This window comes from Gymnoscopelus microlampas (genome assembly GCF_963454915.1).
Source record: "Gymnoscopelus microlampas genome assembly, chromosome: 11".
Classification (NCBI taxonomy): domain Eukaryota; kingdom Metazoa; phylum Chordata; class Actinopteri; order Myctophiformes; family Myctophidae; genus Gymnoscopelus; species Gymnoscopelus microlampas.
In genome coordinates, this window is record NC_139948.1 from 43,373,964 (window position 1) to 43,444,032 (window position 70,069).

The window sequence follows — 70,069 nt, forward strand, 5'->3', positions numbered from 1 at the left end:
AGCACTCGGACATCACGTTCATGCCCAGTAGTCCATAGTCAGTGCTCATGCAGTCATCTTTAACAATCACAATGCCACGACCCGGCACCTCTATCCCTCCGATAGTAAAGTCCAAGACTGCATACCCTACATAAGGGATCTGTAGGCCGTTAGCCGCTCTAAGAGTCAACCAGGAAAGGTCTTCGGCTCCCAGCATCACGGCATCGCCAAAGCATCGCTCAAACAGGGACTGGCTGAATAGAGTCACTTGAGAGCCAGTGTCCAGAACACAAGGGACCCTCTCCCCACGTATAAGGACCTCGACCTCTGGACAGCGGCCTACCATAATGGACTGTTCTAGGGTCTCGGAGGGTGTTCCCATTCCAGTCACTCGCCCTGCAGTGACCGGAGGGGCCGAAAACCCTGGGTGGATGTTGGCCTGCGGGGGCAGTACCGCTGTACGTGTCCGGCTTCCCCACAGTCCCGGCAGATAGGACGGCCTTGGTCATCCCACTGGTAGTCTCGTGGCTCCTGGGTGTCGGGACGTCTGCGTCGATTAGACGGTGGTGCAGCAGCTGGCCTGCCCCACTGAGATGTTGTTGGCACGGGGTCTGGTTGGGAGCTGGAAAACTGATCCCGAATCTCGGCAACGATGCTCTTTCCCAGCAGGGTCACCTGGTCATGTATCTCCTGTTTCAGCTCAGCCCGGAGGGACTCTTTTAGCTGCTGCAAGCCAAGTTGGGACTGTGTTTCCGGTACCGAAGGCTGTGGTGTAGCTCGAGCTTGGCAGGCCATAGCCTCGCCCCCTTGGGCCTTCCCTTCCTTTTCCAGAGACTTGGCCTCTCTGCAGACAGCGTCGAAGGTCAGGTTTGAGGTTCGCCTCAGGTGGCGCTGTAACTCCTGCTTCAATGGCCCTTCCTTAAGTCCCCTGGAGAACTGTGACCGCAGTACTCCATCTTCAGGTCCAGCATGGTCCGGATCGCTCATCTGCCACCTATAGAAACACTCACGAAGGCGAAGGATGAAGTCATCAACTCCCTCTCCGACTGCCTGCTTACAATCGAAATACTCCTCCCGGAGAGTTTCTACTGAACGGTGGTCTCCATACTTTTTACTTAGGGCCTGCAAGATATGGTCAGAGTCTCTATCAGCATGGGGGAGCAGCATGGCCTCTCTATGGGCACTGCCATCTAGGGTACTCAACAAGAAGTCTACTTTCTGTTGGGAGTTCAGCATTTGAGCCCGTAGGAAAGATTCAACCTGAGCCCGCCACTGGCTAAACTTAACCGCCCCTCCCCCCCCGCTGAATTTGGGAACCCAGGAAGCCCCCATAAACCAAGGCATCATAAATGCATTCATGCCTGTAGTACGTATTGGTTCTATTGAATCATTAGATAAGTTTAGAGGCTCTTCTCTATTTTCTGGGGGCTGCTCGTCAACCATACTGTTGTGGGTGTCAGGGGTCCTGCTCGACAACGCCAATTTTGTGTCACCCAACAAGGGCTCAAAATATGCAATACCCCTGAGACACCACAATCAGCAGTCAAGTCGTTTAGAAAATGAGTACAAAGTTTATTATAAGTTAAAATACATATAAATATTAGCAATGCACGGATAAGCAATAAGTACAGTCCCACTTAATATTATGCGCACAGGAATTTGGATATTATCCCCACTGTCTGTTCCACCCACTCTCTAACCCGCCCCCAATAATAGCAATACACTTCTATAATAAAATATGTCACAGCAAATCAAATACACACTTTAGGATCACTGCAATAAGCCTATGCAAATAGGATAACCTTAATTCAACAATAAAATCCAAACCACGCGTGTTGATCAGAAAGGGGGGAGGGCAGTAAGAGACAGGCTATGAAACTACAGTGAGAGTTATCCCACCCCTGTGAGCAGCCCCACTTAATTAAGCTACAGCTATACTGTTAGACTCACTAGTACTGTATAGCAAAACATCTTACAAAGCATAATCAAAATAAGAGTTAAAGAATCAAAAATAAATAATAACCAAATAAACTAAACCTAGAGTCCAAACTCACGGCCCCAGAGCCCAGTCCTCAATCTCTCCTCCAATCAAGGCTCAGCAGAGCCGACGTCACAGTCCTTTGTCCGATCGGGGCTCCGGACGAGGGGAAACCCCGTATGTAGCGTCGGTTGCCTAGCAACGAGTCACGGTGATCAGCGTGGGTCCCGCTGCTCGATTCAGAGCCGTGGTGCGTCTGTTGTGCCGTGGAAATCCAGGACCAGAACGTGGGCACGGCCGTAGGTGGAAAACAAGATGGGTCTCGTCTCAAGTGGACAACGTCCCTTTTCAAGCAGGGTTAATAGGCATATCAGCAGGGGGTTCGGTGTTGTCGGCGAACAGCGTGGTCAAGGTGGCGTGCAGCGTAATGGCGGGCGTCTGGGTAGTCAGCGGCGTGTCTCTCTCCCCCGCGCTGCCGGATAGTGCCTCCTTTATACTGCTGCCGTCCAATACAGGCGCGTCAGGTATCACCTCCGCCTGTTTCGCCGCCCTCTCATTACACCTGCAGCGGGAAAGGAGAAACAGAGCCAACACAGGCACTCGCCAGTATAACAGCCTCCCCTCCATCATAACTCAGTCCATAATGTACATTGTCCGTTTATCTCTATTAATTATCAAGTTCATGTCCACCGGTGACACATACAATCAATAAAGGCATTACCATTATAACTATAACTTGTCTTATATATCAGACTTTTATACTTCATGTGATTATTCACAAAACCCCTAGGAGAGGTCATACTCTGCTATGGGGATGGATGATGGTGCTGATGATGGCTGCTAGCCTTAGGAATGTGATTGATGTTGTTGATGGCCAGTGTCTCTGTGTTTCTCTGCATATATAGCTGCATTCTATATACAGTTTTAACTTTAAAGGGAGATCCATCTCAATGACTGTGCTTGAATAAGGTGGTATTCTCACACTTAATTGGAGGCGGAGGTGGGGCACTGTTTTAGTTTATTTGATCAACTCACAGTACAAGCATACATGTATACAAGTCTTACATCCACCAGTGTTTGAGGTGATCAAAAGGAAATAGGCTAAAAACTTATCATAGCCTATCCTTCCTTAAACATGATTAAGGACACGGTCTTTCTGTGCGGCATCCAAGAGCATCTTGGATGCATCTTGGAGCATCTTGGATGCATCTTGGATACATCTTGGAGCATCTTGGATGCCGCACAGAGTCTGTGCAGCACCGTTTAAAAAAAGAAAAAAGACGCACTGTAAACTGTTCTGTAAACGTCCTCTGGGTGGCTCCCTTTAGCTTCCATTAGCCTCCATTAGCTTTGTAACGAGTGCAACAAAAACACCAACACAGTCCCACACCAATACAGTCTTGAAGCTAAAGCATTCATAGAAACTTATTATAACATGGCAACTTTGCACTTTACCTGAAAAGGGGAGAATAAAGTGAGTGCAAGAATAATTGTCAGACAACACAGATTGAGGATCGTCAGGCTGAACCAATTGATAATAGACACACTGTAAGGATTTAGAGCTGAGGTAAGGAGGTGTCTAATGGCTGTGCTTGAAAGCCTTATCACATCAAGAAGACAATAGGGCTTGAGGTAAGGAGGTGTCTATCTCAATGGCTGTGCTTGCTTGAAAGCCGTTGGGCTTGTTTGACAGACAAATAATAATTGTTTGGTAAATCAATGTACATATTATTATTATTATTATTATTATTATGTCTCTCTCTCTCTCTCTCTCTCTCTCTCTCTCTCTCTCTCTCTCTCTCTCTCTCTCTCTCTCTCTCTCGCGGTCCGGGTCGAATTTGGGTCGAATTGTCGGGTCCAAGCGGGTCGAATTGTCCCGGGTCGAGACGTCTGGTGACCCTTTAAATTGCCTGAAACGTACTCCTAACAGGTTTTTGGGGGAACATTTTTTTTTTTCGTTTCGGTAGTGACACCATTGTGTCACTACCGAAACGGAAAGTCCAGAGCTCGATGAATGCTAGGGGCCATAAAAAAAGTCACTACCAATCAACTTTAAATTGCCTGAAACGTACTCCTAACAGGTTTTTGGGGGAACATTTTTTTTTTCGTTTCGGTAGTGACACCATACCGAAACGGAAAAAAAAATTACTAAGTCCAGAGCTCGATGAATGTTAGGGACCAAAAAAAAAGTCGCTACCAATCAACTTTAAATTGCCTGAAACGTACTCCTAACAGGTTTTTGGGGGAACATTTTTTTTTTCGTTTCGGTAGTGACACCATACCGAAACGGAAAAAAGAATTACAAAGTCCAGAGCTCGATGAATGTTAGGGACCAAAAAAAAAGTCACTACCAATCAACTTTAAATTGCCTGAAACGTACTCCTAACAGGTTTTTGGGGGAACAATTTTTTTTTCGTTTCGGTAGTGACACCATTGTGTCACTACCGAAACGGACAAAAAATTACTAAGTCCAGAGCTCGATGAATGTTAGGGACCAAAGAAAACCTTTATAACTACGGTTACAAATCATCTATAAAGGTATTAGTAACTATTCATGAATAAGCCATGTATAATACATCTGTAAATGATTATTAAATCATTTGTAACTGATGTTACATAATATATACAAGCTATTGGTAGCTTGTTCATGTTTAACATACTGTATGCTTTGTTAAACATTCCTAAAGTATCTATAAATCCTTAGTACATGTTATTATGTGCCCTATAGTAAAGTGAAGACAGTTCATCATTTACAACTGTCTGTTAATGTGTTTGTTCATGTTTAACATGCTTTGTAAAACATTCCTAAAATATCTATAAATCCTTTGTACATGTTATTATGTGCCCTACAGTAAAGTGAAGACAGTTCATCATTTATGACTGTCTGTTAATGTGGACTTTCTCCTTACCTGTTGCAAACTACCTGGCTTTCATGAATGCAGACACCAAACAATTACTAGAATTATCATTCATGTTAAGCAAATGATGCGTAAGACATTCGTAAAGAGTATGTAAACCATTTGCAGACGTTATCATGAGCCTGAGCCTAGTTGCTTCTTTTGGGCTTGTTTTCATAGACCTGTCCGCTTGTTTCTTTTGCAAAATCTGGCAACACACTGATTACCTGCATTACACCTGCAGTAGCCTACTAGGGAGGAAGTGAACAGTGATGCAGTTGCAGACTGGACAGAAATATGTCTAATTCATGTTTTATGTGTTTTAACTGTCTTGTTGCAGGTGATCGAGGTAACATAAAATGGCTAATCTTACACACATGAAGTAGCATTATGACTAGGGGGTATTTTGATGGTGGCTGTTTGTATCCACAATGTTTGTTTTGATGTGTAGGCTAGTAATGTCCTCCATGCTTAGCAGTTTAGCTTAGCAGCTAAAGCTAACTTGGGAGGTGGTGACTGCAGAGGCTCCAAGCTGCTGTGATTCTGTTGTGATTAATTTCTTTGTTTAAATGTCAGTGTGTGTGCTGTGGCCAAGAGTTGCTACATTTTATATCTTAATAAATTGTTGTATACTTGTATACTATATAACGTTACTTTTGCCACTTTTTGATGTCACATGTTTTACTAATCACTGTTAAACATGAAATAATAATGCATAGTCTTCACTTTACAACAAGGCCCATGATAACGTTAGCAAATGGTCAACACACTCTTTACGAATGTCTTACGAATCATATATTAAACATGAAAGATAATTCTAGTAATTGTTTGGCATCTGCATTCATGAAAGCCAGGTAGTTTGCAACAGGTAAGGAGAAAGTCACATTAACAGACAGTTGTAAATGATGAACTGTCTTCACTTTACTATAGGGCACATAATAACATGTACTAAGGATTTATAGATATTTTAGGAATGTTTTACAAAGCATATGTTAAACATGAACAAACACATTAACAGACAGTTGTAAATGATGAACTGTCTTCACTTTACTATAGGGCACATAATAACATGTATTAAGGATTTATAGATACTTTAGGAATGTTTAACAAAGCATATGTTAAACATGAACAAGCTACCAATAGCTTGTATATATTATGTAACATCAGTTACAAATGATGTAATAATCATTTACAGATGTATTATACATGTCTTATTCATGAATAGTCATAAAATACCTTTATAGATGATTTGTAACCGTAGTTATAAAGGTTTTAGTTTCTTCGGATTTTTTCGGATTTAACTTTTGTTTCGGTGGTGACCAACTTTCGTTTCGGTAGTTTGATTACAAAATGTAAGTTGTGTAAAAAATAATCTGACTAAGTTGTTATTTGTTTGTTTAAGTCAGGCTATACTCTACTCAGAGTCATAAGTTTACAAAATGTACTGAAGTACAGTGAACGTCTGTGTGGTTTGTCTTCATCACTGAAAATAACGTACATGTAAACTGATATAAAACTGCTGTCATGTGCAGTTGGGGTGAAGAAACACAACCATTTCACTCCTAATAATACCTATTTAATTTGACATCCTGACTTGCTGCTGTAGCTGAGGCTTGAACCTGTTACCTGCGGCTCACTAGTCAGTGACTCTATCCATTCACCTACAGCTGTTTCCTTGGAATCTGTGGTTCTGAAACTTTTTGTTGTCAACCCCCCAAATTGACATGTATTTGGGCAGTGGACCCCAATGTGAAAAGATGTAGTGTCAGGGCCCCCCATGAAAAAGATTTATATTTATGCTGTAACACATTTTTTTTAAAGTTATTTGTCTTGTTTGTTGTTCAAGTCAAAGCACCAGGAAGGCTATATTTGTCAGCCTTCTGTTAGCTCAATGGGTTGAGACGCAGTATTCATGATCCAGAGGCCATGAGTTCAAATCCCATTGATGTCTTTCCTATGATTCTTTCCTTTGCAGACTGGCTTCCAGAAGATCAACTGAAAACTACCAGGAAGGCTATATTTGTCATCCAACTGTTAGCTCAATGGGTTGAGATGCAGTATACATGATCCAGAGGCCATGAGTTCAAATCCCATTGATGTCTTTCCTATGATTCTTTCCTTTGCAGACTGGCTTCCAGAAGATCAAGTGAAAACTACCAGGAAGGCTGTACTTGTCAGCCATCTGTTAGCTCAATGGGTTGAGACGCAGTATTCATGATCCAGAAGCCATGAGTTCAAATCCCATTGATGTCTTTCCTATGATTCTTTCCTTTGCAGACTGGCTTCCAGAAGATCAACTGAAAACTACCAGGAAGGCTATATTTGTCATCCAACTGTTAGCTCAATGGGTTGAGACGCAGTATACATGATCCAGAGGCCATGAGTTCAAATCCCATTGATGTCTTTCCTATGATTCTTTCCTTTGCAGACTGGCTTCCAGAAGATCAACTGAAAACTACCAGGAAGGCTGTACTTGTCAGCCATTTGTTAGCTCAATGGGTTGAGACGCAGTATTCATGATCCAGAGGCCATGAGTTCAAATCCCATTGATGTCTTTCCTTTGCAGACTGGTTTCCAGAAGATCGAATGAAAAGTACCAGGAAGGCTGTACTTGTCAGCCATCTGTTAGCTCAATGGGTTGAGACGCAGTATACATGATCCAGAGGCCATGAGTTCAAATCCCACTGGTGTCTTTACTGTGATGCTTTCCTTTGCAGACTAACTTCTAGAAAAACAAGTTAAAACCACCAGGAAACCTTTAACTCTCAGCCAACAGCATAGCTCAACTGGTAGAGCGTCTGTCCAATAACATGACTTGACTTGACTTGAGTGGGTTCAATTCCCACTCGAGTCAAGTGTCCCCGGTAACTTGGGGCAACGGATAAATTGACTGATATCCTTAGTGATGCTTCCCTTTGCAGACTAACTTCTAGAAAAACAAGTTAAAACCACCAGGAAACCTGTAACTCTCAGCCTACAGCATAGCTCAACTGGTAGAGCGTCTGTCCAATAACATGACTTGACTTGACTTGAGTGGGTTCGATTCCCACTCGAGTCAAGTGTCCCCGGTATCTTGGGCCAACGGATAAATTGACTGATATCCTTAGTGATGCTTCCCTTTGCAGACTAACTTCTAGAAAACCAGTTAAAACCACCAGGAAACCTGTAACTCTCAGCCAACAGCATAGCTCGACTGGTAGAGCGTCTGTCCAATAACATGACTTGACTTGACTTGACTTGACTTGACTTGACTTGAGTGGGTTCGATTCCCACTCGAGTCAAGTGTCCCCGGTATCTTGGGCCAACGGATAAATTGACTGATATCCTTAGTGATGCTTCCCTTTGCAGACTAACTTCTAGAAAACAAGTTAAAACCACCAGGAAACTTGTAACTCTCAGCCAACAGCATAGCTCGACTGGTAGAGCGTCTGTCCAATAACATGACTTGACTTGACTTGACTTGACTTGAGTGGGTTCGATTCCCACTCGAGTCAAGTGTCCCCGGTATCTTGGGCCAACGGATAAATTGACTGATATCCTTAGTGATGCTTCCCTTTGCAGACTAACTTCTAGAAAACAAGTTAAAACCACCAGGAAACTTGTAACTCTCAGCCAACAGCATAGCTCGACTGGTAGAGCGTCTGTCCAATAACATGACTTGACTTGACTTGACTTGACTTGAGTGGGTTCGATTCCCACTCGAGTCAAGTGTCCCCGGTATCTTGGGCCAACGGATAAATTGACTGATATCCTTAGTGATGCTTCCCTTTGCAGACTAACTTCTAGAAAACAAGTTAAAACCACCAGGAAACTTGTAACTCTCAGCCAACAGCATAGCTCGACTGGTAGAGCGTCTGTCCAATAACATGACTTGACTTGACTTGAGTGGGTTCGATTCCCACTCGAGTCAAGTGTCCCAGGTAACTTGGGGCAACGGATAAATTGACTGATATCCTTAGTGATGCTTCCCTATGCAGACTAACTTCTAGAAAAACAAGTTAAAACCACCAGGAAACCTGTAACTCTCAGCCCATGTTATTGGACAGACGCTCTACCAGTTGAGCTATGCTGTTGGCTGAGAGTTACAGGTTTCCTGGTGGTTTTAACTTGTTTTTCTAGAAGTTAGTCTGCAAAGGAAAGCATCACAGTAAAGACACCAGTGGGATTTGAAATCATGGCCTCTGGATCATGTATACTGCGTCTCAACCCATTGAGCTAACAGATGGCTGACAAGTACAGTCTTCCTGGTACTTTTCAGTTGATCTTCTGGAAGCCAGTCTGCAAAGGAAAGAATCATAGGAAAGACATCAATGGGATTTGAACTCATGGCTCATGGATCATGAATACTGCGTCTCAACCCATTGAGCTAACAGATGGCTGACAAGTACAGCCTTCCTGGTAGTTTTCAGTTGATCTTCTGGAAGCCAGTCTGCAAAGGAAAGAATCATAGGAAAGACATCAATGGGATTTGAACTCATGGCCTCTGGATCATGTATACTGCGTCTCAACCCATTGAGCTAACAGTCGGATGACAAATATAGCCTTCCTGGTAGTTTTCAGTTGATCTTCTGGAAGCCAGTCTGCAAAGGAAAGAATCATAGGAAAGGCATCAATGGGATTTGAACTCATGGCTTCTGGATCATGAATACTGCGTCTCAACCCATTGAGCTAACAGATGGCTGACAAGTACAGCCTTCCTGGTAGTTATCACTTGATCTTCTGGAAGCCAGTCTGCAAAGGAAAGAATCACAGGAAAGACATCAATGGGATTTGAACTCATGGCCTCTGGATCATGTATACTGCGTCTCAACCCATTGAGCTAACAGATGGCTGACAAGTACAGCCTTCCTGGTGCATTGACTTGAACAACAAACAAGACAAATAACTTTAAAAAAAATGTGTTACAGCATAAATATAAATCTTTTTCATGGGGGGCCCTGACACTACATCTTTTCACATTGGGGTCCACTGCCCAAATACATGTCAATTTGGGGGGTTGGTTGACAACAAAAAGTTTCAGAACCACAGATTCCAAGGAAACAGCTGTAGGTGAATGGATAGAGTCACTGACTAGTGAGCCGCGGGTAACAGGTTCAAGCCTCAGCTACAGCAGCAAGTCAGGATGTCAAATCAAATAGGTATTATTAGGAGTGAAATGGTTGTGTTTCTTCACCCCAACTGCACATGACAGCAGTTTTATATCAGTTACATGTACGTTATTTTCAGTGATGAAGACAAACCGCACAGACGTTCACTGTACTTTAGTACATTTTGTAAACTTATGACTCTGAGTAGAGTATAGCCTGACTTAAACAAACAAATAACAACTTAGTATAGTCAGATTATTTTTTACACAACTTACATTTTGTAATCAAACTACCGAAACGAAAGTTGGTCACCACCGAAACGAAAGTTAAATCCGAAAAAATCAGAAGAAACTAAAACCTTTATAACTACGGTTACAAATCATCTATAAAGGTATTTTATGACTATTCATGAATAAGACATGTATAATACATCTGTAAATGATTATTACATCATTTGTAACTGATGTTACATAATATATACAAACTATTGGTAGCTTGTTCATGTTTAACATATGCTTTGTAAAACATTCCTAAAATATCTATAAATCCTTAGTACATGTTATTATGTGCCCTATAGTAAAGTGAAGACAGTTCATCATTTACAACTGTCTGTTAATGTGACTTTCTCCTTACCTGTTGCAAACTACCTGGCTTTCATGAATGCAGATGCCAAACAATTACTAGAATTATCTTTCATGTTTAATATATGATTCGTCAGACATTCGTAAAGAGTGTGTTGACCATTTGCTAACGTTATCATGGGCCTTGTTGTAAAGTGAAGACAGTGATTAGTAAAACATGTGACATCAAAAAGTGGCAAAAGTAACGTTATATAGTATACAAGTATACAACAATTTATTAAGATAAAATGTAGCAACTTTTGGCCACAGCACACACACTGACATTTAAACAAAGAAATTAATCACAACAGAATCACAGAGTAGCAGCTTGGAGCCTCTGCAGTCACCACCTCCCAGTGCAAGTTAGCTTTAGCTGCTAAGCTAAACTGCTAAGCATGGAGGACATTACTAGCCTACACATCAAAACAAACATTGTGGATACAAACAGCCACCATCAAAATACCCCCTAGTCATAATGCTACTTCTTGTGTGTAATATTAGCCATTTTATGTTACCTCGATCACCTGCAACAAGACAGTTAAAACACATAAAACATGAATTAGACGGGTGCAATACGTTAGTCCGACAGCGCATTCCTCCGACAGCGCAGTGCTCCGACATTAAACAGTAAACCCGAACCAAACCCGCACCCTAACCCTAACCGCACGCGGATGCCACATAGTCGGAGAAAAGGTCTGTCGGATTAACGCATGCCTCCCCTGGAACCCGCCTGGGAGCATGAATGACTGGTTGTGCATCATCTTTTAGTTGGATCTTGTAGGTGTATGGTAAGACACCAAACCCTCGGAATACATCTGTATATTGATCCACAATTGTGTCTACGTTTTTCTGTGCATTTGTTTTGATGCTATACATCCTCTTCACTAGACCCAATAGTTCACATGCTTCATCTCCCAACAGTGAGTCATGTCCATCTGGAACTATTACAAACATGAGGTGATGCTCTTTGCCTTTAACTCTCACCTTCAGTCTGCACATTCCTCTTGTGGAGATGGGTTGTCCATTGTAGGCCTTGAGTGGAATTGGATTAGGACGAATATGTGGCTTCACTTTCATGTCCCTGATGTGAAGTTCATTTATCATGTTAGCCTTTGCTCCTGTATCCAGTTTGAAAGCAATAACAGCTCCATTTATGTGCAATGGCTCGGTCCACTTGTCCTGCCCCACTCGATTCACACTTGTCTGTTTGGTCTCTTCAGACATGTTGTCCACATCCTGTGTCACCATGCCCACAAAGAAGGAATCACACAGGTAATTTTCCTCCACTGTGTGTACACGTTCCCCTCTGCCTGGTTTTCCCTTGGAAAAGCACTGTTTGGAAAAGTGATTCTGTCCTTGACATTTGTGACACATTTTTCCATATGCTGGGCATTGTTTTGGTGCATGACGCCCACCACATCTTTTGCAATTAAAAGTCTCTGATTTAATTCACTGATTGAACTGCCTCGGAACTTTGTACGTCTTCTGTGACACCATGGCGATTGCTGCGCCATCTTTAGCGTCTCCAGCGAATGTTTTCGCATGCTGCATGGCTATTTCACTGGCGTGGCTTATTTTCACAGCCGATACAAGGGTTAGCTCTGTCTCTCTAAGCAACCTCTCTCTCAGTTTTGAATCTTGTATGCCAAACACAAGCTGATCACGGATCATAGAATCCTGCACAACTCCAAAGTTGCACGTTCTAGCTTTTAGCTTTAAGTCCGTTAGAAACACATCAAAACTTTCAGCTGGCTGTTGCATTCTCGAGCGAAACACATACCGTTCAAAGGTTTCATTCTTCTTTGGTGAACAGTGTTCATCAAACTTCTTGACAACCTCGTCAAACTTGTCTTTGTCTTCCGCGTCGGCGAACACAAATATGTTGTATACTTCCACGGCTTGTCCCGCAACGGTCAGAAGCAGTGCAATCCTCCGTGTATACGCCTTTGTATCCAGTCCTACAGCCATCAGGTACAGCATGAAACGCTGTTTGAAACATTACCAGTCCAATTCACAGCGTCACTTTCCATCTTGACGACTCGTGAACACTCCTGGTACCATGTAATGTTTCTATCTATCAATGATGAAACATAGATTCATTCAAGTTCATTTATTTAAGACTGGCAGTTGGCAGCACAAAGCATTCATCATGTCTCTTATATATACTAGTTCTGAAAATGTTTGTAGGCGTGGCCTATATATAGCATGGTATGCTGGCAGGGTAAAAGGCATAGATGGTAGTAATGATGCCATCTAGTGGTTATTATAAGTCATATCAACACGGACATGGGTCCTTCAAGACATAGGGGCTCTGACTGGAAGGCTCTGTCTTCTGATATGACATTCTATAAAAAGTACACATGTGACATCATTATATGGGAGCGCCAATGGAAGGGGGAAGGCTGCTTCCGTACCCACTCCTCAGCGTGGCAGCGTTTTTCCTTTTTAGTATTTTTAAGCCTTTTCTTTTTTTCCTACACCGTCGGGTGTCTAAGGAGTTATGACAGACAAGCACTTCTGGACATCAGCACAGCGATCGTACACAGAATTCCGGACTTTTTCACAGAAAACCCTCCACCCAGCTGGGTGGTGGGAGATCTTCCCTTTGTCTCGGCAGGGATCATAGCGTGGAAACGGCGAAAGAGGCGAGCGCGTCCTGGCCGTCTGGGTACAAGAGCGGGCCTTCGAAAATGTTCAAAAAATAGCAGATGTCCAAGCTCACAGCGCGGCACGATAAACATATAAATGGATAAAGTGGTTAAGATGTTTATGATGCTACCTTAACTACTTTAGCTGGGAACCCCCTAAAACCCCCCCAAGGACCCCTGGGGGTCCCCGGACCCCACTTTGAGACAGGCTAAGAGCTTGTAGCTGCGTTTGGAACCGTATCCATCACACTGTCAGAGCTGGTGTGTGGACTTCACGTCTGATAAACCATTACGATACCAGTGGTCCTCAAACTTTTACATTTCAAGGACCACCATAACGGTCCATTTGGTTCCATTTGTACACTAAAGAGTTAGACCTGTAATGGTCCATTTGGTCGTCAACAATTATAATGATAATGAAGGATCCCAACCCTACACAATGAAAACAAACCATGTAAGGGTAAATACAACATTATGAACATAAAGATAAAATAAACCACATAAGGGGAAATACAACACTATGAACAAAGAATTAAACAAACCATGTAAGGGTAAAAACACAATGAACATAAAGAATAAAACATAAAACCATAAAGGGTAAATACAACACTATGAAGATAAATAAAACAGACCATATAAAATGGTAAATACAACACTATGAGTAGGGCACTGCAGGGAATTGAACCCCATCCCGGTAAACCAGGAGAACCACACCAGAGCCTTTGTTTTTATGTTGTTATTTACAAATCACATGGTAACATTCACTCATTTACATTTCAACAGTAAAGTCACTTCACAATTTTCAATGTAGATATTCATCTATACTCTTTGTCCAGAGTGACTCACAATAAACAAGGTAAACACATACATAGAAAACAGAGACAGTGTAGTGTCTCAGTAAACTAGGATCACAGGTAAACCAAGAACCTAGCATCAGTCTAAACGGTATAATAAATTAATAATCTGTACATAGAAACTATAGGATGCCGGGTCAACAAATGAACCCAGCATCTGAGGTATTTTTTACTTTACTGGAGTATTTTCAATGTTCAGTACTTTTACTTATACTCCACCACACCTCAGAGGCAAATATTGTACTTTTACTCCACTACAATTATTTGAAACCTTTAGTTACTTTGTAGATTTTGATTATTACTACAAAACATACAAACATTAACCCTATTTAAACTTTGGCCATTTGAAAATAGCAGATCTACAAGCTCAAAATGCATCTAAGTGCTACAGGATGAGGTGGAGTCTGAAGATGAGTCTCTTCACATTACAACAATGATGAGCTACGCTGTTGGTCACAGAATTCCTGAAGCAGCACAGCTGTACAGTTACAGATAATGAGCCTATTGAGATCAGATACGGTAATGTTTAGTGATATAGCGCCTTTATAAAAAAAGAAGAAAGCAATAAATAAACAAATAAATACAATTAAAAAAAACATCACATTTAAATACAGTAAATGGAAGTTAAAACAAAAGATACATTACAACTGAAATATTTTTTGTGCAAATATTACATAATTTCCAATGATATTATCCATCAAAGACTAATGCTATTATGTAATTTTGACAAGCCTATGAAGTCATGACGACCAAGAAGAAAACAGGAAAACAATAACCCAAAATACATGTCAATAATTAACATTACAACAATAAAAAAAGGAGAAAAACTAAAACAAAATACAGATAAGATACAATAAACTAACAGATATTAAAATTAATATTTGCACAAAAAACCCTCCCTCATCTATCCCGTCACAGTTCATCCATTTACCAATTTAGTTTATCCACTTAACAAGGCTGCCATGTTAAAGGACAAGTCCGGACTAGAATAACAGCCTTTTTTCCTACTTTTATTGATCCCAAATGACTGGCCATGGAAAATTCATGAACAGGCCATAAATAGGTAGCCATGTTTACACTCCACACAAACCTTTAGGAAAACTCCTTAGACAGAGACTAAGAAAATATATTTGCATTTTATTTGTTCATGCTCATAAAGTTCTCCAAGAGCTAAGTGAAAAATGCAGCAGCAAACTTTTGGGTCAAAGGACCATCGTCAGTGCATCGCCTACTGACCGCCGTGAATAATGAAGCTTTACCCGCAAATGACAACACATAAATCCACATCACATACAGCGCCTATGGTCATATGTGATGTGGACTGACGTGATGAAGACTTACCTGCACATGACTGAAGTGACGTGAAATGATAAGACGAGACGCAAATCAAATTACGCAAAATTAAACAACGTAAATCCACATCACATACTACACCAGACATACACTATGGTCATATGTGATGTGGACTGACGTAATGAAGCTTTAACCGCAAATGATTAGATCTGATGATATAGCACTGACGATGGTCCTATGACCTAAATGTTTGCTGCTGCACTTTTCACTTTGATCCCTTGGAGCACTTTATGATCATGAAACGAATAAAATAAAAATAGCTTTGTCTCCGTCTAAGGAGTTTGTGGAGGGAGTCTTTTTTTCTGCCAGTTTTGCTTTGTTTTTGAGACCAGCTACAGTAAGTAAAATTGTAATGTATTAAATACATTTGAAAATGACATTGGTTTGTTCTGAATGGAGCAGATATGACATATTGGAATATTGTTGATGTCCAAAAAACATTATAAAAAGTAAATAGCCGATCTACAAGATCAATGTCACAAAATAAAAACATTCAAAATAATGTAATTTAAGAAAATGCTAAATAAGAAATTCCATAAAGAAAAGAAAATAATGAAAATCTACAAGAGTGAAGATCTACAAGCTCAAACTAATTTCATAAAATAAATTAAAAAGAAAAGCAATTCCATAAAGTAGGGGAATCATTTGTTTAACATACAACTTACATTTAGTTGAAATTTAAACCAGTGGTCCTCCTCCTAAATATTTGGCAAAAACATTAAGATTTAATATAAAAAAGTTATACTAAATTAATTCATACTAAGTTAGTACCAATGGATTGATTGGTCTTTAAAGCATGCTCTGAAAAGGCCCACCCATCTGTCCAGTTAACACGGCTGCCATGTTAAGTGGTCAGATCCAGAATAAGGTTGAGAACCACTGATTTACACATTTCAAAGATCTACAACTACAGCAGAAATGAACATTTAATTAAAGATCTACAACTACGGCAACTAACCCTATGGATTAAGTACATGAGCAACATGTAATTAAGTTTCACAATTAAGATTGACATTTTTAGAGGAACTTTTATTTTATTTAACACTTTTTTAAAGCTCTGTGGACATTGTTTTAATAAAAACCTGATAATGCTTTTAATCGGGTAAACATATAGATCATATTTGTTATCAAAAAACAAAAATGTCCACAAAACTTACAAGTGTGAAATAAAATCTTGACTCCTCCAACCAATTTTATATTTTTGAAAATTGTAATAATGTAATCATTTACAGACCATAAATGGGTAGCCATGTTAACATCTTTATAAAAAATAAAAACCGGTTGAAGAAAAGACTCACTCCACAAAAACCTTATGGAAAACTCCTTAGACAAAGACTAAGTAAATATATTAGTGTTTACCCAAAATAATAAAACAAAGCAATTCCATAAAGTAGGGGGAAAATATTAGCAAACATTTATTTATTTTCTTCATTAAATATTCCTCTTTCAACTAAAACGTACGTTTAGTTGAAATTTAAACCAGTGATTCTCCATCCAAGTCATTGTCAAAAACAAATAATATAAAAAAGTGATACCAATTAAATAAGTTGGTTCCAATGGATTGATTGGTCATTAAAGCATGCTCTGAAAAGGCCCACCCATCTGTCCACTTCCAGAATAAGGTTGAGAAGCACTGATTTACACATTTCAAAGATCTACAACATCAAAACATAACCCTATCGATTAACGCTCTGTACATGAGCAAAATGTAGTTAAGTTTCACAATTAAGATTGTCTTTAAAGGGTTTAAAGGGTTATTTTATTCAAAACTTTTTAAAGCTCTGTGGATTTTTTTGTTTTACTTTTTTTTTTTAAATGACAACCTGATAATGCATTTAATCATCGGGTAAACAATACATCATATTTTTATCAAAAAAAACAAATCAAAAATATCCACAGAACTTACAAGTGTGAAATACAATCTTGACTCTTCCAAACAAAAACATTTAGAAATTTGTAATAATTTAATCATTTACAGACCATAAATGTGAAGCCATGTTAACATCTTTATACAAAAGGAAAACCGGTTGAAGAAAAGACTCACTCCACAAAAACCTTAAGAAAAACACCTTTTTCAGAGACTAAAAAAATATATTAGTGTTTTATTTGTTCATGCTCATAAAGAGCTCCAAGTGCTAAAAGTGAAAAGTGCAGCAGCAAACGTTTGGGTCAAAGGACCATCGTCAGTGCCTCGCCTATTGACCGGCATGAATAATGAAGCTTTACCCACAAATGACAACACAGAAATCCACATCACATACTACACTACACTACACTACACTACACTACGGTCATTATGTGATGTGGACTGACGTGATGAAGCTTTAACAGCAAATGATTACATCTGATGATACAGCACTGACGATGGTCCTACGACCTAAATGTGTGTTGCTGCACTTTTCACTTCGAGCACTTGGAGAACTTGATGAACATAGAAAAAATAAAATAAAAATATATGTTCTTAGTCTCTGTCTGAGGAGTTTTCCTTAAGGTTTTTATGGAGTGAGTCTTTATTTCTGCCAGTTTTCATTTGTTTTTGAGATCAGTCAGTAAATATTCCTCTTTCCTTTTAGTATCCTACATTTGTTTTATATGAATAAAATAAAAATATTTAGAGTAGTAAAACGTCCTTATGTTTCAAAAGAACCCGATACATTTAAAAACAAAAATCAAAGAAATTCCATTTAAAATATTAAAATAAGAGTAATGAAAATAGCAGATCTACAAGCCGAGCTTGTAGATCTGCTATTCTCACTAGGTCCCAGGGAGACATCACATTTCTCTTTTGGGTCTCGAGCTAAAACGTTATGAAAATCTTTACACTGAAATGTTTACATTCCAGTGTGTTTTTGCCATTGCTTGTTTATTGATAATTTCAGATCCAGATTAATTAGTGACTATTTTTCCTGGGGTCAAATAGTAAAATTAAAATGAATTAAAAGCACATTTAAGAAGCAAGCAAAATAGAACATGTGCTATTTCGTGAAAACAACAAATCTAAGCAATAAATTAGAAACAAAAAAAAAAGAGGTTGTGAAAATAGATTTACATGCTCGTTGTGAGCTTGAAAATCTATTATCTTCACTAGTTTGGGTCCTGAGCTAAAAGGTTTGGGAACCTCTGCAGTGGCACAATGCCTGGTAGCTGTTAAATATAGAGCTTACACATTTTGAATGACATCAGTTATGGCTGTAATGTTTAGAATGCAATCACACAGTTATGACTAATGTTTATTTTATTTTCCAGGAGTAATACAGTCTACAGTGACTGAACTGCCTCTTACACAGTGTCACAGTGGCTGCTAGCGGATGCCTATGAGTTCAATCCAAAGTTTACAATTTAAATGGTGCATTTATCTATAGTACCTTTAACCAAAGCACTTTGTAATGTGCATTACATTCACCAACATACTTACCAGGGGGAGAGATAGAGATGAGAGGGATAGAGAGACAGAGAGAGAGATAGAGAGACTCGTATAATTTACATCATTTGTACACGATTGACATAAATTATACAAGGCGCATATGACGCAATGGAAGCAGCATTCTTTGCTTCATGTTCTCTGCATCAGCCTCAGTCCAGCATCAGTCCATTTCTTCATTATTCTCCTGCCAAATGACGAGCATTGTACGCAAACAACGTGAAACGAAGTCCACATCACATACTGGTCATATGTATCGTTTATATTATTATTATTATTATTATTATTATTATTATTATTATGTGATGTGGATTGACGTGATGAAGTTTTACTCGCAAATGACGGCACAAATAACGAGTAACTACACGTGATGCACATGCCGACATCCGTCACACACCTTCACATCACATACTGGTCATATGTGATGTGATTTGGCGTGATTAAGCTTTAACGCAAATGACGCAACCTAAAATCAATTGTGCCAATATTTGTCAGCAATACAGCAACAGCATGATTCATGAATGACATTAGTACACAACATACAACACTATGAATGACATTAGTAAACAACATACAACACTATGAATAACATTAATACACAACATAAAACACAAGCAACAGGAATAACCAAAGTCATTAACCCTTTAAGACCTGAAGCCGATTCTACATGTCTCCTAAATCCCAACAGTTTTCTGAAAAACATAAGTTTCTATATCAGTGGTTCTCAAACTTTTTCATGTCAAGGACCTCCAAAATTATGTATTTGGCCGTGGACACCCATCAAAATATTTTGTTCCAGGGACCCCCCCAGAAGCAAAGATTTGAGTTAAAAAATATTCGCTTTAAAATATATATATATATATATTCAAAGATTTGCACACATTTTAAAAAAAAATCAAAAATAACAGATCTACAAGCTCATAGCGTGGCACTCGGTGCTGCGCTATGAGCTTGTATATCTGCTATTTTTGAATAGCCAAAGTGTAAAATAAAGCTTTTTAGCTCAAATCTAAAAATGACACAGTTCCAGGTCTTAATAGGTTAAATGCATATGATATGAATGATGGCCCTACATCTCTTCCTGTTCTGATCTACTGTAAACAACGGCGTGTACCTCGCCTAAAAGAAAAAATTGCCGACCGATGTGGATGACGAGTTATCCGCAAATGTCGTGAAATAATCACAAAATCACATAAATCCACATCACATTAACTGACCAGTAATGTGATGTGGCCTGACGTGATTTACTCGCAAATAACCTTAAACGGTACAACGCCAATCATATTACGTGAAAAGACACACGACGTAAAGGACGACATGCATCACATACCTCCACATATGTTCATATGTGACGTGGACTAACGTGATGATGTTTTACTCGCATATGTTGTGAAATGACACAACACAACACATACATCACATCAATGCACATCACATACGGCCCCCCTGTACGGTCATATGTGATGTGGGCTGACGTGATGAAGACTTACCTGCATATGACGGAAGCGACGTGAAATCAAATGTAATTTTTACCCGCATGTGTAGTGAAATGACAACACATACATCATATCAATCCACATCACATACTACACTACACTACACCATGGACTTATGTGATGTGGGCTGACGTGATGACTTACCTGCACGGATGTTACGTGAAATCCTGAGACGCGACGCAAATCAAATCAAAACGCTGGCTGTGACCCAATAATAAAAAGACACTGGTCCAGTCCCTTCTTACTTATTCTTCACGAATGACGGGCATTGAACGCAAACGATGCAAACCACTGGCCCGCCACCCGTTAAATGACGCAACACAAGCGGCGCTACGCAAACGACGCTGATAGTACACATTTTACGGTTAAAACTAAAAAAGGTTTACTTGATACTATGACAGGGCAAAAAAAAGCTATATTTTTTACTTGATCAAAAATAGATAAAACTATGTGAGTTTGCTATGTGACCAAGAGCCACATATACTATACCCTGTCACTATATTATACAACCTAGTATACATATACTGTACCCTGTCACTATATTATACAGCTTAGCGTGAGCCTACATATACTGTACCCTGTCATTACATAACCAGCCTAGTATACGTATACTGTCAGTACTACAAATGGAACCAAATGGACCAGTGATGGGTCCATTTGGTTCCATTTGTACACACAAAAAACACACAAAGACACACTAGGGGGGAAAAAAAAATAATAACTTTATTAAAGCAAATAATAGAGAAGAGAAAAGAGGGAAAGTTAAAGTATGGAGGTCAGGTAGAAAGAAACCTTTCATGTCCAAAACTGTTACTTTTTAAAATGGACACAAAAAATAAACTGTGTTCCAATGGATCCAATGTAATTATCATGATCTTTGCTTTGTGAGCTTGTAGATCGGCTGTTTGTACTGCTTTAGTGTGTGACACTGTAGTATGACCAAGTAAAGAAATGTATTTACAAAAAATAATGTTTAAATATGGAGATACAAGGTTTCTGCCCGACAACCAATGATAGACCGTGTCACTACTAGCACTTACCTTCAACAGCAGCCACGACTCACACAGCAGCAAATGAAAAAAAAAACACTAAGAAAGATGCAAATGACACATCGGACATCATTTGCTTTCTCTATTAGTTTGCACAGACCTACAGCACAGATGGATGTAAACACAGTGTTAATGGGGCTACATGCTACCATAATGATACCAGACATAAATCACATACCTCCACATCACATACATTTGTACACACAAACTACTAGTGAAGAACTAGTGCAATAGACAGGCAAGAAGAAAGAAATGTGTTTGTGAAAAGAAAGAAAGACAAAAATAAAAAATCGATCAAATAACTCAGACACAAAAGTGAATAAAAACAAATCATTTTGTTATTGCTTTATTAAAGCAAAGAATAGAGGAAAAGAGGAGAAGTTACGACCACATATGGTCGTATGTGATGTGGACCGACGTGACCAAAGCTTTAGCCGAACAATTACGTGAAACGATAAATAAATCACATAAATGTGATGTGGACAGACATTTGTCATTTGTGGCAACGCAAATGACGTGAAACTATACGATAGACGACGCGAATGACGACATACATGGTATGGTAGCATGTAGCATGTAGCCCCCTTAACAAGCAGCAGCAGAAATCAGAAGGTTCCTACCTTCCTGCCATCTACAGACGTCTTCTTCTTGTCAACTTCATGTTCTGTAAAGACACAAGAAAAAGAAAACAAAAAGGTTGAGTTGTGCCGGCCCTACAGGGTGACATTTTGGAAGCCATAGTGACATGTCATAACCTAGTCACTGACAGGCTTTGTCACCATTATGACATTTTACTTCATTAATTGTCACAAATGATTGCAATTAATGATTTAATTGTGTTTGTTTGGCATTGAACATAAAAAATATATTTATGGCTGGCTTTTAAACTTCGTAAACAGGGCAGATATGACAAATAACTTAAATGAATGCCATATTACCTGACTTGACTTTCTAATGTAAAAAAAAAAGCGATCTACAAGCTCACAACGTGTCGCGATCACGGCACGGTGTGAGCTTGTAGATCGGCCATTTCCTCCATTTTATGAACTGGAAACTATGACGATTTTATGCAAAATAATTGCAATTACCTCAAATAATTTGCGATTATGTAACCGGAAGAGTGGGCACCTGGGAAAAGTGGGCACTTCAATGTGTAATTGGGCATTTATTTTCCTCACATTCGGGTCAAGTGACGTCTGTTTACGTCCTGGTTTCCATTAGGAGGGGATCAGTCCATTTTCTCCATTGACTTACATGCATTCTGCTCATCAGACACAAGCCAACTAACGTCTTATTTCGAAAGGTAAAGTTATTCTAATACTGTGTGCTGTATTATCTTGTTTTCTTGATGATGTTATTGTTCTTTTACATCTTACCATTTGGAAATTGACTTTAATAGATAGATTGCGAATGCTAGCAATGTTACCTGCCTGTGTAGAACACATCACCATACAGTGGTGTAAAGTAACCAAGTACATTTACTCAAGTTTTACTTTACTGGAGTATTTACAATTTCCAGTACTTTTACTTCTACTCCACTGCATCTCAGAGGCAAATATTGTACTTTTCACTCCGCTATTGCATTGTGAGCTTGTAGATCTGCTATTTTCATAAGATTTTTTTATACATTTGAAACCTGGGACATTCAACATAATAAGTACATTCTACTTTGGTACCTTAAGTAGCCTACATTAACATTTTGATACCAATACCTTTTACTCAAGTACATTCTGAATTTCTGACCATACATACATTCATACACACATACTGTATGCTACAAGTGAAAGTCAGAAATTCAGAATTTACTTGAGTAAAAGGTATTGGTATCAAAATGTTAATGTAGGCTACTTAAGGTACCAAAGTAGAAAGTACGCATTATGTACATAGCCTATGTAGAATGTCCCAGTTTTCGAATGTATAAAAAAATCTTAAGAAAATAGCAGATCTACAAGCTCACAATGCAATAGTTGAGTGAAAAGTACAATATTTGCCTCTGAGATGCAGTGGAGTAGAAGTAAAAGTACTGGAAATACTCCAGTAAAGAAAAAAATACCTAAGAAATCGTACATAAGTACAGTACTTGAGTAAATGTACTTGGTTACTTTACACCACTGTATGGTGAGTATATACAGTATATTGGTATAAAAAGGAAATTCTAAAATAAGCCTATGTGTTCTACACACAGGTAACATTGCTAGCATTCTCAATCTATCTATTAAAGTCAATTTCCAAATGGTTAAGATGTAAAAGAACAATAACATCATCAAGAAAACAAGATAATACAGCACACAGTATTAGCATAACTTTACCTTTCGAAATAAGACGTTAGTTGGCTTGTGTCTGATGAGCAGAATGCATGCAAGTCAATGGGGAAAATAGACTGATCCCCTCCTAATGGAAACCAGGACGTAAATAGACGTCACGTGACCCGATGTGAATAAGGCCTAATACAGCCACTGTGGGCATAAAACAAAACGTTGAAGGGTACGTTTAGGTCTGATAATGATGTACAGTACACATGTTCACATCATGTATACTTTACATCACTTAAGACCATTTAGCAAATTCTTAATTTGTTTAACATTTGAGAAACAAAAATAGCCAATTTAACAAAGACGTGCCCACTATTCCTGTATCAAACACCATTTTCAAGTAAATATACAATGCTTAGCATTTAATCCAGTTTTAGAAACAACTAAACAGTGGCTCTCAAAGGTTTTCATATCAAGGACCCCAAATGAAAATGCATTTGACCAAGGATTGGGCCTCTTCCGTACTTTCCTTCACAGGTGTTACAAACGATACTAATTAAGAGTGTACAGATGGAACTAAATGGACCCGTAATTTGTTTCCATTTGTACACTCGGAGTTAAAGGGATATTTCATTTTCAAAAAAAACTTTGGGTCATTTTATCGTCTACTCAGGCTTTTGTGAGCCCCCCAGACCGTTTTTAAGTTGCTTGATTCAGTATTTAGACATTTGACATTCATTTTATCAGACACGCCCCCTTCCTATACAAACCCATATTAACTTCAAACTCCATTTTTAGCATGTTAGATAGGAAGGGGGCGTGTCTGATAAAATGAATATCAAATGTCTAAATACTGAATCAAGCAACTTAAAAACGGTCTGGGGGGCTCACAAAAGCCTGAGAAGACAATAAAATGACAAAACGTTCTTTTGAAAGGGAAATATCCCTTTAAAAACCCGTGGGCCGTTTGGAACAGAGCCTTCATTAGCATCATAGGTAACACCTCTGAAGGGAATCGAGCCCAATTTATTTCCAATATGGCAAACTCCCAGTTTGTGCCCCCCTCCTACAATGGTGGTGTTAGTGAAATTGGTGACCTTCAGAAAACATGCGACCATCTCGTTGGACTTCACATAAAGATCAATGTCCAAATCTAAATAACCACTGTTTTGTTTATTAACCGAGCAACTGTTCATAAACAGCAGTGATTTACTGTGTGTGTTTGACATTATGTGAAGTCCACAAGATGGACACATCTTTTGTCAGGTCACCAATTTCTCCATAACACTGGAGGCAGAATTTTGAGGGTTGGAATTTGGCTTGAAAAACAACCACAGACAGTCTTGGTTCACCTCTCAGCCGTTTGACCAGTGGTTCTCAAAGTGTGGTCTGATAACCCCCACAGCTTATCAGTCATCAGTTACCATGAGTATAAACCCTAGGGTTTATACTAGACCCGTCACAATCATTACGTAAATGCCTAATTGCAATAATCTTTCTATATCGAAATTAAAAAATAATTTTGCATAATCGTCATGATCATTAGCATGTTAAAAATGTTCATATATTTTCAAACATTTTCCAAAAATAGTGGATCTACAAGCTCAAAATGTGTCGCATCGCCACACGTTTTGAGCTTGTAGATCGGCCATTTCCACTCTGCTAATTCCACTATTATTTTTTTTTATGAAAGTATAAAAGTAATTAAATTGTGTATATTATTTGTCAGTCTGGTTAAAATTTTGTTTACGAAGCCCTAGAAGCCAAAAATATAATTTGCATTCATAATGTTCCAACGTCAAACACAATTAAATTGTTCAATCGCAATCATTTGTGTGACAATTAAAGGGATATTTCACTTTCAAAAAAACTTTTGGTCATTTTATCGTCTACTCAGGCTTTTGTGAGCCCCCCAGACCGTTTTTAAGTTGCTTGATTCAGTATTTAGATATTTGATATTCATTCTATCAGACACGCCCCCTTCCTATACAAACCCATTATCACTTCAAACTCCATTTTTAACATGTTAGATTCATCGAAAACACCCGTCCTTGGTTCTGGTGACTCACCCTGCCCTCCTAATACGCGAGAGGGCCGTGTTTTTTCGATTACTTTTTTCATCTATTTTTAATATTCTTTTTGGAAAATGAAAAAAATTAAATACAATAAAAAAATTAAATAAAATAAATGAAAAAAGTAATCTAAAAAACACGGCCCCCCCACGTATTAGGAGGGCAGGTTGAGTCAGCAGAAACAAGGACTGGTGTTTTTGATGAATCTAACAGGTTATAAATTGAGTTTTAAGTTATAATGGGTTTGTATAGGAAGGGGGCGTGTCTGATAAAATGATGATCAAATATCTAAATACTAATTCAAGCAACTTAAAAACGGTCTGGGGGGCTCACAATAGCCTGAGTAGACGATAAAATGACCCAACGTTTTTTTGAAAGTGAAATATCCCTTTAATCATCAACTTTTCTAATGGTGACACAGCCCTAGTTTATACTGGCCAGGTGTGATCCAGGTACGTACCGTGTGGGGCCTTCCACCGCTCGGTTGAAGATAGCTGGTATTAATAGAGCCGCGTAGGTTGTATGGCACCACGTCCCGAGCACCGTACGCCTTGTATCTCAACGGAGAGCGTTCGTTGGCACCGTTATACGTTTCAGCTCTCAGGGCTTGTTGCTGTGTTGAAGTTCCATCTTCCTGCCCCTTGTCCTGAGTTACAGACACTCTATTACCAGCTATCTCCTGATGACTCCATCCATCCAGGACCTTCACTGAAGAACTCATACAGCGAGTCAAACACTGAGTCATAGCTAGAAGCCATGACTCAGCGTTTTTAACTCGCTGTATGAAGTAGATTTAGTCCACTCTGCAGAAGGTCACCACATGATTAACCTGCAAGACACAGATATACACCAATATTACATTTGATATATTGTAGAATATAATATTAAGATTGTAACAAAAAAAAAGAACCAAACAAAAGACATTATATACTCCTTAAAGGTAGGGTAAGTCATATTTTTGGTATTTTTTTGTTAAAAGGTTAAAGTATTATATTCTGATAGTAATCATTGCTACAGAGCGTCTGTTCGGTCACAGGGGTCTCTCAAGCTCTTTAATAAACAGAATATAGTACATGTTCAGGTAGGTGACAACATTTAAGCCGATCAGGAGAGGGCACTGAAAATGCATGTTCTGTTTAATAAAGAGCTGGAGAGACATGAAGACTCCTTTTACTGAACAAACACTCTATAGCAATGAGTACTATCACAATATAGAGCTATTTAACACTTATTTTAACCAATGTAAGTCACTTACCCTACCTTTACGTTTTTTAGGCTAGTGTTCGAAACTGTCGGGCAGAAAATCTCTCGTCCTACTTGATCTATACTACAGCGTCGCATAAAGCATCAACAGTAGAAGATCTACAAGCTTGAAACGTGGCGCAAAGCGACACGTTTTGAGCTTGTAGATCTGCTACTTTTGCCATTTTTTAATCCTGAAAAGGTTTTGGACATAATGAGGTTTCCTCCCGATGGAGACAATATTATAGTTTCATCTTAGCCTTGGATCAAGACTCATCATTATTGTTATCGGTTTTGATAGATATTTATTTTAGATTAATCTAAAGAGTAAATAGAGTTTTTAATCTCCTGTTACAATGTAGCACTGTTATCTCTCCTAATAGGCTTTTACATTTGTTTTGTTCTAGATATTTTATGAAAAGTATGAAATGTGAAAGGTGCTGTACAAATAAGGTTTCATTATGATCTAGCCCTGGTCCAAAGCGTCAGTGAGTTCTCTCTAACGCTCTGCCAGGCGCTCTGCTCTGCTTACAAGGAATTCCACTGCCCTGCGAGGGCTCCAACAGTAGTGAAAATAAACAAAACCATTTCGCTACACACCTAAACAAAGGTTGTTTTGTATTGTTGAAAGTCTGTTCTCGGAGGTGGGAAGCCTCTCAGCATCGCACCTAAGGCACCTTCTCTGTATAATACACTTTTTGGCCAGAAAATAAAGTATATCACCGGAAGAAAAAAAAATGTTTTGGTTGCTCCACTGCGCCCTCTACAGATCTGGTCAATGGATTTTTTTCTATTGACCAGATTTTGCCTTCCGGTGAAATATTTTCTTTTCTGGCCAAAAAGTGTATTTTACAGAGAAGGTGGGGTGCTGAGAGGCTTCCCACCTCCGAGAATAGACTTTCAACAACACAAAACAGTCTTTGTTTTGGTGAGTAGTGAAGTGGTTTTGTTTATTTTTTACTACAGTTGGAGCCCTCGCAGGGAAGTGGAATTCCTCGTCTATAAGCAGAGCCGAGCGCCTGGCAGAGCGTTAGAGAGAACTCACTAACGCTCTGGACCAGGGCTATTTATGATCCTATCTATTACATTCTTGAACACTGCAAAAAATAGTGTGTGTAATTAGTTCCATGTTAAAGTCTCAAACATCTTGATAAATGTATATTACTCTATATACAAAGTGTTTATCCCAAAGCTACAGATGTTATCCCACCATACGGACCCATTTGTGTTCAGTAATATTCCGTATTATTCATTAAATAAATGTTGCAATCTGGTCTGTCAGAATAGTGTATATATTAGCCCCATTTAGAACCTCTCCCTCCGCTATAGCTCCGAGGTGAGGTCCTACGTGGACCGGTGCCGTTTGAGCAGGACATTTTCGAATATTTTCCACTTTACATGTTTCTTACCCCTTTCTGCACATCGTATCCAAAAAGTAAAGGTTTTCTGAAATGCTCTCAGATGTTTTAACTTTTAGCGCGCAATAAAATATATCCAACGAGTTGAAAAAAAGCGTTTAAATAGCTTCTATCCTCAGCCGGTTCCATAATATTATGCATTAGAAGGTGCAATTCAACGTTTGACCAGTAGGGGAATCAGCAATGATCGGGCGCAAGTTCCGGGTATGTCTTAGAAACATTTAGGAGAGAAGCTATTTAAACACCTTTTTCAACTCGTTGGATAGATTTTATTGCGCGCTAGAAGTTAAAACATCTGAGAGCATTTTAGAAAACCTTTACTTTTTAGATATGATGTGCAAAAAGGGGTAAGAAACATGTAAAGTGGACACTATTTGAAAATGTCCAGCTCAAACGGCACCCACAAACGTGGAACCTCATCTCGGAGCTATACAGCGGAGGGAGAGGTTCCGATTGTATGTACATATCATTCAATGGGTGTAAGTGGCGCTGATGCAGCAGGTAAACGCCGGTATTACACCCCATGTAATCCAGGAAATACAATGATGTTCATCCACAGACGGGATTAAAACATTTCTTTATTAAACTATACTGAATATCAAGAGAACACCAACACCGCTTATGTACGGATAACATCTGTGGCTTTAAGATAATCACTTTATATTACAATGTATACGGACATGTAGACGCACGAGCCTTAAAACACAGCGAACACCACACTATTTGTGAAAGTGGCAGGTGACCGCAGGTAACACGCCAAGTGAATGTGGAAATAGAACGGCGTTCAAACACACGCGTGATTAAAACACGTATTTATTCAACCTTAAGTAATATTACGGAACAAACCTGACCCATATGGACGGGTAACATATGTGGCTTTGGGTTTAAACGCTTATGTGTTGGATTGGGTTCATTTATGGGGATTTACGAGCCGTTTAAAATTAACAAACATCAGCTCAATCACCATAAATAAAATCCCCGCACCGTCTTGATCCAAGGCCTAAATAGATTATAAACCCACATGAATGTAATGTATGTATGGCGGGGTTAGATCTACAAACCCCCACACAGTGAGTGCGGTTTAAGGTTTAAACTTTGGGAGACAATTTAGTTGTGATCATTTGGAACAAATGTTTGTTTGATGCAGTAGCCTTGGATCAAGACTTATGATAGATGTATTATCAATGTTGACTTATTTGCATATCTATGAGGCAAAAGTCAGACTCGACAGAAAATGACCAGTTTGATGCATTTTCTCCCTCGGTTGTAAAACACAATATTTCATATTTATGTCCAGTTTGGTGTCATAATAATTCACAGTCCTAGAACACCTCGAATGCTTAAATAATAATGGTGTTATATATTGGTGGATAAAAACGTGTCATGTTGATATAAATCAAACATCAGTTACCTTGTACAGAGCGGGCGTGGCACGCTAACCAAACTGTTGGAACCAGCGGTGGTGCGTCTGCGTCCATTTTAAACCCATATTCACATCCGGTCTAGAGCCCCGCCTACTGGATTCGGTGTGTTGAACGCGTACATGGACGCATTATTTCCGTTTCCGTTTTCCAACCGGATCTTCACCCTTCAGAGTGAATTGATCCCCAGACTGTTTTCAAGTCATCAATACTAAATCATCTACTCCTGTGTGGAGGATGCAGTGGTGTGTAAAGTAACTTAGTACATTTACTCAAGTACTGTACTTAAGTACAATTTTGAGGTGTTTGTGCTTTACTTGAGTATTTCCAATTTCCAATACTTTTACGTCTACTCCACTACATCTCAGAGGCAAATATTGTACTTTTACTCCACTACAATTATTTGAAAACATTAGTTACTAGTTTTTTATTACAAAACATACATTAACAATTTCAGCCCTATGAAAATAGCCGATCTACAAGCTCACAACAAGTAGCAAAGCGTTCCGTTGTTGTGAGCTTGTATTTGGCTATTTTCAAAGCATTTTCATACATTTTTGGAAACTTGTGAAATGGGACATTCTGCAAAATGAGTACTTAATTACTTTCAGTACTTAAGTATATTTTAATACGAATACTTTTGTACTGATAAATGTTGAATTCCGCACTTACAGAGTATTTCTACATTGCAGTATTGAGTATTGATACTTAATAAGTAAAAAATGTGAGTACTTTTTCCACCATTGCTGGTATGGATTCAAAAAGCCACAAACGCGCACACATGCACCCACGAACGTACGCGCGCGCACCAACGCACGCACACTGGCACACACTCACACACGCACGCGCGCGCACACACACACACACACACACACACACACACACACACACACACACACACACACACACTTCCTGTGATAGTAGGCGAGAGGTGGAAGAAGTAGCTTATTATTCAAACTTTTATATTAACTTAAATTATTATAAACAAATGATAAACTTGTTATAGTAAAAGTAGTGATAATATAAATACTCTGTTACAAGTAAAAGTCCATCTATTCTCAATTTGCATGAGTAAAAATAATAATAAAACATGTTGGACATTCAGCTATGTGATTCTTCTTGTAGTTTAAATCGTGCATACTTAATGAGATTACACACACACCAATCATGAATTAAAAACAAAAAAAAAGATAACTGTGCTGTTAACAATGTAGGCTAACAAGAACAAAGTATTATGGAACTAAAGTGTTGCATGAATTAATTTTTATGACATAGTATGACTATAGGAACTGAATTAATAACAAGCTAAACTCCTTTGTGCTTCTCTTTTACAGATCCTCCAAGGAACAGATGTAGGTAGCAGGATTTCACTGAAGAAAAGGTGAAATAGAAAACAATTGGAAAAATAATCATACAATGATGATGATGATGATGATGATGATAATAATCTTTAAGTAAACAAAGTTAAGTATACATCATTGTTATCTCTTACAGGGATAGCAGGTAAATGGGTGGATAAGCAATAAGCATACTGTATTAAAAATCAGCAATCTACAAGCTCACAATGCGTTGCGTCATGACGTGTTGTGCACTTGTAGATCGGCTATTTTTGGCAAAGAGATTTGGTGAAGATAGAAAAAGGTGGTTCAAGTACAGTTGCAACTCAGATATGTTTTTCTAAGAACAGAAGGTTTAGTGGTTAAGTAACAGTTTCCCTTCCAGCAGGTTACTTTAGCCTATTGGTCTACAGTACACCTATTAGCCAGGTTTAAATAACCTAATGGCCTAGTGGTAAGGTACATATCACCTATAGGCTCTAATCATTAGAGCCTATATGTGATATGTACCTTAACCACTAGGCCATTAGCTGCATTAGAGTCTAATGCATCCTGGCAGGTTCGATTCCTAAGGCCGACGGCCATTGCTGCGTGTCATTCTTTGTCTCTCGTTCACACTTCACTGTACTTTACAGTAAAGGCAGAAATTATACTGACTCATTAGCGCTATCATCATGGTTAGAAACGTGACTTCACTTTGCACTTGATCTGCTCTTTTGTCTCTCTACACCAAACTTGTTTTGGCCACGATAATAGTCGATCCATAAGCTCACAACGCACCACGCTGCAACGCGTTGTGAGCTTGTAGACTGGCTATTTTCGGTGAATGGCCCCCCTGTAACTCTGACCCCCTGTTAAAGACCCATGGTTTAAACTGTTCCTCATTTTGCTGGGGACCCCCTGGAACCCCCTCAAGGACCCCTGAGGGTCCCCGGACCCCACTTTGAGAACCAGTGTCAAACCGCCTGGCCCTCCTGCTCATCCTCCTCCAAGTCCGCCATGCTAGGATCTCTGGAAAGTCCCACATTTCCTCCTCCTCCCTCCTCCTCATCGGAGGAGGAGAATCCCCTCGACTCGCAGTCCTGCATATGCAGAGTTTTGCCATGGCTGGTGCTGCCGTCTCTCCCCTCGATGTCGGACCAACTGTCGTCCTCCCGCGGGCTGAGCTCAAACTGGAACTTCCCTCCACCTGGGGGTAGGTAGCGGGCATCGGCTTCGTCCAGGGACGAGGTGGGGCTGTGGGGGATGTGGCTCTGGTACCACTCCCTGTTGTCCTCCAGGGTGTCCAGGATGTCCTGAGCATCAGGGTGAACCAGGTCAGCCCACGTCTCCCACAGAGGATGGACGATGTAGTCAATGAAGCCCACCTGCAGTAAGGACAGATAGATGATACCGTAGCATAAGAAGGTCAATTCAGTAAGATAGTTTAAATAGTTTGAATAAAATGAGCAACACATTTTGGTTTGCATGTGAATGTAATCCGCTTTTAGGTACACGGAGGGAGCACACTATATATGTAGATATGTAGGCTCCTGTCAAACTACTTCTCTAGGGAAGTGGTTCCCCAATGTTTTAGCTCAAGACCCAAAAGCGAAATTAGACGTTTTCCCCTGGACCAAAACTAGTGAAAGCAGCCGATCTACAAGCCCACAACGCGTCGCTTCGTGCTGCGTTGTGAGCTTGTAGATTTGCAAGTTCATGGGTCACAAGTAAATATATCCATTCTTCAACAGAATGTCATGTAAAATAGTAAAATAGAATTCCCCAATTTATTTTTAAGAAGAAGTGAAAATAGCAGATCTGCGACGTAGGGTTAGCTTGTAGATCGGCTATTTTCACTAGTATGGGTCCCAGGGAGAAATGATACCAATGGTAGACGGTAGTGGTTCCCAAACCTTTTAGCTCAAGACCCAAAAGATAAATTAGACATTTCCCCCGGGACTCAAACCAGTTAAAATAGCAGATCTACAAGCTCACAACGCGTCGCTTTGCGCCGTGTTGTGAGCTTGTAAATCTGCAATTTTCACTACTTCTTAAACTGTTTTTTTAGATTATTTATCCATGGCAATTATTAGATTTTTTACATTTATTTATGAAATATTTTGGAAGAAAGAAAAAAATGTATGAAAAGTTGTGATGTTTTTCTTAAAAGGGGGATATTTGACTCGCGACCCATACAAATTGGTCCGCGACCCGAACATCGGCGAACGTCCTGTATACCACTGTGAGTGAGAGCTTCACCTGGTTCTTCTCCACGGACGCGTTGTGTCTGTCACACATGGGGCTGATCTCTATGCCCGTGTCCCGCTCTCGGTCTCCCTGGCTGAAGAACTCCTCCGTGATGCGGTCGGTCCACTGGCGGTACAGCTGCAGTGGCTTGGTGGGGTTGCTCAGGTCAGCACAGTGCACTATGTTCTGGAGGACCTGAGGGAAACAGGGACCCAGCAATGTAATTGCAGACCAACAAGCGCTTGTAGATCAGCTATTTTCACTAGTTTGGGTCCCGGGAAGACTTCTCTTTCGGGTCTTGAGCTGAAAAGTTTGGGAACCACTGATTTGAAGGGACAAGTGAAGATGAAAGAATCGACAAGAGGCTCCGATTCAGAAGTAAGTGGGGGATGCCGGTTACTGACATCTAGACAGCAGGAGAGAGTCCTTTCCTTTTAACCACTTTGAAGCCGGTGTCGCTATTTTGAGGATGTCATTCTAGGCAGAAAACTATTTATATTTTCCCCTCTACAACAAATTTCTTCCCCGAATAACATGCCCAGAAAAGTGATGCTAGGTTTGTGTTGTGGTTTAATAAAGTTCCTTTTCAACTAGCATCTAGATATACTATGCAGATTAAAGACACAGGTGCCATACCTGTATCCTGTCTGAATAGTTGTTCAGCAGCAACATCCCAGAACTGGTCACTTTTTTGGCCTCCACCATGGTCTTCAAGTCGGCCAGCAGGTTCATGTGCTTTGACATGTCCGTAGCTAGTACCTAAACACACACACACACACACACACACACACACACACACACACACACACACACACACACACACACACACACACACACACACACACACACACACACACACACACACACACACACACAGGTTTATTCACACTGAATACACTTCAGTGTGAATAGCTTCCCAGCTCCATTATTTGTCATATACACCAGCGGTTCTCAAACGATTACATGTAAACACGTTCAAGATTTGTAAAAACAAAAATCTAAATGGCAGATGAAGGTAAAAACTGCCGCACACTGGTTTAAAGCTCCCTTTTGCCTGATGAAGACCTATAAGGTCGAAACGTTGCACCATTAAATAAAATACGTTTTGGGATCTTTAAAACCGTGTGCAGAAGTGTTTACCTTCTTCTCCTTGACTCTTGCCTCGAGGTCCAGCACCTGGCCTAAATACAGCTACAAGATGTGCACACAATCTCCAGTACGGAGTGACGCGCTGTGAGCTTGTGCATCTGCTATTTTTAAATAGCCATGGTAACACATTTTGCTAGGGACCCCCTGGAACCCCTCCAAGGACCCCTGGGGGTCCCCGGACACCACTTTCAGAACTAATAATATAAACAGCATGCAGTGTTCATGTTTGGTCCTCCGGGTATAAAGAGTAAAGCACAATAATAAAAGGACAATGTGCACACGATGGGGGTCTGCGGACAAATTCATGTTAATTTGGGGCGTCCTTGACATGAAAATGTTTGAGATTCAAACAACATTGGAAGCAAGCCCAAATAAGCAACTACACTTACTTTATTAACAAGCCCAAAAAAACATGACTTAACAGAAAAAGTTAACCTTAACATGTCAAAGACCCCCAAATTGATATGTATTTACCGTGGAACCCAATCTGAAAAGGTTTTGTGCCAGGGACCCCCCCCAGCAGAGAAGATGTATGTTAAAATCCATTTTAACATTTTCCAAACACTTCAAAAATGTTTCACAAATAGCAGGTGCACAAGCTCGACATGGCGTCACTTCGTGCCACCATGTGAGCTTGTATATCTGCTATTTTTTAAATAGGCATAGAAACACATTTTGCTGGGGGGGACCCCCTGGAACCCCTCCAAGGACTCCCATTTACTGCATCAAGAGGTCCAGAGAAATCCCTCCTCTGGCTCTTAGCTCAGGCTCAACTCACAATGTCTATGACCATCTTCCTGATGGACTGGCGTTGTTTCTTGGTAAGGTTCTGGAAGATGTCACAGTTGTCCTCCTGCAGCAGTTTGAAGCCCACCGCCAGGTGGTGGTTCTCCAGCACCGAGCAGTCGTTGTACATGAGGGCCAGCTCTGAGTCTAATCCAAGGAAAAAAAGAAGAAAAAAAAGAAAGACATGCCGTGCCATCTCCGGTTTACTTATCTTATCTGCGTGAAGTAGGTGGTCGCCTTTTTAGGACACCGCACGCAGGTTGGGAGTCTATTATTTACAATGGAGGAGTGAACGTGAACACAGCTTCTGAACCATTCTTTAGCTCCATGGTCATATTGGACCCGATCGTGACAAGCCACACAATCTTCCCTAGATTTTCATACTAAAATGGCCTTTTTCAGAGAGACAAATGAGGAGAACATCTACTTTATTATTGACCTTTCTCTGTTCCAGCAAACAAAGTAAACATAGGACGGTCGCGAGATCTGCCGTCGCCCACTTAGGAGACCATTTGTAGGATTTGTGTACCATTTCACCTCTTGTGGCTCCTATTGTGATGGTCTATCTTTCTATATTAACCATCTTTGGTCTGATGACAAATGACAAGAAGAAGAAAATACCCTAGTGTTGGTACTGGGTTACATATGTGTAAGGTATAGTTTAGTTTAAGTAGAAACCTCACACTAATCATTGAAATGCAGATGTCCTTTATTAATACAAAAATGATTTGCCCTATAACAAGTTATGTGTTAATAAAAATAAATCTCAATTTCTGGCTAATTCAATTATATTTTTGGTTCTACTTTTCTGAAAGAATAAGGTCCACTAGGCCAGATACAAGGGTAAAAAAAAACACAGATAGGGGTTTATTTACTAAGAAACTAACTAACGATCTTAATTATTTACTGATTTATAGCCGTTTTAAAATAGGCAAACATATTTTGCTATTTGCTATTTTGCTGGCGGAAATAGCAGACCTATGAGCTCATGTGTCACAATGCGTTGTGAGCTTGTAGATCAGCTATTCTTGGCAAAGAGTCTTGGTGTAGAGGGGGAAACAAGTAGGGGACCAACCCGGCCAATAAAGTATACAAGGTATAAGTGGTTAAAACATTATTTCATATCTTCACACAATAAGCACAAACTCCAATTATATTTGACTACCGGTAATCTCTCAAGACAGATCCTGCAATATGCATATGTCAGCACTAAAATCCCAAACACATATTGGATTGACAGATAATGGACAAATGCTCCATATTTATTTCCCCCTTTCACACAGAAAAAAAGCTTCACACTAAGCGTGTTTGTGGTCCTGTCCTATATACTGGTATGAATCCACCTATAATGTTGAAATAGGAGATGTGGGAAACACTCACTGGTGTTGATGAGGAACTGGTTGTTGACTCCCGGGTGATCCACATCATGAATGGCACTGGCAAAGATAGCAGCTAATATCTCCAGATCTGTGAACACAGCCTGAGGAGGAGGAGAAGGAGATGATTACCGGGGAATATATTTCTACCTGCTGCTAAGCAGATGATCACATTGTCCCTTTTGTCTTATCTCCATATTCTAATTTCTTTTGGTAAATTAACGCCCTACTTAATCATACTACAGCGTCACACAAAAGCATCAAAAGTATAGTAGATCCACAAGCTCGACACGAGGTGTGAAACGACGCGTTTTGAGCTTGTCGATTTTCTACTTTTGCTGTTTTTTTTTATTTCAATCCTGAAAAGTAACAGTTTTTGACACATGAGGATTCTACCCAAAGGAGACAATATGAGATGCGGTCAGTGAGGATGTTAATATTTGAATTAGCTTGAGTGGCTAGATTTAAATTGGTCCTCTTTAATGAAACGGTGTACACAGTCTCATTTAGGCGGCAGGAGGTAGAGCGGCAGCTTGGGAAACGGATGATTCCCAGTTCGAACCCGGGCTCCCCCAGAATTGGTCTCAAAGTGTCCTTGAGCAAGACACTGAACCCGAGCAGGTTGGTGCCTTGCATGGTGTCCTCCACCGTGAATGTGTGGGTGAATGGGTGAATGTGAACTACATTGTAAAGCGCTTTGGAGAAAATCGTTATTTAAATGCAGTCCAATTGTCATTTATTTGATTGCCAAGTATACTCGGAAACATTTTCAAATAGTGCCATTCTTACAGGCCCAAGAGCACTTGTAATCACGTGGGTTTCATTGAACGATTTGGCCATTTTCCCCTGTTCAATCTTCAGCTTACCACTTATGTTTTACACCTTTTTTCTGCAGCTCCAGAACAATTTGTTCTAGTTCTCTCTCACTGCAGCAGCAACACCATGATTTGCTTTGAGTATAATTTGGTTGATTTATTATCTATAAAACTGATATTTTGGGGATTTGTATTCCTTGCGTTGTGCGGTGGTGCTTGTGCTGGCCATATCATAATGAAGAACAACAGCTAAAGTAGTTAATACAGCATAACAATAGTTTTAACCACTTTTGGCTTGGCTACTCAAAAATAGCAAGTAACAAATAACAAGCTCAAAGCGTGTCACTTTGTGTCGCTCTGAGCTTGTATATCTGCTATTTTTTTACATTTGGAAAAAAGTGTTGGAAAATGTGGAATTATTTGGAACTTTCTCCGGGGCCCCTGGCACAAAAATGGTTTTCAGATGGGGGTCCGTGGTCAAAGATATATCAATTTGGGGGTGCTTGACTAGAAAAAGTTTGAGAACCACTGCCTCTATTGTATTGCATTGGACTCTGTGTTATGGTGTTCTCTCCTATACCTCCAGAGCAGGCGAGGAGAGCAGCACATGCGTGGACTGGAGGACGTCAGCGGCGTGGACGTTGCTGTGGTACGCCACGTCTTCGTGGTAGTGGTCCTCCAAGGTCATCAGGTACGTGATCAACGTGTCTGACGGGATCTTGAACGTTTTCAACAAATCTCTTTCCTGCTCCAGATGAAAAGAGAGAGAGAGAGAGAAAGAGAGAGAGAGAGAGAGAGAGAGAGAGAGAGAGAGAGAGAGAGAGAGATTTTATAAACCCTCAGACACCAAGCTAGCTGTTCCTCTCAAGTGTTGATTGATGTGGCCATAAACACAAAGTGGTGGAAAAAGAATAATATTTGCCTCCGAGATGTATTGGAGTAGAAGTAAAAGTACTGAAAATTGGAAATACTCCAATAAAGTAAAAATACCTCAAAATTGTACTTAAGTACAGTACTTGAGTAAATGTACTTAGTTACTTTACACGACTGTAAACACATTACACACTGTACAAGCATTTGACAATCATGTACCCTACGTTCATTATACATACCGTGTGTGTGTGTGTGTGTGTGTGTGTGTGTGTGTGTGTGTGTGTGTGTGTGTGTGTGTGTGTGTGTGTGTGTGTGTGTGTGTGTCTGTGTGTGTGTTCACATGTTTACCTGAACCACTGCGTACATCATGACTGTCAAGGGCCGGCCTCCTGAAAACTCAGTTACTCTGAAAATATTAAGGCCCCATCTGTTGATGTCCTCTAGCTCCTGAAATGACATTAGCCACATTCACTTGTTAGACACACATTTGAGCTGAACATATGGCCTTTATTCAATTTCCATGATTTCAGCATAATGAAATTGAATTAACTCAAGTTTTGCGTTGTGCTCTGTTTAACAGATAGTGTGGAGTTATGTTTTTTGTGAGACTTTTCAAGTCTCTCCATTGAACAATGCACAATAGAAATGGCTTTAAACTCAGAATCTCTTTATTGGCAGCATGTAGGACACGTTTGGACATAGGAACATGGCCTAGTATAGATGGAGAGAGAGCTAGCAGCAGCAGCAGCAGTAGCACCATGTAAAAAGAAAAAACACCACATGCACCACCTTGTGTCACTATTTGGCATTGCAGTATAGTACCACATTAATGTAGACAGACTGTTACAACCTAATAAAGGGTTTGTTTTTGGTCAAGGTAGGGCAGGGCGATATGGACAACATTTAATATCACATGTTTTCACCAAATACCTCAATGTTAATATTGTGACTAGAATATCGAGATGTGAAGATAACATCCCCTCCACACATCCCCCCCAAACATGTTAAAAAATAGCTGATCGACAAGCTAACAACTCATTGCAATGTGACTTGTTGTGAGCTTGTGGTTCTGATTTTTTTGCCAGACCCAGGGGGTCGGCCTACAGGAGGCTTTGTCGGTCGGTCGGTCGGTCTGTCCCTCTTTTCCTCTGCACACACGTCATGCGAAGTCCGGCCATTCAGATTTCAACTGACTGAATTTTGATTTTGATACATATTATATCCAAAATCTATTCTGATATGGATATATAATAATATCGATACAATGCCCAGCCCTATAGGTCAAGGTGAAAGAACAACAGTAGAGTTCACCTTGGCGAGAGCATCCTCCGTGTGGGCCTTGACCCCGAAGCGAAGGATGTTGGGGTCGGTGAGGTCGGCGCTGTGGCAGGACTTCATGACGCCACTTATCTCACACATACGCTTGTTCCTCCTCCTCTCCTCCTCCTCCAGCAGGAGACCGGGCATCTCCACATCCTGTTGCCTGTCTGGGGAGTGATGGGGACGTCCAAGATACAGAGGAGAGAGAGAGAGAGAGAGAGAGAGAGGGAGAGGGAGAGGGAGAGGGAGAGGGAGAGGGAGAGGGAGAGGGAGAGAGAGAGAGAGAGAGAGAGAGAGAGAGAGAGAGAGAGAGAGAGAGAGAGAGAGAGAGGGAGAGAGAGAGCACGTTTAATGCTTTGTTGAAATAAACTGTTAGATATTGTCGCTGTCGGGCTGAAACCTCTTATCTCCATATTCTAACTTTTTATTTTTTTCCCCTAAATTAACGCCCTACTTCATCATACTACTGCGTCACACAAAAGAATGAAAAGTAGCAGATCCACAAGCTCGAAAAAAGCTATTTTTGAATGTGAATCCTGAAAAGTAACAGTTTTGGAGTGGAATCAGAATGACTTAAGATCTTTGGTTCATTAAACCACAATATAGTTTGTTTTTTTACCTAAGAATGTGTTGGATATGAACTCGGAGACCTGGATCCCTGAGCGACTCGTCTCTGAGAGGTGAGACAGTTCCCTGTTCAGCATCCTCTTGAACTGCACACAAAAACACAAAGACAAGTCCTACATTAGTTAAGAAGAGGACGACCGCGGCGCCTCAGCCAGACCAAGGCAGGCCTGGTGGCTGTTTAGGCTGTTTTCGCTGTGCAACATGCTTCCATAGAACAGTGGTTCTCAAACTTTTTCATGTCAAGGACCCCCTAATTGACACTTATTACCCCGCGGACCCCCATTTGAAAAGATAAGCCGGGGACCCCAATAAGAGAAGGTTTTTACGGCTCTCTAGCAGTGATTCTCAACCATTTTAATTTCAAGGACCCCCAGTTTGACATGCATTAGGCTACGGACCCCCATTTAATGGCATTTATACCTCTGGGACCCCAATTCACATTGTTAAACCAATGTTAATTCAACTCTGAGAGTGTACAAATTTGTACACTCTCAGAGTTACAGACCCATAAGGGTCCATTTGGTTCCTGTCCATCATCTAGCTGGGGACCCCCTGGAACCCCCTCAAGTACCCCTGGGGGTCCCCGGACCCCACTTTGAGAACCAATGCCATAGAAAACATGCTGGCTTCCACGGAATCCAAATGACTGAAATCTGTCGTGGTGACTGAGAACTTTAACCATGAGTTTAGGAATGGGAGCGGAGGTGTAAGAATGACTTGTGTAAAGTGGTACCTTATTGGAGGCCATCTCACTGACAGAGTGCCTGGTCTGTAGAGTCTCCAGCTGGTCCAGACACCAGTCCAGCTCCTCCAGGGTTTCCAGGGCCAGTTTCTGCTGGGCCTCCTCTGAAACACAGAGACACAAAACATCAAATTTGAGGAGTTCTGCGGCCAGAGCGTTGAATGTGAACCTGCGTTGATTTGTTTACTCTTTTCATGGATCTCTGTGAAATTTTAGCAATGAAAACATCTTCTCCGTGAGCCCAAGTCACATGTAAAATGTAACCACTTCATCCCAGAATAGGGATGCTATGGTTTATCTACTGTAGTTTGCCCATTAAGACCTGAGGCTGATTCTACAAATGCCTTCTAAACCAGTAGTTCTCACGTTTTTGAATAGCCAATGTGATACAATCCAAAATGATACAGATTCTTTCCCGGTTTTAATGGGTTAAGTTTTAATTCTATAATCATTAATGCTGCCTGCTCATATCGACATGAGTTTTTTTTGGGGTGGTGTAGCCGCCCCCTATAAGTGAGTTTTGGACACCGACCAAAAGATTTGTATACCCCCTAACCCTTCCATTGTTAATGCAAATCGATACTTTTGCAAAGTCAGCCAATCACATTACAGCTAGTGTCATCACCACTAACTGTAATGTGATTGGCTGACTTTGCAAATTCAGGACTGTGATTGGCTAGCGAAACACATGACACATGTGCAGCCCTATGAATAGCAGTATGGACTTTAAAAAGAGTCATTTATCCTTTATTTAAAGTGAGTCATGTTGTGATGACCACACACCGCCCACTTCACACTGGGTGTGATTTTTTTACATTATTTAGGGATAGGCATTTGGACCTTTTTTTGGTAAATATTTAAGCTTTGGACTGTGGGCGATTAACTGCGGTTAACCATCTAAAACAGGGGTCTTCAACAGGGGGTCCGGGACCCCTAGGGGGTCCTCAGAGCTACTATAGGGGGTCCACCAAATCTTTGTGTGATAGGATCTAGTTTTTGGGGCGGTGTAACCGCCCCCTATAAGTGAGGTTTGGACACTGACCAATCCTGCAACGTGATTGGCCAATAGTCTACAACGCAGTCTACAACCCTAACCCTTCCACAGTCAATGCAAATCTATACTTTTGTGTATAGATTTTACAGCTAGTGGTGATGACACTAGCTGTAATGTGATTGGCTGACTTTGCAAATTCAGGACTGTGATTGACTGTGATTGGCTAGCGAAACACATGACACATGTGAAGCCCTATGAATAGCAGTATGGACTTAAAAAAAAACACTTTTAAGTTTTTTTTTAAGTGAATCACTTCCATCACTGTGATGACCACTGTGACCACACCGCCCACTTCACACTGGGTGTGATTTTTTTACATTAACCACTTGAACCCTATTCCTTTTCTGAGGGGAACATTAGCCAAAAATAGCAGATCTACAAGCTCTCAACGCCTCGCGCTGCGAGGCGTTGAGAGCTTGTAGATCGGCTATTTTTGGCAAAGAGGCTATAGGTGTAGAGGGAAAAAATAACAGACTAAGTAAAAAAATATATATAATCTGAAGCCCAATTTTATACAATATAGAGTAGGGGGTCCCTGCTTCATCTCTCTCTCAGCTAGGGGGTCCTTGGCCTGAAAACGTTGAAGACCCCTGATCTAAAACATCATATCAATAAATAAAGTTGCAGTCCTATGTGTGGGCAGTTCAAAGAGGGCCTAAAACATATATCGTAACATACATTAGGTCTTTATCTCAAGGTTGTTTTCTTCTCTTCAAATGTTTTTTTTTAGGTATTGAAAAATATTGTATGAGGAACAATTGTAGATTATATTTAAGTGAGTTATTCCATTATTCTGTTAATATTTTATGTATGACTCAATTTGTCTTGGTTATTAAGTCCTAAACGGTTACGGTTAACCGTTTAACTGTCCCATCTCTAATTAGTATGTATTATTGATTAGGTGTGTTGTGTTCCCAGAGGCACACAATGTGATGACAGTTAATTTGCATCCAGTGAGAGGACATGTTGTGTCGGGTCATTGTGTCTATTTTGTCTCACCTGGCACAGGAGCTTTGATAGCAGGGGGTTGGTGAGACAAGGGGGTCCGTCTGTGAGCAAAGAAGATGAGGAGGGAAAAGTGTTGGAAAAACACAGACGTGGTTCAGACCAAGAGACAATATCTAATCATAGGTTAAACCCTTTGAACCCCAGGGTCCCAATTCTGGGGTGAACATTCACGAAAATAGTCGATCTACAAGTAGATCTGCTATATAAGCGAAGAGATGTGTTGTAGACTAAAGAGGGAAATTCTTGCAGATCTAGGGCCCTGGGGGGCTTCGGTCAACTAAGTATATGGTTTAAGTCAGTTTAAGTCAAAAATTGCAGATCTACAAGCTCACAACGTGTCAGACGCATTGTAAGCTTGCAGATCGGCAATAGTTTTTTTTTTGTGTAGAGGGAAAAAGAGAAGAGCAGACCAAGTACCAAGCCAAAGGTCAAGTTTACAAAGTATTGAGGGTTTAAGTGGTTAAATGTCTGAAAACAAACATTTAACGTGAATCCAATATGTAGTGGGGGTCCCTGCTTCATCTTTCTCTCAGCTAAGGGGTCCTTGGCCTGAAAAACGTTGAAGACCCCTGGTTTAAGTGGTTAAAATTGTGTTTTTTTAATTTATTTAATGGCTTCAGAGAGGCATCATGAGAGAGTAGAGAGATACCTACTTGTTTGAGACTCTGTCTTGTTGTAAGTTGGCCAATGCAGCAAATCTGCTGCGTGCTGTTCTCAGGCTAGCGAGTACCTGTAGAGAGAGATGCAATTATAATACTTCAGCAAATTCACAAAACTGACTACTACTACTGACTACTTCTACTATAAATACTCACAGTAAATCTATTTGTAAAACTTAAAGATGAAGTAGTTTAGTGATTTTAGAAATACTTTGGTATATGTCACCAGGACACTTCAGACCAGGACCCCAAATGAAAGCGTTATTAATTTAAAATAGGCTACATCTATCAACTTGGCAAACATGGTTTATCTTTAGTTTAGTTTTTCTTTTGTCTTTTTTTGTGGTCTTTTTGGCATGCCATAGCTGTGTGATTCTGCAAAACCACTTACAGTACCACATTAAAAAAAGAAAAACATATAGTCTTCTAGCCTGGATTCGTGTAACGTGCCGGTATTTTGGTTGTGTGTAATATGGTACTGACAAAGTGGGACTTGGTACTGTGCTCAGTGTGCTGTGAAATATTAATCTGCATATTAAAAAAGAAAAGAGAAATCTTGACCTGTAACTACGTACCGGCCGATTCTAAAAACGCCTTCTAAATCATGACCTAAGCTGACCTTTTCTGAAAAACTTAAAATATTTATAAAAAAATTACAAAAGATGTATGTTGCTATATACTGTACGTAGCAACAGGAAAACATGCTTTGTTTTTTGGGAACCCCTTTTCCCGTCTTGAAAGGTATAGTTACAAATAGGGGTTCCCGCCCAAAATGGGTTAAATAGGGGGGCCAACCAAAACAAATCAACTAAATTTAACTAAAAAATAAGATTTATCACCACTGAAAGCCAAACTGATAGCCAAATGGCAGTTCTGGTAACTGCTCCAGGTGTGGCCACTTCATCAGTGGGGTGAAGGGTGCTGCAAACGCATTTCGGTACCGATTTAGCGCTATTTCAGCAGCCCCCGGACTGTATTTCGGCACCGTTTCTTTTCTTTGGTGCCCCCCCCCCTCCAAGCCTGGTGCCCCGGGTTGCAGCCCCTAAAGCTTGTGTATTAAGCCGGGCCAGTATATGTACTGTATTCTTACTGTAGAGCCTGCAGAACTGAATTATTACACTGTCACATACCCAAGCCCCAGCCCTGCATGCAGAAAAACTCACCTGTGCAAATGGTGTAACTATTAGATCCCCTGTGTAGCTGTAAAAAACAGAAGAGAGTATTAACTTTCCAATCATATATGTATGTTTTTTTATAGTTCAAACATTAATTTAGTTTTAATGTATTGCATACTGACTTTTACCAAACACCATGTTTTGAGGAAAACACAGCCTCACTGCAGATGTCACATAAGATTGACCCTCTGTGAGATGAACTTGGTAAGATGACACATCTCTTAAAATGTCCAACTAAACATGTAGAATGTTAGATGATGTTTGTTCTCAATTGTTCTGATCTCTCAAAGCATGTTTTAGCCGGCACTATTTATGCACTAGTTAACTAGTTGTCATGCGTCAAAACAAGCATCAAACCAGTCTAATAAGCGCACAGCCTAGCATTTCCATCAGTTTTATTTCACTAATTATCTGTTAGCTTTTTTGGAGCACTTGGCTGATGATACCCGAGGCAGTGTGTTGCATTGCGGGTAAAGGATGTACTTGAATGTCAATCTAAATAGACTAGCCAGCCTTGCAAGCTTCATCATCACTCACCTTCCACTAATGACAGACTCAAACCTTCGTGACAGCAGACCTGGCCTAACAAAATATCAAAATATTTCAAAGACTTATTTTCAGGTCTAGATCAGACTTGAGACAATGTGACCTATGGCATTAAACAATATAAATATAAGTGTTATTTTGAGGTCAACAACAGTTATTGTCTTTTTCAGAATGTGGCTGTCATTTTCTTTTTATATACTGTATAAAGAGGTAAATAAAAGGACTCCTTAGTTCTCTTTTCTTCTTTTTTTTGTGGGGGGGGGGGGGAATCAAAACACAGACAAAACAAAACAAAACAATAACAAATCTCAGAATCATAGAAGACGGTGCTTACACGTCACTGCCAGTAGAGGTGTTGCTTGACCTGATCATGGGTGAAAGTTCATAGTCACTGTCTGAGCGGTACAGGAAGGACTCCCTCCGCTGGGTGTGATGGAGGCTGGACTGCACAACGAGGCCGGACGGCCCCAGGAGGGTAGGACCCGATGGCCTGCTGCTGCCCACATCCAAGCTAGAGACGCGAGAGGAAAGTGTTGGTGGTGTGAAATTGGCACATTCTTTTGTAAAATAAAAATGAGACCCCTTAAATAAGTGCAATCTAATTATTGCAAAATAATTAAAGGATGTTTTTTTCTCTCTTTTTTAATAAAAAAAAACAAGTTTTTAATAAAGTTAAATAGCTCTAAAAGTTCAGTAGCAGGGGTCTCCCAGTCTCTCCTACTCTTAAGTAAAAAGTAAATTACATTTTTAGGTAGAATTTTTAACTAAGATTCTAACTCACAAATGTTAAGGACAATTATGTGCCATTCTCAGAGCATACAATTGATACACAGTTGTACATATTCTTTGTATTAAGTCCTTAGCTACATGGCCTTACACAATGCTTGCCTCTGTAAACACAATCTTTGTTCAGTTCTCACATAATTAAGTGTCTTGCTTTGTCAATTGATGTAGCCTCTTTTGAACCTAAATATTTTATAGAACACTTTACTCTCTGTCCTGGATAGGGGTCTAAAAATGCATGATTAATTAACCTTTTTAGCAAGGAGAGATTATTTTGTTTTCATTTATTTTCAACAAATTGATAATTTACATGTGTGGCTTCTGTGCAATCCCATTGTATCATGGTGACAGCTTAATCATTTGGTCATATTACACTGACATCATAGTAGAGTGTTATCTCCTGTCCCGTTTTAAGAAGGGATTTCACCTTCACCTACGTCAGTCCCAAGGCAGGGATTAGGGAATGGTTGTAATCAATGAGGGTCCTTAAAAGATTAGTTACCGCTAACGTGTGTAGAGAGAGTGATGTGTGTATACAATACATACACCCAATCACAAGGGACCCCTTCAGTGGCATCCTGTGGTTCCTGGTCCTGGTTTTCACTTAAGCTGCTTAGAACTGGTAATTTGATATAGTTTCAGACTGTAAACAACAACACCACACTATCAGTAAAACAGAAGTTTTAATATCTAACTAGCTAGCATAAAATAATTCCATTATTGTTATTATTATTATTATTATTATAAGTATTATTATTATTATTATTATTATTATTATTATTATTATTATTACCCTTATTATTAATTTACTAGTGGTGTAAACAGGACGGAAAAGATGTTGACACATTTTTATTTCTAATAGCAATAATAGAATGTTATAGTATACAGATGTACACAGTTAACTACCAGATAAATGAACAAGTAGTCTGGTGGCAACGATGGTTTAGCAGGTTTTTCGAGCGTGTGAACTTACTGACCGAACTTACTAAAGTTTGCTGTGAAAGTATCGGCTGTTTGAGTCTGTTTAACTGGCCCAATTATGAGTATACATTTGTGTTATCTTTTTAGATAAGCTTCGAGATATGGGACTGTGGTTTCTGAAAGGAAGTAAGGCTATACAATACCTATCACACACAAACACATACACTATTATACATTTGAATTGTTTTCAATGTACTGTTGGTATTTAGCAAGCTTTTTCGCAGACACTCTTATCCAGTGGGACTTACAAGGGTAAAATCTGAGTAAATGCATGAACCCTAGTCAACAAAGAACAGGGTAAATGGTCACAAGTAGAGTGCAATGAAAACAATGTAGAGCTTCAAAGTTAAACACCCTCCCACTGAAAATGTACATTCCATTTGTGTGAGACAAGGATAGAATGGTAACACAGACAGTGGTGGGAAAAAGTACTACATTTCTTTTCTTAAGTAAAAGTATCAACACTGCCACGTAGAAATACTCTGTTACAAGTAAAAGTCCAGAATACTAAATTTACTTGAGTAAAAGTACAAAAGTATTGGTATCAAAATGTACTTAACGTACCAAAAGCAGAATGTCCCGTTTGGGTAATATATGTTTTGTAATAATAATCAAAATCTACAAAGTAACTAGTAGTAACTAAAGTTTTCAAATATTTTTTGTGGTATACATCTCCACCAGGTGGGAAACTTTCACACATCCAGCCATCCTGGCTATCTGGAGTTCTCAACTTCCAGCTCCTGGATCATTGAACGATGGATTTAAACCAGCAATGAGGTAGAAGAGAGCAGTGGTGCTAATAATGGGCTCTGGGTGGGAAACCCCAGGGGTCCTTGAGGGGGTTCCAGCCCAAGGTTAAGTGCACTGCTATTTCACCAGCTAGAAGTTGTTACCCCAATGAGAGAATGTATAAGAATGACTATTCCAACATCACATGGTTTCACTCTCTCTACTGTTATCCCCCCACCTAAAGTTGTAGAATTGTGTGCACTAATGATAATACTAATACTAATACTACTACTAATAATAATAAAAATAATAATAATCATCACGAGAGAACCAGCGTTTCTCCCAACCCACAGAGTAGTAGTGCTGTACTAGGGGACCATTCACTTCACTTCGACCTCGTACAGTAACACTTTAAAAACTGCACACCAAAACAACAACAAGACTCTTAGGAACTGTGTCACTCCAAAAAGACAGGTGTCATTAAACATTAAACAGATGTTACTGCTGTGGTTGTTTTACTGGAACAGCTCGGCTAAGTTCGTGTGCTCGACGTGGAGCAGAAAATATATGCAGTGGAGTGAAACAGAAGAAAGAAAAAGACAGAACACATTAAACGCTCATACCCTACTTTCAAAACGTTTTGGAAAAGAAAGAAAGTTCTACAAGATCCCAACGTATCGCATCATGACACGTTGTGAGCTTGTAGCCTACATTAAAAAAAAAAAAAAAATTCAAAGAATGTTCGAGAAAACATGCAAGAAATAATAGATATAATGACAAGCCTAAACTAGTGACACCAGGGTTACAAACAACACAGCCAAGCAGCATGACATCCTACCTATATGATTTTTGCAGTCGTTTCCTCTTGGTTCCTCGTGTCCTGCCGAAGTGTCCTTGAGCAAAAGACTGAACGTTCCGCAACTCTGCCATCATAATTTGCTCAGGTGAAGATCGAGGGTCAGGTGAAGGTAGCTAACTGGAGTATATCTGCTGACAGAGTAAAAAAAGCATCAGTTTCCAACACTTTTTTTCCCCCTTCTTCCAGAATCCGTTCTCTCCTTCCTCTGTGAAGTGTGAAGTGTGTCAGATATGAGATCTACTTGCCTCCCTCAGCCAACTCAACTCCACCTGGTTGCTCACACCTCCTCCTCCGTAAAGCTGATTAGTTGGATGAGTTCAGGGAACAATCTGGCTGAGCATCTGGGTCTTTATGTTCTGACACACAACAGAACACCCTGCCTCGCTGTACTGGAATCAGTAATAGGAAGACAATGCTCCACTAAAGCCGTTAGTGCCAGCCAGTGGATGATTTTTATAAAACTTTAACCGCATTAACCCTGGCTGGGGTCCCAGTTTCAGGCATGTAGTAGAATATTTACAAAACAATACATTGTTTGTTTCCACCAACAATTGTGAAAATGGCTATTTTTGCCATGTGTCATATGATGAAGCATACAGGGTTTAAGTTAATATATCATTCCTCCCAGTGTCTAGAATGTACTGCACTCCCAGTTTCTTTAAGGGGTCCCACATTCACATAAATGTGCACTGTCATAGATTAATAGCATGAGTAGATGTGCATGTACAGTATAAGGAGTTGCCACTCGAAAAGTGAGCTGAAACTGAAATGCCAGAGAGGGTGAATTGTACACTTTGTATTCCATAGAATTGGAATCATATTAATCAAATACATTATTTTACATTCTGATTATAGATGGCAACTGTGTCTATCTCTGCCAAGCTGCTCTCTCCTGTGTCCGGTTAGCCTGATCCTCGGTGTGGTTAGTATATTATATTGGAGGCATGACTTACCATATAGCCAACTTAGCATTCATGTTTTGGTTATAGTAGCTGACAATGCACAAGTGTGCGTGTGTGGCGTAGCTAAGCCTCTTAAGAACACCAGACAAGTGGAGCCTTATGGAAGCCTTCAGGATTATGGTTTGGCATTTGGGATGCATTTATGAGATCTCTCATGGTCAAGGGACATGAAGACAGCTGTAGTGCAGCTTAAGAGGACACTGTTAGGTTTATGTGTGCTATATGAAAGTGCCTTGTGTGCCATCTGGAACGGATCATTAGGAAAATTGAAGTGTTCTTTGAGATAAGCATACTGATGCAATTGAGTGGCCATTCTCTTGACTTTAGGCCGATAGTGGCTAAAGTCCAACAGGTGTTTAAGCCTCTTTCTTGGCTGAAAATATGATTCTCTGTATGATTCACTCCATCCATCTGGTTCATGGAACCTCTTTAAAACAAGCTGTGATTTTGGACAATCTCACCTCGAGGAAGATAACTTCAAATTCATTTTTTTTTTTATAACTTTGTTTTTTTTACATCAAAATCAGTTACATTTATCACTTTATCAAATAAAATAAAACAAAACAAATCATAGAACAGACATTTACATGTACTTAGACAAACAAAAAACAAAACAAAAAACATATTTACATATTACCTGTTTAGACCTTTGTGGGGGTGCACATTAACCTCATTTTCTTACATCATCACATCCCTTCTCTTAGGATTATATATATTATCCATTTTTCCCATCGTTTTTCATAGAGATCTTCCCTTATTTTCAGTTTGAATGTTAATTTTTCCATGTCTTGAATATTGTCCACTATATTTCTCCACTGTTTATAGTCCGGTGTGTCAGTCTTGAGCCAGTTCCTGGTGATAGCCTTTTTCCCAGCCGCTAGGAGGATTTTGACTAGATAACAGTCTCCTGGATGTACAGTTCCCTCCATATGACCCAAATACATTACAATACAAGAATGGGGAATTTCGTAGCCTAAAACCTCACATATTGTTGAGTGCAGAGTTTCCCAAAAAGGCTGGATTTTCGTACAGCTCCAGAAGACGTGGAGACATTGGAGTCAATGTTTCCGCAGTTTCTCCAGCACGGCTGTTGATTCTTAATTTGTTTACTTTTAATCTGGGGTGTAATGAAATACCGAATTTGATTCTTCCATATGAATTCCCTCCATCCCTTTGACTGCGTTGTTGTCCGGTGCATTTCCCACATATCATACCACGTCTTCTCTGGAATCTCCTCACCCAATTCTTTTTCCCATTTACTCTTAACATATATTGTTGAGTATTTTTTTGATTCCATCAAACATGAGTATACTTTAGATACAGTCCTGGGTACAACCTCACCATATGCCCGTATAAAGAGTTTTATTATTGGATGGATTTCATCCTTAGCTGTTTTAATTTTCTTGTTATAATAATCTCTTATTTGTAAGTATCTGAATAAATCCTGATTTGACAAATTGTATGTGTTTTTTAATTCTTCAAAACTTTATTTCATTTTTCTTAATCAACAGGCACATGGTTGTCACACCCAGTTCCGTCCACTGTCTAAACCTCAGATCCAATAGCCCTGGCTTAAACGCTCCATCGTATGCAACCCATTTCAACAGGCCAAGTTCTTTTCCCAATTTCAATTGTTTTACAATGGAGTACCGTGTATTTAACGTGTAGCTTGTTATCGGGTCTAGTTCTATTGCACTCCTTACCCTTGCCGGGACCTCCTTTTCTCCAATACAAGTTTGAATCGGGAATGCAAACCCAGGAGTCTCAATTTCCTTCCACCGAGCTGTGTAGTCTGCACTACACCAGTAAATAAGTGGGCGCATTTGTGCTGCATGATAATATTCTCTTAAATTTGGGAGAGCCATCCCTCCTTTATCTTTGGGCAGCTGTAATGTACTGTATCTTATTCTAGGTCGTTTTCCTTCCCAAACAAATCTTGATATAAGTTTATCCCATTTTGTAAACTGAGTTAGTGGAACCGGCAACTTCAAATTCATTTTAAATTGGATGGAGACTTTACAGAGCATTTTAACCCTTCTGACACCATTATTTCTTGAGAGAACACTTGAGAGATTGTAGAGGGGGTGCTATGATTAACCACTTAAACCCTTTATACTTCATTGATCAGAGTCGCCCAGGGCTCTATACTATGGTCTGCTAATATTTCCCTCTATACCAAGTCCTTGCTACAAATTGTCAATCTACAAGCTCACGTGTCTTGTCGCAACATATGAGCTTCTAGATCTATTCATGGCGAATGATCGCCCCCAGAATAGGGAGCTAGTTTGAGGTACCAATAAGGAGGACCCTTGCATATAACTAATCACAATTACCCAGTGATATATTGCTGCTAGCTCATGGAAGCATAGCTTTAAGTAAGCCTTTCTACCAGTGGTGGAAAGTAACAAAGTACACTACTCAATTACTGTACTTAATTTTGAGGTATTTTTTACTTTACTGGAGTATTTCCAGTTTGCAGTACTTTTACTTCTACCTAACCCCACTACATCTCAGAGGCAAATATTGTACTTTTACTCCACTACAATTATTTGAAAACTTTAAAAAAAAATGTAAAGTTTTCAAAACGGTTAATAGTTACTTTGCATATATAAATTATTAATTTATAAAACATACATTAACCACTTTAGCCCTATTTTGTACCTAGGCTATTTGAAAATAGCCAATCTACAAGCTCACAATGCGTCGCAATGCAACGTGTTGTGAGCTTGTAGATCTGCTATTTTCTAGCCATTTTGTACTTTTACTTTTGGTACTTTAAGTACATTTTGGTGCCAAAACTTTTGCACTTTTACTTTCTTCCACCACTGCTTTCTTCCCAGAGGGCAGGAGCCTATCTCCTGTTTCTGTTGCATAAGGCAGCTTGATGTACAAATAAATACCCCCCTGGACACAATGCTAGCATGACTCAATCCAACCCATGATGCTGAGTGACAAGCAGGCAGTGGTGGAAAAAGTACTTAAATTCTTTACTTAAGTAAAAGTACCAATACTGCAATATAAAAATACTCTGTTACAAGTAAAAGTCCAGAATTCAAAATTTAGTTGAGTGAAAGTACAAAAGTATTGGCATCAAAATGTACTTAAAGTACCAAAAGTAAAAGTACTAAATATTTGAAAATAGCCGATCTACAAGCTCACAACGCGTCGCGATGCGACGCGTTGTGAGCTTGTAGATCTGCTATTTTCAAATAGCCTATGTATAAAATAGGGCTGAAGTGGTTAATGTATGTTTCATTATATCATAGTTTATATCTGAAAAGTAACTAGTAACTATAAAGTTTTCTAATAAATGTAGTGGAGTAAAAGTACAATATTTGCCCCTGAGATGTAGTGGAGTAGAAGTAAAAAGTATTGGAAATTGGAAATACTCAAGTAAAGTACAAATACCTCAAAATTGTACTTAAGTACAGTACTTAAGTAAATGTACTTAGTTACTTTCCACCACTGCAAGCAGGATCGACTTAAGTATGACCCAGCCGGGGATCGAACCCTAACATCCCAGTCTCAGGGCGGATACTCTGACCTCAAGGCCAAGCCACACTGCGCTGGTATGAAGCAAAGCTTTACTTACTCTTTACATGTCATTTTGTGTTGTATCATTTAATCTGTTGCTGTACTCATGAAATGTATATTTGTACAGAAATGACACTATTTTGTATATTTTGATTTCCAGTATTTTACTTATTTTGCTGTAAGTTTGACTTGAATTGAATTGTCACTTACACGCAGGGCAAGAAAACCATTTGCTTGCACACCAGAGGTTTGTCACTGAAGTAAAAAATAAACATTACTTCTCTTCTATGAATGCATTACAGTCAGTAAGAATATTATGAGGAAACGGCCGTGGAAGTTATGACACATTTATTGGACGACGTGGTAAAATACAAGCATACTTATGGTATGTTGAGCAGTGAAATGGTAGCAAATCCTTCTCAGGTAGCCAGAGATGGTCTAGGACTGAATCCCACCAGTTGTGCCCCCAACCCTTTCCTACTGTCTCAAAACAAACAGGACAAAATACAAAAACATTTGATTCCTAGTGCTTCTATGTGATACTGACACCAGAAGGTAACTTATTCTTAACACGTTTTATAAAATCATCGTACCTAAAGTTGTCATAATAGAAACGACGGCAGAATCACACTTTAGTCCGGTGTGTTGTGTCTGCTAATGCATTTAAATGAATTTGATTTATGCAGTGTTTACCAAAGACCAAAACAACAGGGTGCTTCATGGGTTCCCATATCAAATTATTTTCCAGTTGTATTCATTTCTAAATTGTTTTATTGTACTAATGTATGATAACCTAATGATCATAAATACAGCAACCGGGGATATGATTCCCTATGTGGAAAGAAACTTAACTTAAGATCTTGTTTCATGCATGAACCAAAGACCCTATGGCCATGAAGCATTGCAAATCTGGCAAGAGAACCCACTCAATTCCAGGTGTTAGGCCTGCAAAGTGTAATTTTAACTGTCATTTAGAGCACATGAATACAGGTGAAACATGTACTATAGTGCATTGGTTCTCAAAGTGGGGTCCGGGGACCCCCAGGGGTCCTTGAGGGAGTTCCAGGGGTCCCCAGCTAAATGATAGATTAGGCACCAAATGGACCCTTATGGGTCTGTAACTCAGCGAGTGTACAAATGGAACCAAATGGACCCGTTCCATTTGTACACTCTCAGAGTTAAATTGACATAGATTTTACAATATGAATTGAGGTCCCAGAGGTATAAATGCCATTAAATGGGGGTCCGTAGCCTAATGCATGTCAAACTGGGGGTCCTTGAAATTAAAATGGTTGAGAATCACTGCTAGAGCCGTAAAAAATCTTCTCTTATGGGGGTCCCTGGCATATCTTTTGAAATGGGGGTCCGCAGGCTAATCTGTTAGTTTGGGATAGTTTGTCGCACATCAAAAACATATGATTTCAACAGAAATCACATATGACTCGGATGAACTCAAATCTGATACAGAGTTTACAATTCAATCATTTGCGAGTCAACATTTATGATGTTACACATCACTGACAACAATCAGCAAGAGCCCCAGTAAGAGGCACACACACACACAGTTACAGCCGTCACTCCTGGCCAACGTAGATCTTACAGTGCAGGTACGCTAGTTTCTCCGCACGAGTTTTCCTCAGTAGGGGCATCCACTCCCAGTGGGGCAGCTCCACCACCCTGTAGCCAGCCAACTGCAGCTGTCTCCTCTTCATAGCATGGAGACCCATAAGCTGGTGGGTTCGGTAGCAATACTGGCTCCTGTTGGACGCCTGGACAGCTAGCTTGACCGAGGCCGCTTTGGGGGAATCTCTGTGGTCGGGTTTGGTGTGAACCCCGGAGAAAGTACTTTCGGCTAAGTCCACCACTCCTACCCTGAATACCCCCTCCCCTCCTTCTACTGGGTCTATCCTGCGGAGAGGAGGTGGTCGTTGAACAGCAGGAGGGGTGCTTGACTGGTGGGTGGCATTTCTGGATTTTGTCAGCTGTGCCAGTAGCTCCTCGGTGAGCACAACACCCGTGTTGGTTTTCTCCCAGCCGTGATGAGAAGGAGCGGTCGATAAACTCTTCCCTGGGGATGAACTGGTGTTAGGGGACGTGGTCCTCACTGGCATTGGCTGTCCGGCGGGGTCAAGATGAACTTCCAGGTCTATAGAGCGGGTGTGCGGGAGGATCATCCGTTTAGATACAAACTCTGGGCCTCCCAGGAGATCCTGCAGTGCACATTCTGCCTCTTGGACCTCCGGCTTCAGACAAACATCAGACTGGGCGTATTTCCACAGCATCGCCGCCACCTCTTCCCTCAGCTGGTGGCCGAGCCGAGGCCCCGTCCAGTGAGGGAGCTCCAGACCCACAGTTCCATCCAAAGTGAACAGGTCTTTCCTCAGGTCCATCTTTGAGGATTGTGTCGCTAGGGAGATGAATTCGGGGCTCAAGGCCAACTCCAGCAGGTCCTCTGGGAGCTCAGAGACAAAGGCCAGACCAAGGAGTCCAGTGAGAAGATGCTGCGGGTGACGCTGGAACTCTGCTTTCCTCTGTCTCATGCCGTGTGTGAGGCTGGAGTAGAGGGCTGGGTGTTGGCTGGGGAGGACTCCCATCGTGCCAAAGGCCCACAGCAGTTTCGCTGAGTCTTTGCTCCTGCAGTGCGATGCCAGTGAGGGCAATCTCTCCGCCACGGCGTCCAGAACCCGGTCATCGCGGTAATGCAGCGCAGAGGAGGCCAGCGCCACGTGCATCAGCCCCTGGACGCCCATCGCGGGGGCCCGACGGGGCACTTCTCGTGCCATGGCCTTTAGCCATGGCAAGTGATCGAGCCAGCTAAAACGCATCAGTTTCAACACGTTGACCATGGCATAGTCACTCATGTCTGCCACCACAGAATGGGCCTTGTCCACCAGGCGGTACACTGCAGCTTCAGGGAGTGACATCTGGGATTTAAAGAGCCCCAGGCACACAGTGCCAACCTCCTCAGGCTGTAATTTATACAGGTGCTGCATCAGGAGCTGCTCTACGGGACGGACCAGGTCTGCCGGGCACTGCCTGCTTTCTCCTATGACATATAACAACTGGATCAGCTCTGGGATGCCAACCTGTCCTAAATGCAAGCTCACCGAGTCATAAAGGCTCTTGAGGAACTCAGGCACTTGTCTCCCCAGGCAGCGCCACAGGTCTGCAGCCAACAGCAGCTGATGGAGGCCCATCTGTCCGGCCCTGGAGCTCAGCTCTGCCTCGTAGAGCCCCAGCATGCTGTGTCTGGACGGCAGCCCCAGCCACACGAACGCCTGCAGCACCTGCAGGATCTGAGTGTCTGTGAAGCGCTGCAGGTTTTCCACGGCGTAGCGGAGGAGCATGATGAAGCGCGTGTCGCCCCTCACCAGAGGGGTCTGATTCGTGTGCACGTGGCCGAGCTCCTGAAGGATCTCGGTGACCGTCGCAGCATCCATGCTGCCCTTCAGAACGGTCACTTTGTGGAGGAGGAGGAAGGCCTCTTCGGCATTGATCGGGTGGGGGCGGCAGCTCAGGTCAAGGGTCATGGAGGCGTACTCTGGCCGGCACCGTTGGAAGGCACGCGGTTCACCCTTAACGTCAGGCTGCGGGGCGTCAGAGGAGTATGACGGCGGTGATGGCGGCTCTTCCTCTGAGGCTTTGCTGAAGGCCAGATCCACCAACGTGTTTTTGGTGCTGGAAAGCCACCGTGAGGAACTCACGCTGTAGTGGTTGCTCTGCTGCCTAAAGGCACCAGCCAGAGTGGACAAACACAACTCGTCGTCCTCACTCTCCCTCTTGCTCCTGGACAATCTGGTCTCCTGTGTGAACTGAGGGTAGGACAGTGGGTTGTACTGCAGCCTGTAGCTACCTGGTACGGCTGCCGCCTCATGGTGCCGCAGCTCCTCGTCCACCTCCCTCTCCTCCTGCTCATCGCCCACGGCCTCAGGTCTGCCATGGAGCTGGTGCAGAGGTCGCGCCCGGAGGAGATCTTTGCCCAGCGGGAAGAGACGACGCAGCCTGGCCACGTGTCGACAGGGCTCCCAGGCAGACATACACTCTGTCTAAAAGGCAAAAGAGAAGGATTTAGTTTAAAAAGAAAGTCTATTTATTTGGGCTAAGAGTGACAGATAGCAGATAGCTCACCAATATTCACATTATTCACATTTCAATTATGGCAAGGTAATGTCTATCTGTCTGTCTGTCTGTCTGTCTGTCTGTCCATTTATTAATTTCTGGTTCAGAATCATTGAACCGTACGTCCTATTTCAGTATTTTTTATTATATATACTGTATATATATATATATATATATATATATATATATATATATATAGTATATGATTAATAATACTATATTAATTATAGTATATGATTAATGACAGTCTAATTGAAGTATAAATTAGACAAATCTCTGCATGCCTGCGTGCATGTTAGAGTGTGTATTTGTCATTCACGTATCTCGAGAACCATCGGAACGATCAACTACAAAATTTCCGTACGTATCACAGGCATATATGGAGATGTGATTGTACAGAACCACCAACCGACCAAAATGACCGTATACGGGCATACCGCTTAATACCCATTACCCCTACCCATTTATGGGCATCTGTATATGCCGATGACATCAGGGATCTACATATGTGGGCATAAAAGGGACAAAGACGGACCGATACAGCAGTGATATCCATATATGGGGACACAGACAGACAGATAGACAGACAAACAAACATATCTCCATGTATGGTCACTAAGTGACGTGTTGTAAGCTTGTAGAGCTGTTTTATATTTGAAAATGTATGAACATTTTTCAACATGGAAACGATTATGGCGATTATGCAAAATAATTACGACTATCTCAAATAATATTGTGATTAGACGATTATGTAATATTGTGACAGGCCTATCCAGGATGAAGCATAAGAATACTGTAGCTGCAATAAAAAGCCCAACAAATTGTAATCTGATCATTTTGTCACACAGGTATGTTTAGCAGACTAATGAACCAATATAATGAATTGGTGTATTAGTGATGAACATAAATTATGACTTAAGTCTTAAATTATTTGAAACTAACTACAAACCCATCATCACTCACCAAGTGAGTTATTGATTATTATAGCCTAAGCCATGCAGGAAAGCGTTCATGCTTTCCCAAACTGCACCAGAAGATGGCACTGTAAGGAAACATTTGTTTTAGTGCTGATTCAAAATGCCTGTGGGTCGGGATTTTTTTTTGGGGGGGGGGGGGTTCCCAGACGACAGTTATGTGACAAGTTAAGAACTTTTAATACCTTTTGAATACATAAATAAATACAAAATAAAATACCATTACTGCATCAAAAGTAATCAACAGACTATACTATACTATGAAAACTGGTCAAATATTGGCCAAATTGTCAAATAATATAAGAAATAGTTTTCAGCTTATACATCGGCTATTTTCACAATATTTATCTGTGGCACAGAGTCAAACAAAATGTATTGCCTCAACTCCTACAATTTCAAGTGCTTGTCAGGGTGGAGGGGTCCCCAGTTCAAAATAAATATGATTATTGTTGGGGGTCACGGCCTGAGAAGGTTGATGAGAACCACCACAATAGCAGACTGGAATTGAGTCTCCATCGTTAATGGACATAGCTGTACTTGATTGATAAGTGGGAACTGTGTGAAGGCTGCTGGACGTTTTACAACAGTCCTGTGCACCTCCATTCACTCAAGAGTACATCCATTCTGAAACATCAATAAAAAAAAACTAATGCCACTTTTGCAACTTTAAGAATGTAAAAGTGGATTCCTCTTTACAAAGGGCACGTGGTGACGGTGAGGAACACCAAGGCCAAAGTGCCAAAAAGTAACTAATTGGTAAAGAATTCAACACCATGCTAAATTGAAATTTGCATCAATCATTGCATCAATTTCAATGCTCAGAGAGCTGTTAACACTAGGATAGGTGGGCACCAAGGAAGAGTGGGCACCTCTGTGTTAAATTGGCTATTTTTTCCCGGAATGTTAAAATATATATATATTTGGGAAATGTTTTTAAGTAAAGTAAAGTACACATGATTAGAACATGATTAAACATTCGACAATTAAGGTCTAATATTTCTAAAATTGCTTTAAAAAAAAATCATTTTAGGGCATAAACAAGAAGTTGAAGGATACAATTAAGTCTGATAATGATGTACTATGCATGTTCACATCAGGTATACTTTACATCACTTAAGACCATTTTTCAATTATATTATTTTCTAACATTTTGGACAAAATAGCCAATTTTAAATCGAGGTGCCCAGATGTCCCTATCTGTTACCATGCCCACAGTACTTCAATGCCCAGAGAGCTAAATGTTAGCATGCAGGATACTGCCAAGGACATAGGCTAAGTTTAAATAAATGATTGAATGTACATTAGTCTTTTCTGAATTAGCCTAGAGTCTGAGTAAATGGAGGATATGCACTGACCTCTGTCTGCTGTGTGAGGACATAGTCTATGCAGAAATATCAGTTGTGTTCATCACACTTCATTCAAACCAGAAACCAAACCATCACCCATTAAAATGAGCTAATAAACCCTGTCAGTTACTAAACCTTTCAAATTACAGAGAGAATAACTCCACAACCGACCCTAGCATATGAAGAGTCACATAATTGTACATTGGCTAGTATTATAGTTTGGCCTGAACCTCTATTAACAAAATAATAACCGCACTACCATCACCTCAAATGGGAATACTAAAGATATTAAGGAATTAAGCATCATAAAGTTCCCTGTGCCAGCCTATTACCAGAATATGTAATATTTTCTTCGTTATTTCTTTCGTTCACAGAGACAAATATGAATGTATGCTTATAAATGTTGAATAACTCACCGCTATATGTACTATAGAATGTTGAGTTCGGCTGAGGTTTTGCTGCTGCAGCCATACAGCCGAAATGTTATGACCATAGAGTTGAACATATTAATATGACTCTCTGCATGCAGCATGTTGCTGCTTCCTGTATGCTAAGGTCGTATGTGTTGACGCTACGGCAACGCTGCTGGGTCAAACTTCAAAAGGCGACACACGGCGAACAGTACAAATGTAAAGGCTCCCCATGAGTATATTGAAAATTGTTGTGATATCCATAGTAGTTTAAATATAATCTAAGTAAAAAAAGAATAACATTTGCAGATATTAATTTCCCCTGCTCACCATGTTTTGTGTGTTTGTTTGTTTGTTTGTTTGTTTATTTGTTTGTTTTAGTTTTTTTCCTTTCTTTTTCTTTTTCGTGGAATGATAGTTCCCTCTCCTGGGCTGTATTGGTCCCTGCAGTAGCCTACCTTTGTGCTTTTTCAGCCTCTGACAGTAGGCCTAAAGGGAGAGCATAATGTTGAACCAACTTTCAGGTAAAAGTGAAATCAGCAGGGTGCTGTAGCTGTCCCAAAAATGTAGCCATAAGTACAATATTGAGTTCAAAATCTATAACTGTCATTCTTGCTATTTTTTACAAGGGATAGAAAAAATACAATTCTTGAAAGGTTTCGCCTATAATGACGAGGTTAAGTTTGTGTGTGGGTATTGTAACCAATGAAAAGTATTAACAAGATCTTGTGACCAAATGAGAACTACATTGGATCCATGATTCACACACACACACACGCACGCACGCACGCACGCACGCACGCGCGCGCACACACACACACACACACACACACACACACACACACACACACACACACACACACACACACACACACACACACACACACACACACACTCAACAGTGACAATATCAACATTTCAAAAATCTCTTCGAAAAACCTCCAGCATCTTCCCATGAAAGAGCCACCGACACAAAGCTTGATGAGTTGCACAGTTTATTTTATAAGGCAATACAAATAAGAAAATATATAAGAATCCAGAATAAATAGACTTAAATATTTAGATAAGAATCCAGAATAAATAGACTTAATAATAAATAAATAAATAAATAAATAAAACGATGCACACACACAATATTACAGCTCGCTGTATGACAAAAATAAGGCAACAATGTGATCTTCAATAAATAAACTCGATCAATAAATAAACTTGATCAATAAATAAACGATAAATAAATATCTAGGGTCCGGTGTGTTAGATGGTTGCAGCGAACAGGTCCAGTCTCAGGAGATGGGTGAGGAGGGTGACTCTCACATCCTCCCAGCCGCTAGCACTGTAGTCCTGCAAGGACAGACAGAGACATTTTAAAAGTTAATCACAACATTCTAGTCTAGTTTGGTATAAAGTCGATTGATTGATTGATTGATTGATTGATTGATTGATTGATTGATTGATTGAATACTTTATTAACAAATTGCAAATAGTACAGTGGTACGATTAATGGTGCTAAAAGGATAACACAAAAAGCCCTAAGGGCTAGTTTCCATTGTGGTCCTGTGTATTCAATTCATCGATTATAGACCAAATCATGGATTAAAAAAAGGCTTTGCATAAGATAGATAGACAGATAGACAGATAGACAGATAGACAGACAGACAGAAAGAAAGAAAGAAAGAAAGAAAGACAGAAAGACAGAAAGACAGACAGACAGACAGACAGGTTTCAATAATGACATGCTGACCTTCTCTTTCAGAATTCTCTCCAGGGATTTGAAGTGGAGTTTGGTCCTGTGTGTCAGTCTGGTGACAGAGTGAGATGGAGCCACGTCCATTACCTTCACCTGAAACAGATAGATAAGAACAAATTAGTCTCTCTCTCTCTCTCTCTCTCTCTCTCTCTCTCTCTCTCTCTCTCTCTCTCTCTCTCTCTCTCTCTCTCTCTCTCTCTCTCTCTCACACACACACACACACACACACACACACACACACACACACACACACACACACACACACACACACACACACACACACACACTCTCTCTGCCATTGCCATATTGCCATATTGTGGTTATACATACACAGTGTCGTAGTTCGGTGATCTGACGGAACAGTTCGTTGTTGAACATGTCCACGTCCCTCTGGTCCCAGTTGGTGTCGTTGAGGCTCTCACTGTCGAACACACGTGACACCTCGTCCAGGGTGTCCACGAGGAACACCAGCTTCTCATCAGCCTGCCAGAGTGAGAGAGAGAGAGAGAGAGAGAGAGAGAGAGAGAGAGAGAGAGAGAGAGAGAGAGAGAGAGAGAGAGAGAGAGAGAGAGGGAGGTAGAGGTATAGAGATTAGACCAAAGTGCCTCATCTGCTGCAGTATCCATATCCTGGAGGGAACTTTAGCCAAACATATAGCAGATCTACAAGCTCACAACATGTCGCAATGAGACGCATTGTGAGCTTGTTGATTGGCTATTTTTAGCAAATAGATTGACAGCAAAAAGCGGTCCAAGGTACAGAGCCAACTCAGGTCCAGTTTATTCTAGAGGGGTTAAGTGGTTGCTGCTTATAGAGCTGCCTCTACTACCAATACCTCTAGTAGTAATAATACTTGTAGAACTACTATATAGCCTACTTCTACTACTACTACTACTACTATAAATCATAATGATACATTACAATAAGAACAATATTCATTCATTAATGTCAATGTCCAGAAATGATGTAATAGGCCTACCGTGAGCTTGGAGGCGTGGCTGTACTGTTTCCCAGGGAAGTGTAGAAGTTCACCTGAACTGTTGTTACTGTTACCCTAGAGAGAGAGAGAGAGAGAGAGAGAGAGATATATTGGATTTAATGTTTTATTTAAAATGTTGCTTTTTATCCCTTTTTTCTCCCCAATGTAGTTGTTATGCCAATCGATTCCTCCCCGCACACATTTCTATGATGTCACTGCTGTTATCCTAGAACTCAAATAATTTAATCATCAAAATGATGATGTTTGATTTTAGCACATTTATATTTATAAACTCATACTTAAACTTTATACAACTTACAATACTAATAAATGGCAAAATGAAGCCTTCAAATAATACTGAAATAGTTCATGTAAATGCATAGTTAACTTACCATCTTCCTGAGCATGGAGATAGTATAGTTATTGTACTCCTGGAACTTGGAGCTTTTGAACCCAGTGTGATCCTCCTGCTTTCTCAGCCACGTGCACGAGCTCTCGGCCTCGACCACGGCCACGAGCACCATCATCATCATCATCATCATCATCATGATGGCTTTATATATTTTTTAATTAAACTGCAATTGCTCTAAATGACCACGGAGACGAGGAGATCGCTGTTTTACCAAATGCACGTACAGTATGTCCCGGTGAAGCCAAGTATAGGTGTAGAAGTCTGTTAATAGTCCTTTTTTCAATAAAAGCAGCAGTTCGTTTTTCTGGTGAAGGTATGAAGAGTCTTAAAGCTCTTGTTCTGGTTGGTGCTGATTTGTTGAGTGCCATTCTCACCTGTAAACCCCAGTTTAAATAGACGGGGAAAACTAAAGCGAGTTGAAAAGTGAAATAGAATGGGTTTGTCGGGGAAGCCCCGCTGCTTTTCATACCTGAATGAATGAAGCCGCAGGTAAGAGAGTGCTCTCAGGGGTCATCAATATGTCCATTTTAGATTTTGTTTTTACACATCATTATAATGTTCTCATTTTGATCCAATTACTGAGTGTCAGTCTCCAGGTTTTCCTCAGAATGTGACACTGATTTACTTTACTATGACACTATGTGTATGCCACATTAGAATCCACTAGGACAGTGGTTCTCAAACGTTTTATTTTCAAGCACCCCCATAACTCTGAGAGTTTACAAATGTAACCACATGGACCCTGTTACATTCGTACACTCTCATTTACACACCTGTAATGGTCATTTAGGGCATTTTGTATGTTCATGGCAAAAACTGAATTTTGACAACAAAATGTCCATGCCATTATGGCGATGATCCCTGCATGGAATCCATGCATGAGAGTGAAACCAACGCGTAAAACCACACAATAGGCTATACGTCTAAATTAAAGCAATGCATTTATTATAGTGGACAAAACAAGTGGACTATATGAAGTACATTTTTAAATACAAAGACAAGCCAAAACTAAACAAATTCACAACAATTTAGGGTTTCAAGCATTTCCAATATTTGGTTAATTTAATTGGTGCAGTGAAAATATATAAGTGTTTCACTGTGACATTTTTGATAATTGAATGCAGCTGTGTATGATTTAATATGAATTAATCACATACCCTGCACGTCTAATTTAACAACCCAGTTGAATTTAATCTGATGTTTGCAATTACAGGCAGGAGTAAAGGAGAAAAGTACACTGATTCTGAAGAGCCAATTAAGGCTCACTAAACGTATTTATTTTCTTTTTTTGAATGTAACCCTATGCCCTTTGCTATAGAGCCTAATAATAATCATCATAATCGAAATTGTGGACAGAAATCTACTGACTTTATTTATTTCGGCACTGAATGAACAAGCAATTGTATAGAACAGATATGGACTTGTTTACAAATACAAATTATTTTTACAAGTACAAAATAATATTGGCATTCATTAAAGCCCATAATCAGATTCAAAACAGAATTAATTCATTCCAGCCTGATGATGAGAAGAATATTTTTCGCCAGGCTACTCTGTCTCATTCGATTTTTATGTAGGCCAGAACTAGGCTATATATGTAATTATATGTACATGACTAGCAAATGACTATTGACAAACTACATGATTTAATCATTTTACAGTTTGTTTGTGTTTTTTGTTTGTTTTGCAGATCATAGACTATTTTAATCTAATTCATGTTTTTATGTATTTATTTATTCATTCATTTGAGTTTTTCTTTTTTTTGTCCAGGATTCAGCTATTTGGAATTGATTGATTGATTGATTGATTGATTGATTGATTGATTGAATACTTTATTAACAGTTTGCAAAAAAAACACAGAAACAGTAAAGGGAGGCTAAAAAGATTAACCCAAGAAAGAGAGATTACAATTATTTTATTGGGAATAACCCTCGTTTTCAAGGGGGTCCACAGATTACAAGGTGAGCGGACAGAGCAGTTTTAAACAATTTAAAAGATGTTATTGACTGAATACGAACATATTGTTCCAGTCAGAGGGAGCATTAGAGTAACCTATAGGATTTTTTGCCAACTGAGTTAGATACTTTTGGAACTTCAAAATAATTCTGTGCATGCACAATATTCTCAGTTAGAGGTGAAAGGTTATATACTGTTTTAGATACTGCGGATAGTTACAATGAACTGTAACCAGTGCTGCTGTCGTCTTACTGTGGGAGGCAAGTTGAGATTTTCATAGCACTATGGCTTGTTTCCATTGGGGTCCCTTGTATTCAATTCATATGAACATTTAGTGACAGACAAATATACAATACTACACAAAAACATCATATAAACAGGTAGTAATCAAAAAGAAAAATATGTACAGTAACCAGTTCGGGGGGCATTGTAGCCTACATATTTCTCACACAGGTCAAAACATTTTTTTGATGGGTCACCACCACAACTTCCATTTTGATTTCGGCTTTCCTCTTCTGAAGAAACTGGCCTCCTATGTGGTCTGGTCTAGGAGCCTACAGTGGAAGACCAGACCACATGACATTACCATGTCAGGTCTGGTCTGGACCACAGTTCCGTTTCCACTTGTGAGGAAGAGGAAGCACTTCTTCTCATGTTGGTCAGGTCTGTATGTCTGTCTGTGGTTGGATTGACGCAGAGAAACTGCAGTATAGAGACTGTCATTTTAGGCTGTACAGCAAGAGCTGTCTGACCTATTGGCAGTGGTGTAAAGTAACTACATTTACTCAAGTACTGTACTTAAGTAAAATGTTAAGGTATATGTTTTACTTTACTTGAGTATTTCCAATCTAATACTTTTAGGGTTAAGGTTAGGGTTAGGGTTACTACAACTACTACTACTACTACTACTATTTACACTAATAGTAATACATAGTAATGCATTGCAGAGCTGTACCTGCCCAAGTGCAGAGCACATATGGGCAAATGCTCTTTTAGACACAGTGGAACATGCTACCACTCCCCATAAAGAACATCAGTTGTCATAACTGTCAAATCATGGCTTCAAGAAACTGTCGCAGATTAGTGTGGTTGTCTGTTTAATTTATTTATTTATGCTGTTAATAAGATTTTACTGTATATAAGTCACAAGGGTTGTTTATTTTTTAGAGTGGGATCAATTGTTCTTATGTCTGTTTGTCCAAGACCAAGGACAACAATAGAAATAAGTCTCTGACCTTATCGTGTTTTTATACTTGACGTGTTATTTCAGTGAATGCATTGTATTACTTGCATTTCAATAATAATGGCCAGGAGTTTGCTGTATAGGTCTACCACTAGAACTACTTACTATAATAATAATAATAGTTCATAACAGTTAAAGATCTCTATCTGTTATTTCGGTTTCCTCCTGTCTCTTTGACTGTCTGTGACTATTTGCCTTCAGACAGGCTAGACTGGTTTCACGTCATAGTGCTTAGACATTGATGTGTCAATGAATGTGTTTTCAAGCATGTTTGAAACATGACACACATGCACCGTCTTATTCTACCCCTCATTCACTTTCTATCTCTCCTTCCCTGCTTTCCCAGTGTGGGTTGTAAATTGCATCATAATTTCCCTCAACGATATGTCATCATCAGATTGTTTTACAACACCAACAGCTTACGTAAGCAACAATATACAGTAGCGTTTTTCAGTAGTGTCTAACTGTTGTGTCTTCTAAGCGTTTGGTGATTTACCTGTAGCCTATGTCATTGGTTCTCAAAGTGGGGTCCGGGGACCCCCAGGGGTACTTGAGGGAGTTCCAGGGGGTCCCCAGCTAAATGATAGATTAGGCACCAAATGGACCCTTATGGGGCTGTAACTCTGAGAGTGTACAAATGGAACCACGGGTCCATTTGGTTCCATTTGTACACTCTCAGAGTTAAACTGACATAGATTTTACAATATAAACTGCGGCCCAAGTGATAGAAATGCCATTAAATGGGGGTCTGTAGCAGTAATGAATGTCAAACTGGGGGTCCTTGAAATTAAAATGGTTGAGAATCACTGCTAGAGCCGTAAAAATCTTCTCTTATGGGGGTCCCTGGCATATCTTTTGAAATGGGGGTCCGCAGGCTAGTAAGTGTCAATTTGGGGGTCCTTGACATGAAAAAGTTTGAGAACCACTGGCCTATGTAACAAGTTAACAATCCAAAACAATCATAACAACTCACCTTACAATTCAAGTCACTTAAGACACATATGGATATTTTAAAAGCACATTATATACTGTTGATAATAACAGTCCCTACCAGACCATAAGTAGTCCCTATGTTGGGCTTGTCATTAGGTGAACATTTTCCTGAAGGCTTGTTTCTATTGTGTTCCTATGTATTCAATTAATCAAGACATATAAACACATAATACAGGAAATCATATACTAGGAGCAATACAAGTATATTTACAGAGAAACAGAAAAACAGTGGGGGGTAATCAGGTGCTATTTTATGACGGTTTTGAAGGAGTGTAGGGAGTCATACTTTTTGATGGCTGGTGGTAGGGCATTCCACATTTTGGTGGCATAATAGTAAAATGAATTCATCCCCATGTTTGCGCCGAATCTGGGGGGAATGAGATCTGTGGAGCTCCCTCTGGTGTCGTGCCCGTGGTACATGGGCATGCACTGGTCCCTTGAGTATCTTGAAAACCAGGCCCATTGTAAGTTGGGCTCTGTCTTCTATACCCTGAGCCATCCAACCCTAGCATAAGGAGCAGGGGTTAGGTGAGTCCTAGGTTTTGATACTAACAGTGACATGATACAGACCATGATACTGATACTGATTATCACACTTTTCTCAACAATATGAGCCGTTATTATTACATTATAAGTGGTAAGGTTCTTAATGAAACACATACAGTAATAACATTATGCAAAAATATTATGTTATGTTATGCGCTCATGATTTTATTACAGTATGAGCGATTGAGCACATTATTATATTATGAGCTTTTATTACATATAGGTCATTATATAATGAACCGTTATTACATTCATCATGTTTCAAAAACATTGGTGGAATTTGACAGCTGATATCAGTGTTATATGTTATTGTTGTTAAATGCTTAATCTGTTTAGGGTAGAGTCTTATGGGGCCTGTCTTTGCCTCTCTGCAGATAACGAAGTTAATGTACAACAGATGCACCTGACTTTTGTTTTCTATGCCAGACACTTGGTGTATGTCACAAGATTGTTTTTATAGTGAGTAGATTTAGACGTTTAGACTGAAGTGGCCACACTCGCATAACATCATTTCTTCTCTGCATAATACAACACACTTCTTTTAGACTTTACCTTTCACATAGTAGGATATAGTCTTTCTTTCTTTCTTTCGCCACTTCTTTATCTCAATATAGGACAGGGTTGTGGTTCAAACACAGGAGGGTGCTGTTGTATCAGTTTATATATGAAGAGAAGGCCAAGTCAACTTGTACAACTCTGATACTGTACCCAACAGGCAACAGGACATCCACACTAGCCTACAACATTTCACTGCATGTGCTGCATGCATATGGTAATTATATTAAACATCAAACAATCTGATAGCGTGATTTGACCAACCCATTTTATGATATATCACATCTCTCATGGCTGCAGGTGAACCACATTTCAGTTAATCAAATGAACACCAAACACAGGAAACTGAATGTGGTTTGTTTCATTTATTAAAAAAAAGAAACATCTTTAAAACTGAAATTGCTTTGTAAAAATGCATATTTGTTTTCTTTTAAATAACATCTCCCTTTCAGTTTTATTCTACACTTGCATCACCCTTCTCTCTTCTTCTTTTCTCCGTTCCAGCTCAGATGGAGGGTTATAGCCTATACGACAGGTTTGTGGCTGAATCTGTCAACTAAGAGAAGATATATAACTCTCGTTTATAGTGAAAATAAACCCTCTTTGATTGTACACAGCAAAATCCTCAGTTTCTATTCAACTCTGAGAGTGCAAATAACGTGCAGCGTCTACCTACTCGCTCACTGCACGTTACTGCTGATCAGAGTATCAACAAAGTGACTTCAATTTAGGGACATCCATCTGTCCATCCCCAGGTGCTGGTGTACTGACACATGGTCCTGCCTACAGTTCTGGTACACGGTACTGTCTACGGTCCGGGTACACTGGTAAATGATCCTATACAGTTCTACATGGTATTACAGTCCTGTCCTGGTACACTGGTAAATTATCCTACAGTTCTGGTACATGGTATTGTCTACGGCAGTGGTTCTCAAACTAAACTTCTTCTGTATTTGGCGGCGGAACCCCATCTGAAAACGTTTTGTGCCAGGGACCCCCAGAAGAGATTTGTGTAAAAAATAATGATATATATATTCCACATTTTCCAATACTTTCAAGATTAAGTTAAAAAACAGCAGATGTACAAGCTCGCAGCGAGGCACAAAGTGACGTGCTGTGAGCTTTTATAGCTACTATTTTTTAATTGCCAACGTATAAAATATGGATAAGGTGGTTAAAATGAGTGAGATGCTGTATTAACTCATTCTGCTGAGGACCCCCTGGAACCCTCAGCCCCCCAAGGACCCCTGGGGGACCCCATCTTTGAGAACCACTGGTCTACAGTCCTGGTACACTGGTACCTGGTCCTACAGTCCTGGTACATGTTACTGTCTACGGTCCTGGTACACTGGCACACAGGCCTACAGTCCCGGTGTACTGGTACATGGTCATATACAGTCCTGGTACATGGTACTGTCTACGGTCCTGGTACAACGGTACATGGTCCTACAGCCCTGC

General features: G+C 40.1%; 2 protein-coding genes across 3 annotated transcripts; both read right to left on the minus strand.

Annotated features, from left to right (window-relative positions):
- Positions 1-31,302: 31,302 nt before the first annotated feature.
- Positions 31,303-41,114, minus strand: LOC311056056 (3',5'-cyclic-AMP phosphodiesterase 4D-like). Of its 2 annotated transcripts, XM_084072406.1 has the most exons (10): positions 41,033-41,114; positions 40,292-40,385; positions 39,664-39,839; positions 38,701-38,799; positions 38,060-38,224; positions 36,669-36,768; positions 35,281-35,435; positions 33,990-34,112; positions 33,366-33,548; positions 31,303-32,491 (listed from the first exon to the last, which is right to left on the minus strand). In XM_084072406.1, the coding sequence occupies exons 1-10, from the start codon at positions 41,045-41,047 to the stop codon at positions 32,081-32,083; spliced, it is 1,521 nt and encodes a 506-aa protein (XP_083928532.1). In that variant the 5' UTR covers positions 41,048-41,114; the 3' UTR covers positions 31,303-32,080. The 2 variants fall into 2 exon arrangements, with proteins under 2 accessions (XP_083928532.1, XP_083928531.1); XM_084072405.1 differs by lacking the exon at positions 33,366-33,548 and having other exon boundaries at positions 41,033-41,093.
- Positions 41,115-53,664: 12,550 nt separating this feature from the next.
- On the minus strand, positions 53,665-60,321 carry fastkd5 (FAST kinase domains 5). The gene is made up of 2 exons (XM_084071684.1): positions 60,187-60,321; positions 53,665-57,377 (listed from the first exon to the last, which is right to left on the minus strand). The coding sequence occupies exon 2, from the start codon at positions 57,366-57,368 to the stop codon at positions 54,906-54,908; it is 2,463 nt and encodes an 820-aa protein (XP_083927810.1). The 5' UTR covers positions 57,369-57,377; positions 60,187-60,321; the 3' UTR covers positions 53,665-54,905.
- Positions 60,322-70,069: the final 9,748 nt, after the last annotated feature.

Coding starts and splice junctions, on each gene's coding strand:
- LOC311056056 (XM_084072406.1), bottom strand. Junction 39,840..40,291: donor CATATCCAACACATTCTTAG/GTAAAAAAACAA, acceptor ATCACTCCCCAG/ACAGGCAACAGGATGTGGAG. Junction 36,769..38,059: donor TCTCCTCGCCTGCTCTGGAG/GTATAGGAGAGA, acceptor CCTCCTCCTCAG/GCTGTGTTCACAGATCTGGA.
- fastkd5 (XM_084071684.1), bottom strand. CDS start 57,368: ATGTCTGCCTGGGAGCCCTGTCGACACGTGGCCAGGCTGCGTCGTCTC.